Source organism: Staurois parvus, unplaced genomic scaffold (genome assembly GCF_062004578.1).
Source record: "Staurois parvus isolate SC_StPar_1 unplaced genomic scaffold, SC_StPar_1.0 ptg000575l, whole genome shotgun sequence".
NCBI classification, from domain to species: Eukaryota; Metazoa; Chordata; class Amphibia; order Anura; family Ranidae; genus Staurois; species Staurois parvus.
The window spans coordinates 3,716,922-3,789,010 of record NW_028318371.1 but is presented as its reverse complement, the minus strand read 5'-3'; the positions used below and the strand labels follow the sequence as shown (position 1 = coordinate 3,789,010).

The 72,089-nt window shown below is 45.9% G+C and overlaps 1 protein-coding gene across 1 annotated transcript; it reads right to left on the bottom strand.

Moving 5' to 3' along the window:
• Positions 1–30,735: 30,735 nt before the first annotated feature.
• On the bottom strand, positions 30,736–45,399 carry LOC149450352 (beta-1-syntrophin-like). The gene is made up of 3 exons (XM_089692003.1): positions 45,009–45,399; positions 35,715–35,796; positions 30,736–30,913 (listed from the first exon to the last, which is right to left on the bottom strand). The coding sequence occupies exons 1-3, from the start codon at positions 45,397–45,399 to the stop codon at positions 30,736–30,738; spliced, it is 651 nt and encodes a 216-aa protein (XP_089548129.1).
• Between the last annotated feature and the right edge of the window lie 26,690 nt (positions 45,400–72,089).

Below are 72,089 nucleotides of genomic sequence, written 5' to 3'. Positions count from 1 at the left end.
GACGGCTTGTCAAGTGTACACACACTGGGGTTGATTTACTAAAGGCAAATAGACGCTGCACTTTGCAGTTGCTCCAGAGCTTAGTAAATGAAGTAAAGCTCTACCGTGCCAAGAATAGCCAATCATGTGCAAGGAAAATAAATAAATAAATAAATAAATAAAGCAATTTTGCTTGCACATGATTGGATGATGGAAGTCAGCAGATCTTCTGCTCATTTACTAAGCTGTGAAACAATTGCACTTGCAGAGTGCTCAGTCTATTTGCCTTTAGTAAATCCCGCCCACTGTGTGTAGGGATGCACTGAAATATCAAACATAATCGGCTGAAAAAAGCCTTACAGAAAAAAGTGATCCGATACAGGTGCCGATTATTACAGCCGGAGGGGTTGGGGGGGCTGTGTGTACTGCACATGGGGGAGGGGGCAGGAGAGGGGGTAAGCAGTGTATACAGTGAGGATGCAGTGTACACACACAGGCTCCCTCACTGGCTGCTGATAAATATCATTGACGGTTTTTGAAAGCACTTACAGACTTTTTTTTTTTCACTTTAAACACTTCCCGACCGGCTGTTGTATATAAACGGCCAGACGGTGGCACTGCAGGGTCGGGTGGTAGTTTATAAATGGCCTCCCCGCACCCTGCTTGTGTGTGCTCCCTGGGGTTGTACAGCAACGCAATCCGGTGCCCGCTGTGTCCTACGGATGCAGCAGAACACCGATCGTTGTATGGGACCTCTGTACGAGGTCCCGATCATGTGATCACTGATTGGCCAATCAGTGATCACATGCAAAGTAGTAAGCAAGATGTCACTTATGACATCATTGCTTACTACGTGCGAAATCTGTGAATGATCACAGAGGTCACATGGTACAGGGCTATTCACAACAGCCTTGTACCATGTGACAAGCTGTGACCAATCACAGCTCACTCACAGTAGTTCTCAATGGTTGAAAGAATGCAGCCAGAAAGAAGGAGAAATGATTGTGTTTACAGCCTTTATGGGTGTAAAAGCAATCAGTGTAATAAAAAAAAATCTTCATCACCCCCCAAAAGTAGTACAGTGTCACCATGGTGACACTGTACTGCTAGGGCGACAGTATGTAAAAATAAATAAAAATATAAAAAAAGAGTAAAAATGTAAAAAATTTTTTAAAAAATTATAATTTTTGGTTATAAACTAAATTTTTTTTTTGTTTTTTTACTAAAAAGATAACGGAATACATTTTAGCCAAGCTTTATGGTGAAATATTATTTATTTGCAAAATTTTATAAGAAAAACACTTTTTTTTTTTTAAATGTTTGGACATATTCATTTACATATCAAAAAAAATTAAAAATCCCAGCGGTGAATAAATACCACCAAAATAAAGTTTTATCTGTCTCAAAAAAATAGTAAAAAATTCATATGGGTACAGTGTCGCATGACCGCGCAATTCTCATTCAAAGTGTGATAGCACTGAAAGCTGGAAATTGCCCTGGACAGGAAGGGGGGGAAAGTGTCCGGACTGGAGGTGGTTAAAGCTCCGAGAAGGAGCGGTCAGCTGCTAAAGTAAAGAGGTGGGGTTACCCAGTGACATCACTTAATGACCCGCCCCTTTGTTTATTTTAGTGGCGGGGTGAATGATAGCTCCTCCTCCGATCTATAAAGTGGAAAAAAAAAAAAGTCAGCAGGTGAATTTATAAACCGGCAATGACAGTTAGTGGCAGCAAGTGAGGGAGCCTGTCTGTAATCACTGCTACTGCCTACCCCCCCCTTGTACACACTGCCCCCCCCCCCCACAAAGAAGACCTGCCACTTACATGCTATCATGTGGGGGACTATTGGTTCCTATGTGATAGCAATTATATCATAAGTTATAAATCATTAAAAGTATAAAAAAGAAATAAAAAATAATATGAGCCCCCCCACCCCCACATACACAGACATTTTGGTTTCAGTTTTCGGCCAAGTGCATCCTGAAGTTTCGGCACCAGAATTCTCATTTTGGCTCACCACTAATGTAACCCCCCCTCCCCCCCAATGTTTGATATACAATGGTGGCAGGAAAAGGGTTAACAGTTACAAACAGCAGAGTTCTAACATGGGCTTCACATGCCTGATGATGGGTCCTGCGAGGATCCGAAGCGCTGCTTCTGTAATGGTCATGTGATCACTGAATAAAGCTTCGGACCGGTTCTGGAGATCCATGGTGTGCTGGTCATATACTTCCCACTTTCAATGTCTTCGGTTCCCAGCTGGTGGTCGCTGCAGCACTCACTGCCATTCACAGCCACTCCTCAGGAACGTGTGCATTGGGGAGATGATGCCGGAATTCATGTTGTCAGTAACAGTCCACGCCCACTTTATGTGATCATTGTGATGTGGATGACAGTCCATTCATGTGAATGAGCCCCCCGTCTGTTGTCACTCTCCATCCCTACACCCCCCCTTGTCTTAGCACCCGCTGCACAAACACCACCCCTGCACTCCTCACTCGGGGCACACGCTCCTGTAGTCCTCGTACTCTCCACCGACTGTTCCTGCATCTGCTCTCAGCACCCTTCTCTCCGCACCCACTGCACCCGCACCACCCCTTTCTAAGCACCACACTCACCATTTCTGCAGCCCACCTTCTATCACCTCCCACCGGGCCTGCACCCCATCCCTGCACCCCATCCCTGCACCCCATGCCTGCACTCCATGCCTGCACCCCATGCCTACACCCCATGCCTGCACTCCATGCTCGCACCCCATGCCTGCACTCCATGCCTACACCCCATGCCTGCACTCCTTCCTCTTACACTGCCTCTAAGCACTGCATCTTCTTCTCCCCACCCCCCCTACACTCCTACACCCCCTATCACTACTGCACCCGTCCAGCCCCCCTTCACCCAAACCCAATGCTTATAACCACCACCATTGTGCCTGCACCCCCCCCCCCTGCAGACAGCACACCTGCCCCCCTAACACCATTATGCCTGCACCCCCCCCCCCCGCAGACAGCACACCTGCCCCCTGACACCATTACATCTGCCCACCCCCTTCTCTCCAACTGGCCCCCAGCCCTTCACTGTCAGCATTGCACCTGCAGGCTCCTCTTCACCTTTCAGCACCATTCCTACACCCCCTGCTTTACCCTCCATGCCAGTCCCCTCCTCTCATAACTCACCCTCCTCCCCTCTGTGACTCCATGCCTGCACAAAGCACAGACCCCACAACACTCGGATCGGGGCGCTGGGTGCGGTGGCTACAAGAGGATCGGGGCGCTGGGTGCGGTGGCTACAAGAGGATCGGGGCGCTGGGTGCGGTGCCTGTACTTTACTACTGTTCAGGAACGTCCAATCAGAACAGTGATGATCCCACCTGGCCGATTATGTGCAGTGGTCGGGGGGGGGGAAGCGGTTAAAGAATTTTGATGCACAAACACTATATAATACCCACATTTTTGGTAAAATAGAAAATCTGGTGTTGCACCAAGTAATAGATAAAACCCGTCACGCTTTATAATTGTCACGATTATGGAATGGCGCCAAACTACGTGATTTACAAATCTTTATAGGAGACACTTTATAAGCCGTTCCAGGTTACCAGTTTAGAGTTACAGAGGAGGTCAGGTGATAGAATTATTGCTCTCCTCCGACATTCACCGCGATACCTCACATGTGTGGTGTGATCACTGGTCATGTATGTGTATGACACCAATGCCTGCGTTCACCTTTACACTTCAGCGAGGGGGGGATGGGGGCACTTTACATTGTTTTTTATTATTTATGTTTTTGTGCCCTGTACACTGTGACAGGTGATGACATGTATGTGTGACACTGACAGGTGATGACATGTTTGTGGGACACTGACAGGTGATGACATGTATGTGGGACACTGACGGGATGACATGTTTGTGGGACACTGACAGGTGATGACATGTTTGTGGGACACTGACAGGTGATGACATGTTTGTGGAACACTGACAGACGCTGACGTGTTTGTGGGACACTGACAGGTGATGACATGTTTGTGGGACACTGACAGGTGATGACATGTTTGTGGGACACTGACAGGTGATGACATGTATGTGGGACACTGACAGGTGATGACATGTTTGTGGGACACTGACAGGTGATGACATGTTTGTGGGACACTGACAGGTGATGACATGTTTGTGGGACACTGACCGGTGATGACATGTTTGTGGGACACTGACAGGTGATGACATGTTTGTGGACACTGACAGGTGATGACATGTTTGTGGGACACTGACAGGTGATGACATGTTTGTGGGACACTGACGGGTGATGACATGTTTGTGGGACACTGACGGGTGATGACATGTTTGTGGGACACTGACGGGTGATGACATGTTTGTGGGACACTGACAGGTGATGACATGTTTGTGGGACACTGACCGGTGATGACATGTTTGTGGGACACTGACCGGTGATGACATGTATGTGGGACACTGACAGGTGATGACATGTTTGTGGGACACTGACAAGTGATGACATGTTTGTGGGACACTGACGGGTGATGACATGTTTGTGGGACACTGACGGGTGATGACATGTTTGTGGGACACTGACGGGTGATGACATGTGTGTGGGACACTGACAGACGCTGACATGTTTGTGGGACACTGACAGACGCTGACATGTTTGTGGGACACTGACAGACGCTGACATGTTTGTGGGACACTGACAGGCGATGACATGTTTGTGGGACACTGACAGGTGATGACATGTTTGTGGGACACTGACAGGCGATGACATGTTTGTGGGACACTGACAGGTGATGACATGTTTGTGGGACACTGACAGGCGATGACATGTTTGTGGGACACTGACAGGTGATGACATGTTTGTGGGACACTGACAGGGGATGACATGTTTGTGGGACACTGACAGGCGATGACATGTTTGTGGGACACTGACAGGGGATGACATGTTTGTGGGACACTGACAGACGCTGACATGTTTGTGGGACACTGACAGGCGATGACATGTTTGTGGGACACTGACAGGTGATGACATGTTTGTGGGACACTGACAGGTGATGACATGTGTGTGGGACACTGACAGACGCTGACATGTGTGTGGGACACTGACAGACGCTGACATGTTTGTGGGACACTGACAGGAGATGACATGTTTGTGGGACACTGACAGGTGATGACATGTTTGTAGGACACTGACAGGTGATGACATGTGTGTGGGACACTGACAGGTGATGACATGTTTGTGGGACACTGACAGACGCTGACATGTGGACAGGGACAGATGCTGCTTGGTGTCCTGGTGTGGGGGGGCTGCAGAGCTGTGTAATGGAGGAATAAAATCATCAGCTACACACATCAACTGTCACAATTTGCAGCATCCCCCCCTCCCCCCCTCACTGAGCTCTCACAGACCTCAGCTGAGGGAACAGCTACAGAGACACGTGTCAGCTGACATTCAGAGATGGCTGTGATTGGACACTGCCATCACCATTGGAAGGTCCAATCAGAGAGCCCATATCCCAATCCGTAATGGGCTGAGTCCGACGGGCGCGGCCATCACAGATCCGTGCTGTTGCGTGGCCCCGGGGCCGCACACAAGCGCATGTTCTGAGGGACGTACAGGAACGTCCAATCAGAACGGGGAGCTCCCAGCTGGCCGTTTATGTACATTGGTCAGGTGGGAGGGGTTAAAGCCCCTTAAAGGTCATCAGTGTAGTGTATGGAGGAGGTCTGGTGCTGGAATTATTGCCTCATCCTGGCGTGTGCGCTGATATGTAACGTGTATCGCAATCCACATCTTCATGTGTAGGGGCCCCACTGTGTGCTTTGACGTTTCAACATGCATATATGGGGGGGGGGTCTCAATTTTTTTTTTTGGAGGGGAGGGGAGGGGAGGAGATGTGCTTGGGTGTAACTTTCATTTATTACATAACTTTTATTTTATGTTTACTTTTTTTCTGTGTGACAGGTTCTCTTTATTGAGACATCAAAGGTCTAAAAGCCCCGGGTGTGTCCCCTGTACTACACTGACAGGAATACAGTGCACTGCATTACATTCTATCCTGGCCTCCATGGTCAGGAGTCTGTCAATGGGGCCCCAGAAGTCATATCATCACGTCACTTCCGGGTCAGGACACGCAGGAGCCACACACAGCCCGATACCCAGGAGCCACACACACAGCCCGATACCCAGGAGCCACACACAGCCCGATACCCAGGAGCCACACACAGCCCGATACCCAGGAGCCACACACAGCCCGATACCCAGGAGCCACACACACAGCCCGATACCCAGGAGCCACACACACAGCCCGATACCCAGGAGCCACACACAGCCCGATACCCAGGAGCCACACGGCACCATACCCAGAACCACACAGCACCATACCCAGAACCACACGGCACCATACCCAGAACCACACAGCACCACACAGCACCGTACCCAGAACCACACGGCACCGTACCCAGAACCACACGGCACCGTACCCAGAACCACACGGCACCATACCCAGAACCACACAGCCCCAATACACAGAACCACACAGCACCGTACCCAGAACCACACAGCACCGTACCCAGAACCACACGGCACCATACCCAGAACCACACTGCACCATACCCAGAACCACACGGCACCATACCCAGAACCACACGGCCCCATACCCAGAAACACACGGCACCATACCCAGAACCACACGGCACCATACCCAGAACCACACGGCACCATACCCAGAACCACACGGCACCATACCCAGAACCACACAGCACAATACCCAGAACCACAGTGGTCATGAACAGTTTGTAACAAGAGAGACAACATGGAAATGAACACATTATCATTTGTGAGTTTATTGCCCTTCTTCACACCCGGCTATCACAGGCTATAACCTTTCATCAGTCACTGTTCAACCATCGCAGACCTGACTGTTATCAGGGGCAGAGAGTGGAAGAGATGGAGTCCTTCATCTGTTTACTCACTACCTCCAGCAGAGGGCGCTGTAGCCGGGTACACACTACAAGCTTTGTTTTCATTCAACCCAGCGGACTGATTTTTGTAAAGAGTAGCGTGGATTGTCAGCTCCTGGGGCAAGGCGACTTTTGGGGGACAAGATTCACACCATGTGACTTACCGCACGACAATCACGGCAAAACTGAAACGTTTTCAGGGCTCATGTACACTGCAGCTGCTACACTGACGGTCAGGAACTGTGGAGCAGATTTTTCAGCAGCCCCTGAACTCTCCTTTATGTCTCCCTGTGTCCATGTACACACAGGCGTTTACAGACGTTTACAGGCAGATCAGTTTAGTCGGCTTTTTTTTAACGCACCAAAATTGCATTCAGGATTAGATTTTACCGCCATTTCAAACGCCAAACGCTTATGAACGCTATTAACCGCCTTTACAAGCGTTTGCATTTAGACATGTTTTTTGACAGGTCCATATCCAGATGCTGTCCAGAGACGATTTTCTTCATCAAAAACAGATGCAAAGCGTTTTCCATGTATTCCAATGGACCCGGTACACCAGCGCAGTCAGTTCCAGGTTTCGCGTGAAGGAAAAAATGGTAAAACGTGTCGCATTATGATGGGATCCATAGTGACTACAACTAGAAAAGACAGGTCATCTCCACACATACTGCTCTCTCTGCTTCTGCTCTCTCTATTCCTCTCAAAATGTCTGATATAGTTCAATATTTACTATTTTCAGTGCATTCTGGGCATTTGGAAGGTCTCCTGACGCTATTGTTTAAAAACGCTTCTAAACGCAAACACGCATAAACGCGGTATGCAAACGCGGCTAAACTGACATTTTATAACCTACGTTTTCTAGCAGTCAGTTTCCAGAGGTCAGAAGAGTTTTCCAAACGCCCCGTGTACATGAGCCCTAATAATAAATAATGGCGCCTGAACCTGCGTTTTGCGATCACAGCGATTCTGCCGCAATCCCAAAATGCCCAAATGTGAAAGGAGCAGCCCTGGTTCACACATATGCCATTCTGGATGCATTTTCAAACTCACAGATTGACATGACAGGCGAGATATTATGTGCTCCTATTGAGGAGGTTCACACAGATGCCACCCACACGCATTGTGCTTTGAGTGCCATTATGGAAAGGGTTCTGTGCGAGTTTGTTGCGGTGCGTTCCAGAATCACAAGTGATAGAGCAGAGCCTCAAGAGAAGAGAAGTGTTCACATAGGATGGCTGCTGAAAGGTGTTTTCGCATTAAAGTCTATGGGAGGGGATTTCACATTGAAGTCTATGGGAGGGGATTTTGCATTAAAGTCTATGGGAGACGTTTTCACATTGTAAAAAAAAAAAAAAAATTCCACCATTTAGGGAAATAACGATAAAAGACAATATAAATAAAAAAAGCAAGACAGAAATGAAAATATTTGTTCTGCAGGAAATCTTTCTATTCAGCGATAAGGCTCCAATCACAGAGTTCTCATAGGAATAAAGACCTTTATTTTAAGCCGTGGGACTGTAAGGATGAAATATCAATCAAAATAACTCACTTAAATTAAAAAAAAAAGAAAAAACCTCTTCTCCTGGTATATGAGATCTATATACTGAGGCTGCATTCACATAACTGCCGCCCCTTTAGGAATAATCGTCAGTTGTGTTTGTCTGAGTACCAGGAGATTTGAAAAAAAACAAAAAAAAAAACAGTCACCTAGAGTTCTTAAAGGGGCCACGTCCTTGTTTTTGAATTAAACTTGCAGGTGGCTGAATTTAAAAAGGACGTGGCCCCTTTAAGAAAACTTTGGAAAAAAAAAAGTCTCTCCAGCACCGTGATGTCATCACCTGACCCCTCCCCCTCCCCCCCTCCCCCCCCCACCTTTCTCCCCCTAAGCCAGCTCTCCCAGAGTCCCTTCAGTCGCTCCTTGTACCCGGTACAGAGCAGACGTGATTGTTCCTTCTCCTGAGTTTGGCTTGCAGTCTCATCGGTTGGGATTTGATCCGATTGGCTGCACTTCCTCTCTCACACAGGTTGAAGCGGGTTTCATTATTTTCCGTAATGAGACAATTGAAGATTAAAACGTTTATTTCTCAGAAAACCACCAAAGAGGAATCGGGGGAAGGAAAGCCCCCTATGGAAGGAGGGATCACTGAGCAGTCTGCAGATCCCACCACCAAGAGGCCCACCACCATGAAGAGGACTCGGGCTTTTCTGCGCGGCTGCTTCAGAGCCGTTGCTGGATGTTTAGGCGCTGGCTGTAAAGTCAATGGGCGCCACCACAAGGCAGAACACCAAAATGGTATGTATTGTGGATCTAGAGAGAGACGAGGGAACTCACCTCCTCTCACTGGACCCTTTTTTCCCCTTTTTCCCGGCTGACATTCCCATATGGACACATGTACAGGGATCCCCATAGACACTGAGGAGAGCTGACATTCCAGCAGGGATGGGGAATTCATATGGCCGGGCATGTCCGGACACGTCCCGGGGGTGGGGCAGGTAGTTTCCTCTCCCCTTCAGCCCTGCTGCGGGGCTCACCTGTCAGGTGGAAGCATTGGGGGGGCAGCGCAGCCGCTTCCACACAGTGCCGGCCCCCCCGCCCCGTGTGACCCTCCCCCCGCCCACTATCTCCCGGGCTCCGCCCCCTCATCTGCGGGCCCCGGGGCCGACTCACCGCCCTCAACAGGAGAGGAAGGAGAAGAGCGCCCGTTCCCGTCTGGTCCTGACCAGGAAGTGACGGTGTGATGTCACTTCCTGGTTACCGGTCAGAGATCCCCGCCCACCGAGGGCGGGACATATGGAATCCGATGTGCATTGCAGTCCATCCAGTGTAGTACAGGGGAGACATCCGGGGTCTATTACACCTCAGATGTCTCCATAAAGAGAACCTGTCACCAAAATACATCACAGACGGCACATTGTTCCCTATGTCATGGAAACAAATTAGGAAAAAAAAAAAATATTTTTTTTAATTGAAAAAATTAAAGTTCCTCCCAATCACATAATACCCCCCCCCCCTCCAGACATATACACATGTACACATGTAAAAGCACACGCTGGGGCGCCTACACATGAAAACATTGATTGCAATACACGTTACATATCACCGCACACGCCAGAATGAGCGCAATAATTCTAGCAGCAGACCCCCTCCATACACTATACTGATCACCTAGAAGGGGCTGTAACAGTCCGACATTTTCTGTAGTTGACGCTTTTACAGCCCCTTCTAGGTGATCAGTATAGTGTATGGAGGGGGTCTGCTGCTAGAATTATTGCGCTCATTCTGGCGTGTGCGGCGATATGTAACGTGTATTGCAATCAATGTTTTCATGTGTAGGAGCCCCAGCGTGTGCTTTTACGTTTGTACGTGCGTATATGTCTGGGGGGAGGGGATTGGATGATATGTACTTGGGTGTACCTTTCATGGTTTACAACTAAAAAAAATTAGAATTTTTTTTTTTTTTTTTTGCCCGCAGCAGGGCTGAAGATGTCCCAGGTGTAGGGAGATAGGAATTCATCATCCCTGGGCCATAGACACTGATGACGGCTGACATTCCCATATGCACACATGTATACGGATGGTCATAGACACTGATGACGGCTGACATTCCCATATGTATCCATGTATAGGGATGGTCATAGACACTGATGACGGCTGACATTCCCATATGTATCCATGTACAGGGCTCGCCATAGACACTGATGACGGCTGACATTCCCATATGTATCCATGTACAGGGATCACCATAGACACTGATGACGGCTGACATTCCCATATGTATCCATGTACAGGGATCACCATAGACACTGATGACGGCTGACATTCCCATATGCACACATGTATAGGTATGGTCATAGACACTGATGACGGCTGACATTCCCATATGTATCCATGTACAGGGAACGCCATAGACACTGATGACGGCTGACATTCCCATATGCACACATGTATAGGGATGGTCATAGACACTGATGACGGCTGACATTCCCATATGCACACATGTATAGGGATGGTCATAGACACTGATGACGGCTGACATTCCCATATACACACATGTATACGGATGGTCATGAATACACGTGACACTCACATTGCAACTCCACCAGCAAAAGTATGAATATCCATATAACATTGATAAAAACATATGACTAGACATAAATATTCCTACTACATTAGTCACGTGTTTACTCTCCCTGCCAATGCAAACAATCAGCTGTTGTCAGGCTGGTGTATGACCCCCCCATAGTGGGTGACCCGTATCCTGTCTGACCTCAGGGCTGATAAATGACACTTTCTGGGCAAAACTGCCAGTAAAAAAAGGCTGTGCTTAGCTGGCCCAATGATTCACAAACCCCAGCCACAATGCAGAGCCAGGCAGGTGACACCACTACTTCCTACTGCCACTTCCCTTGTGACCCGCCCACTCATTTAACTTGCCGGTTTCTTCAGTCATTTAATTGTAGAGGCTTGGCATAACTGCCACCCAACTAGCATTTTTATATGAAGGCCACTATAGTCATCCCTGTGTCCCTATCATGTCCGGTCTCCTTACTGTCCCTGGCACAGGTGTTTCTAACTTTCTCTGTATTTTGATTTTGTATAAAGAAAAATATATAAAATGTAGATTAAGGTGCTAAATTCAATTCTTTTTTATTGTAGATGTAAACAATATTTACTGCAAACACAGCTCACCCGGCAGGCTTGCCACAGTGAGCGAGAAGAGATATGATATCGACATGGAGACTCCGTCAGCATGTGCCGAGCACGTAAAGGCTCAGATAGCATGTGACATTCACGTGGAGGCTCCGACAGAATGTGCCGAGCACGTGGAGGCTCCGACAGCATGTGCCCAGCACGTGGAGGCTCCGACAGCATGTGCCCAGCACGTGGAGGCTCCGACAGCATGTGCCCAGCACGTGGAGGCTCCAACAGCATGTGCCCAGCACATGGAGACTCCGACAGCATGTGCCCAGCACGTGGAGGCTCCGACAGAATGTGCCCAGCACGTGGAGGCTCCGACAGAATGTGCCCAGCACGTGGAGGCTCCGACAGAATGTGCCGAGCACGTGGAGGCTCCGACAGAATGTGCCGAGCACGTGGAGGCTCCGACAGAATGTGCCCAGCACGTGGAGGCTCCGACAGAATGTGCCCAGCACGTGGAGGCTCCGACAGCATGTGCCCAGCACGTGGAGGCTCCGACAGAATGTGCCGAGCACGTGGAGGCTCCGACAGAATGTGCCGAGCACGTGGAGGCTCCGACAGAATGTGCCCAGCACGTGGAGGCTCCGACAGAATGTGCCCAGCACGTGGAGGCTCCGACAGAATGTGCCGAGCACGTGGAGGCTCCGACAGCATGTGCCCAGCACGTGGAGGCTCCGACAGAATGTGCCCAGCACGTGGAGGCTCCGACAGAATGTGCCGAGCACGTGGAGGCTCCGACAGAATGTGCCGAGCACGTGGAGGCTCCGACAGAATGTGCCCAGCACGTGGAGGCTCCGACAGAATGTGCCCAGCACGTGGAGGCTCCGACAGAATGTGCCGAGCACGTGGAGGCTCCGACAGAATGTGCCGAGCACGTGGAGGCTCCGACAGAATGTGCCGAGCACGTGGAGGCTCCGACAGAATGTGCCCAGCACGTGGAGGCTCCGACAGAATGTGCCCAGCACGTGGAGGCTCCGACAGAATGTGCCGAGCACGTGGAGGCTCCGACAGCATGTGCCCAGCACGTGGAGGCTCCGACAGAATGTGCCCAGCACGTGGAGGCTCCGACAGCATGTGCCCAGCACGTGGAGGCTCCGTCAGCATGTGCCCAGCACGTGGAGGCTCCGTCAGCATGTGCCCAGCACGTGGAGGCTCCGTCAGCATGTGCCCAGCACGTGGAGGCTCCGACAGCATGTGCCCAGCACGTGGAGGCTCCGACAGCATGTGCCCAGCACGTGGAGGCTCCGACAGCATGTGCCCAGCACGTGGAGGCTCCGACAGCATGTGCCCAGCACGTGGAGGCTCCGTCAGTAGTTGACATTCACGTGGAGGCTCCATCAGCATGTGACATTCACGTGGAGGCTCCATCAGCATGTGACATTCACGTGGAGACTCCGACAGAACGCGACGTTAATGACAAGACCCTACCAAAATGCCAGGGGAACATCTCCTCCAGTGAAGATGGGGACAAGGATACAAGAAAGGATAGACATATACTGGTGGTAGGGGACTCCATTCTTAGAGGTACAGAGAGAGCAATCTGTCACAAAGACCGTCATTGCCGAACAGTCTGTAGTTTACCAGGCGCTCGGGTTCGGGACATTGCAGATCGCATGGACAGATTGCTGAAAGGGGCTGGGGAGGACCCAGCTGTCATCGTACATGTCGGTACCAACGACAAAGTCAGAGGAAGATGGAACGCTCTACAAAAAGATTTCAGAGACTTGGGAGCTATATTGAAGAAAAGAACCTCCAAGGCAGTATTTTCAGAAATACTGCCTGTACCTCGAGCCACACCAGTGAGGCAGAATGAGATCAGAGAGCTTAACAATTGGCTGAAGAACTGGTGCAGAGAGGAGGGGTTTGAGTTCATGGAGAACTGGGCAGACTTTTCGTTCAGTTACCAGCTCTACAGCAGGGACGGACTGCACTTAAATGGCCAGGGTGCGACTGTTCTGGGAGTTAAGATGGCCAAGAAGTTGGAAGAAATGTTACACTAGGAGGTGAAGCAGAGGAGGATCTTCATCATCGGAAAGTCCCCTATGTCATCGCTCTATTGAAGGATTGTCATCAGCACCTGCCTCCAAGAAAGCAATTACACCAGCTCTCTTCACCCACAAGAGAGTTACAATATTTTTTTTCAAGGTGTGTGTTGGACCGGCTATAAGGGGAGGTTGGAGGCCGGTAGCTAAATGGTTGGAGGCAGCACATTGGCTAAATGGTTAGCACTTCCGCCTGGAAGGCTCTGACAGCATGGGCCGAGCACGTGGAGGCTCCGACGGCATGGGCCGAGCACGTGGAGGCTCCGACGGCTTGTGCCGAGCACGTGGAGGCTCCGACGGCTTGTGCCGAGAACGTGGAGGCTCCGACGGCTTGTGCCGAGCACGTGGAGGCTCCGACGGCTTGTGCCGAGCACGTTGGGGCTCCGACGGCTTGTGCCGAGCACGTGGAGGCTCCGACGGCTTCTGCCGAGCACGTTGGGGCTCCGACGGCTTCTGCCGAGCACGTGGAGGCTCCGACGGCTTGTGCCGAGCACGTGGAGGCTCCGACGGCTTGTGCCGAGCACGTGGAGGCTCCGACGGCTTGTGCCGAGCACGTGGAGGCTCCGACGGCTTGTGCCGAGCACGTTGGGGCTCCGACGGCTTGTTCCGAGCACGTTGGGGCTCCGACGGCTTGTGCCGAGCACGTTGGGGCTCCGACGGCTTGTGCCGAGCACGTTGGGGCTCCGACGGCTTGTGCCGAGCACGTTGGGGCTCCGACGGCTTGTGCCGAGCACGTTGGGGCTCCGACGGCTTGTGCCGAGCACGTTGGGGCTCCGACGGCTTGTGCCGAGCACGTTGGGGCTCCGACGGCTTGTGCCGAGCACGTGGAGGCTCCGACGGCTTGTGCCGAGCACGTGGAGGCTCCGACGGCTTGTGCCGAGCACGTGGAGGCTCCGACGGCTTGTGCCGAGCACGTTGGGGCTCCGACGGCTTGTGCCGAGCACGTGGAGGCTCCGACGGCTTGTGCCGAGCACGTGGAGGCTCCGACGGCTTGTGCCAAGCACGTGGAGGCTCCGACGGCTTGTGCCGAGCACGTGGAGGCTCCGACGGCTTGTGCCGAGCACGTTGGGGCTCCGACGGCTTGTGCCGAGCACGTGGAGGCTCCGACGGCTTGTGCCGAGCACGTGGAGGCTCCGACGGCTTTTGCCAAGCACGTGGAGGCTCCGACGGCTTGTGCCGAGCACGTGGAGGCTCCGACGGCTTGTGCCGAGCTTGTGGAGGCTCCGACGGCTTGTGCCGAGCACGTGGAGGCTCCGACGGCTTGTAACGAGCACGTTGGGGCTCCGACGGCTTGTGCCGAGCACGTTGGGGCTCCGACGGCTTGTGCCGAGCACGTTGGGGCTCCGACGGCTTGTGCCGAGCACGTTGGGGCTCCGACGGCTTGTGCCGAGCACGTGGAGGCTCCGACGGCTTGTGCCGAGCACGTGGAGGCTCCGACGGCTTGTGCCGAGCACGTGGAGGCTCCGACGGCTTGTAACGAGCACGTTGGGGCTCCGACGGCTTGTGCCGAGCACGTTGGGGCTCCGACGGCTTGTGCCGAGCACGTTGGGGCTCCGACGGCTTGTGCCGAGCACGTTGGGGCTCCGACGGCTTGTGCCGAGCACGTTGGGGCTCCGACGGCTTGTGCCGAGCACGTGGAGGCTCCGACGGCTTGTGCCGAGCACGTGGAGGCTCCGACGGCTTGTGCCGAGCACGTGGAGGCTCCGACGGCTTGTGCCGAGCACGTGGGGGCTCCGACAGCATGTGCCGAGCACGTGGAGGCTCCGTCAGAATGTGCCGAGCACGTGGAGGCTCCGTCAGCATGTGATACTCACATGGAGGCTCCGTCAGCATGTGATATTCACGTGGAGACTCCGTCAGCATGTGACATTTACGTGGAGGCTCCGTCATCGCTCTATTGAAGGATTGTCATCAGCACCTGCCTCCAAGAAAGCAATTACACCAGCTCTCTTCACCAACAAGAGAGCTACAATATTTTTTTTCCAGGTGTGTGTTGGACCGGCTATAAGGGGAGGTTGGAGGCCGGTATTCTTTTTTAAAGGCGTGTGTTGGACTGGCTATAAGGGGAGGTTGGAGGCCAGTATTTTTTTTTCACTCATGTTTTAGACGTCTATAGATGGTAGTTTCGTATATGATTGCAAATATATGCAACCAAAACCTCTGTTTTTGATGTAATTTTTGTTGAACTAGTTTACATTCTGAATGTATTTCTTGCTCTGTATGTCACAATTTGGAAATGACATTAGAGTGGAGTTAGGGACCGCACTGTACAGAGGAGCCTTGACGTGGCAGTGCGGCTTCACATATATTTGCAAATGTATCCAACAATCTGAACACAAATTTCTGAAACATTTTAGGCTTTTTCCAATTTTGCTGGCTGGCTGGTAAGTATGCTGGAGGACTCTGTGTATTGTAACGTTCTGTGAATTGCCCTGCCTATGTGCACCTTACATGAAGCATCCAATCACACTTTTGTGTTGCGGTAAGATGCATTACTGCAACATAGGACGACACGTGGTCCATGCATTAGCGTGTTGCAGTGCCATCCATTGTCAATAGGAACCGAAAGCACATCTGACAAACATGCATTGCAGCGCACCACACTGCACATCCAGTCAGAAGAAACGATGCGTGTCCGATATTTGGTCTATTCTGGCGTGTGTCGGCAGCCCGTTCAATGGAACACAATAAATTGATCAGAGGAGGGGCAACTTCAGGCAACAGAAAAACTTTAATGCACAACTTGGGCAGCACAGTGGCTAAATGGTTAGCACTTTTGCCTGGCAGTACTTGGGTCGTTGGTTCGAATTCCAAAGATGGCACCACCTGCCTGGAGTTTGCATGTTCTCCCTGTGCCTGTGTGAGTTTCCTCCCACACTCCAAAGACATGCTGGTAGGTGAATTGGCTCCTGTCTAAATTGTCCTAGTTTCATCCCTGGTCATGTGGGATCTCCTGCATGGTGGGGGTTGGAGAAAGACCTGGCAACCTACCCTGTAAAATAACTGCTAAGAGAATTCATGGAAAAAGTTGCTTACGAGAGACGGTCCATGCAATCGCCAAGGGTTGGATACAACTAGATAGATAGATAGATAGATAGATAGACAGTGTATGTATGGATGTGAGTTAGGGACCTTAGATTGGACGCCCCTTGAGGGTTAGGGACTGATGTGAATGTACAATATATATGTAAAGTGCTGTGTAAATTGACGGCGATATAGAAGTACCTGAAATAAATAATAAATAAAATAAACTTCAATCTCAATAAACATGAGCTATTTTCAATCCTTCTGCTGCTATCCTCAGCAAATACACGGCTCAAAAAATAAAGGAACACTTTGAGAACACATCAGATCTCAATAGGGAAAATCTCATGTTGGGTCTCTATACTGACATGGACGGGGTGATGTGTTAGGAACATAAGGACGCCCCATCGTTTGATGAAAATTATCAACCAACAGAGGACTGAATTCAAAGACACCCCGAAAACCAAAGTGAAAAAAAAATGCAGCAGACGAGTCCATTTTGCTAAAATTGTATTGCAGCAACTCAGAATGGTCCTCAGTAGTTTGTATGGCCCCCACGTGATTGTATGTATGTCTGACAACGTCAGGGCATGCTTCTAATTAGACGACGGATGGTGTCCTGGAGGATTTCCTCCCAGATCTGGACCAGGTCACCACTGAGCTCCTGGACAGTCTGAGGTGCAACGTGGCAGCATCAGATGGACTGAAACATGAGATCTCAGAGGATGCTGGAATATCTTTTTAACCACCTGCCAAGCGCGCTATAGCCGAATAACGGATAGAGCGCGGTTGTCCAGTTCTGGGAGGGCGTCATATGATACAAAACTAGTGAAAAACAGTCAGAAAAGATGAGTAGGGAAAAAATGTCAGTGGCCTCCACCTGTAAAACCATTCCTGTGTTGGGGGTTGTCTCATTGTTGCCGATCTAATACAACTGTTGTTTATTTCATTAATACCTAAGCAGCTGAAACTGATTAACAACCCCCTCTGCTACTTAACTGACCAGATAAATATTCCAGAAGTTTAACTGACTTGACACTATACTCTGATTAAAAAGCGTTCCTTTAATTTTTTTGAGCAGTGTATTTAGGAACGTAGATCACATTTACTTGTTTTAAACATATTCTTTTTTATTAACAATTCCTCAGTTACTTCCTGGTTTCTAGACTAGGTAAATAAACTCATACATCCCAGGAGTGTTAAGGAGTGGAGCAGGGGCTTTCTCAGCAAAGCACACCATCATGCCTGAGCTAAGGGCAGATGGATTCCAGCAAGTAAATGCTACATCAGTCATCTGCCCTTACTCAAGGTGGCCACAGCCAGAAATGCTAGACGAGAGTTTTTCAAAGTGATTTCTCAGTAAAATAAAGCATGGAAACATGGATGGATGGGGGAGTTTTCTTTGATTATTACAAATGAATAAATGATCATTTTCTCTTTGTGGTGCTCAGATACAGTGTAATTCCAAGTCTGTGGTGACTGGCATTTCTATCATTCCGTGTGTCCCGTACTCCTTTCATTTGTGTACCACCACCATATCCTGTACAGTTAAAGGGTCAGTCCACCCAAAAGTGATATTTTAGTTCCCAGTGGAGTCTACGGGGCTTAGTCACCCTCTGGCCTCTTCTGTCTCTCATAGTATCATCTGTTCCCACTAATTCTGCTGCATGGACCATCCAATAAAATGAATCCCACATCTAGAAGAGTTGAACCCTCTAGTCATGGCTGCACTGGATGTGAAGATCTGGGATCCCGATTCCAGACATCTCACCACAACATATAAGAGACTATTAGGTAGTAGAACTCTGTTCCATGAATTAACCAGCTGCCGACAGGCCCATGCAAATATACAGCAGCCTGGGGTCTCCTCTGCACCAGGTCACGTACATGTATGTGATCTTTCATTTCTAGGTAGGGGGCATGTGTGCCCGTTACCCCCATCTGTGCTGCCATTCGCTACAGCCCAAGCCAATCAGCAGGTTCAGCCAAATGATTTATGGCTGGGACCTGCTGAATGGCTGAGCGAATGACTTAGCAGAGCTCTGTGTTGACAAGCAACACAGACCTCTGTACAAACAGCAGCGATGTGTCTATTTTTTTCTCCCTGCAAAGCAGAGAGTAAAAACAGCCAATTGGATTAGTAAAAGCAGCCCATACTACACACAGTACACCCCGCAAACCCTTTGATTGCCCCTAGATGTTACCCCTTCCCAGTCAGTGTCATTTATACAGTCACAGTGTATAGTATTAACACTGATCACTGTATCAGTGTCACTGGAGATGTCAGTGTCAGTTGTGACAAAGTGTCGTTGCTCGGCGCACTATCACAGCCCCACTCATCATCGCCATTAATAGTATAAACATAAATAAATGTAAAAGCTAAAGAAAATTCCAGTATTTATTATTTATCCCATTGTTTGTAGACGCTGCAACTTTCACACAAACCAATTAATACACATTTACTGATTTGCGTTTTTTTTTTTACCTAAAACATGTAACAAAAAAATTTCTTCATAAATTAAGGCCAACATATATTCTTTTTTTTTTATTGGATATGTTTTATAACAAAAAGTTAAAAATAGTTTTTTTTGTTTCAAATTGTGCATTTATATAATAAATACCTAGTGGTGTTCATATATCACCAAAAGAAAGCTCTATTTTTGTGGGAAAAAAATGAAAAATGTCATTCGTGTGCAGCGTTGCATGACCGTGCTATTGCCAGATAAAGTGAAGTGAGGGATAGCAAAAAAATGCCCAATGTACCCCATAGTCATTCACATGGGGGGGGGTTGGGTTGGCAGGATCTGGGGGTCTCCCCCCTTTACTGGCCAGCCCGGCCACATGCTCGGATAAGGTTTTTCTTTTTGGCATGGGGTTACCCTCAAAATCCATACCAAACCAGGACAAGCAGCCAGCTACCTGGCCCCCTCCTTACCCTCTTCCCGTCCGCCCATTCTACATAGACGGCAGACGGGAAGCAGCGCCGATGCGGGCTAATGTTCCTGTACGTTAGGCTGCATCGATGGCTCGTGTGCGGCTCACAGAGCGCTCACCACGAAACCCGGTGATCGGTGTGTCGCCCGGACAGTGGATCACATTACCGCTGTGTTAGGGCGATCACGTGGTGTATCACATGTGACTGCTGTGACCAATCGCTTCTCTCTGCTCTCAGTGTGAACGATCCTGCAGTGTGTGAGTTTACACTGAATGTCAGGCTGCTTGTACCCTCACACACTGCACTGCCAGCCTCCCCAGTGCCCCAGTTTAGTTCCCCTGTGTCCCTGATCACTGCCCCACAGTATCAATAATACATCATTCAGGAGGCCTTGTCACCTGTCCCAGTGCAAACAAAACACCCCCCATACACCAAACCAATGTCCTGATCACCGCCACACCCAATACCAGCGTCCTGATCACAGCCACACCCCATACCGGCATCCTGATCACAGCCACACCCCATACCAGCATCCTGATCACAGCCACACCCCATACCAGAATCCTGATCACAGCCACACCCCATACCAGAATCCTGATCACAGCCACACCCCATACCGGCATCCTGATCACAGCCACACCCCATACCGGCATCCTGATCACAGCCACACCCAATACCGGCATCCTGATCACAGCCACACCCCATACCAGCATCCTGATCACAGCCACACCCCATACCAGCATCCTGATCACAGCCACACCCCATACCAGCATCCTGATCACAGCCACACCCAATACCAGCATCCTGATCACAGCCACACCCCATACCAGAATCCTGATTACAGCCACACCCCATACCAGCATCCTGATCACAGCCACATCCCATACCAGCATCCTGATCACCGCCACACCCCATACCAGCATCCTGATCACAGCCACACCCAATACCAACATCCTGATCACAGCCACACCCAATACCAGCATCCTGATCACAGCCACACCCCATACCAGCATCCTCATCACAGCCACACCCCATACCAGCATCCTGATCACAGCCACACCCCATACCAGCATCCTGATCACAGCCACACCCAATACCAGCATCCTGATCACAGCCACACCCTATACCAGCATCCTGATCACAGCCACACCCAATACCAGCATCCTGATCACAGCCACACCCAATACCAGCATCCTGATCACCGCCACACCCCATACCACCATACTATCCTGATCACAGCCAAACCCCATACCAGCATCCTGATCACAGCCACACCCCATACCAGCATCCTGATCACAGCCACACCCCATATCAGCGTCCTGATCACAGCCACACCCCATACCAGCATCCTGATCACAGCCACACCCCATACCAGCATCCTGATCACAGCCACACCCCATACCAGCATCCTGATCACAGCCACACCCCATACCAGCATCCTGATCACAGCCACACCCCATACCAGCATCCTGATCACAGCCACACCCCATAACAGCTTCCTAATCACCCCCATACCACATAACAGCATCTTGGCTACTGCCATACCACCGTCCTGATCACAGCCATATGCCATATATTTCAAATATATATCCCATAGTTTATAGACTCTATAGCTTTCACACAGACTAAATAATATAAACTGTTTTGGGTTATTTTTATCCCAAAAATGTAGCAGAATACATTTTGGCCTAAATTTATGAAGAAAAATGATATATTTGCAAAATTATATAACAAAAACTAAGCAAAAAATGTTTTTTTTTTTCAAAATTGTCAGTATTTTTTCGTTTATATAGCAAAAAATAAAAAAACCCCGAGGTGATCAAATACCACCAAAAGAAAGTTCTATCTGTCACAATAAAAAGATAAAAATGTAATATGGGTATAGTGTTGCATGACTGAGTAATTGTCACTCAAAGTGTGATAGTGCTGAAAGCTGAAAATTGTCCTAGACTGGAAGGGGGTGCAAGTGTCTGGACCTGAAGTGGACCAGGTATTGTTAAAGACGCGAGTGGCCAGCAGCTCCATAAATCTGCATCTGAACCATATTTGAAAACCGCAGCTGAACCGCTGAATAGCTGCATTGGAAATTGGCAGTGAAAATGACCAGGAAATTCACACCAGACATGTGTGAACCTAGCCGTAGGAAAATTAGGCTGCCGCAAAGCCCCTGTGAGGGTGAGGCATTAGGCGACCGCCTAATCAGCCGCTTCTTGAGTTTTGGGAATCCCTGCCCTTTCACAATTTCAAATGTGCATTGAGCATGAAAAAGGGGTGGGAATGCCTGAAACGGTCATTCCTATGGCTTCTAATATACATACATCCATACGATATAGGGAATAACTTTTTAGAGAAAGAGCATAGAGAGGGTGTGAACCTAGCCTTGTATATATGGAGAAAGGGGGAGGTGTTCTGTAGTCCTAAAAACCCACAATGTGCCGCCCTTCACTTCAAAAATAATATGTGTATCCAATCACTAATATTTCTAATGCATATCCAAATATATAAATGAATATAAATATATGTAATTGTGCATCCAGTTACTATTAGTTATATATCAAAATAAATGAAAACGTGAATAAACCAATGATGATTGTCAACAACAGTGTCCATATGATTGTTATAAGCAGTCAAAAGAAAAATCCATATATGAGTTTCTTCAAATGTGCAAACTTTGCTTTACGGTATAATATCCCGTGCTTCTTAAAAAGTATTTGGTGCGAATAACTTGCATAAACGTGCTCCATCCAGCGTCATGACGTCAAAGCCCCTCGCGATGCTCGATGGTACCATACTGACACCAGCTGGCAATTTTAGTATTTTCACCTGGGAAAAAGTTCTGGAGGACACATTTTGTACACAAAGCAGTTTTAACAGAGTAAATATGAGTGCATTACTTTTATTAATGACAATGATTTTTAAAGGGTAATACACTATGATTTGATGTATTCCTCTATAATAACCACCGTGGAAGGGGAGTTTATCGTCTGAGTAGAGAAGGACCCCAAACAGCAGGATACCGTCCCATCCACACTTTAGTCCATTTGAAGGGACACAAGCGCTATATGACCTTACTTAACGGTTTGTTCATATATTGGAGGTGAGAGCACAACCGGGGGGGGGGGGGGGGGGCACGTTTATGCAAGTTATTCACACCAAATACTTTTTAAGAAGCACGGGATATTATACGATAAAGCAAAGTTTGCACGTTTGAAGGAACTCATAGATGGATTTTTCTTTTGACTGCTTATAACAATCATATGGACACTGTTGTTGACAATCATCATTGGTTCATTCACTTTTTCATTTATTTTGATATATAACTAATAGTAACTGGATGCACAATTACATATATTTATATTCATTTATATATCTGGATATGCATTAGAAATATTAGTGATTGGATACACATATTATTGTTGAAGTGAAGCGCGGCACATTGTGGGGTTTTGTTTTTTTACACACTAGTATGAGCATGTGTTAGGTGCAGGCTATTCACAATCAGCACTTGGTAAGATTTATTACTCACATAGCAGCTCACAAGCCGACACGTGTTTGTTCTGTAGCCCTGACACACTTCTTGTCCTAGGGTGACAATGCTGCTCTCCATAGTGTGACAGTGCGGTGATCTGTCATGTTGGTAAAAGGATATTATGCTACCCAGGATCCTCAACAAGGCAGGTTAAGGGGCTCCAGGGGGTTTGTGTAATGCAGAGGAAACTGGCTTTTCAGTTTCTTCATTGTTTCATAAAGGTCCATTTTGGGACCTGGAGCCTGGAAATTTCAAAGTGATCTTGGTGGGAAGAAATCTGCAATCCTGGGACTAGATTTTAGGAATAGCCAGAACACTGATTATGCAGGTGGGTTCTGGGCTTTTGTAGAGACAGGACCAGGGTTCTGGGCTCTATCCTCCCGAGGAATCCAGGTATGTGCAAGGGAGAATCCAGAGGAGTGCATATGTGCATTGGAAAGGACAGAGTCCAGAGCCTGAGGATCAGGGCAGCAAGGGGCTGCCAGCTGTGTGGACAGTGTTGGCGAGGAAGTGGTCTATGGGGGACTGACGAGGGTCTATAGTGGAAGGCCTGAGCAGAACTGCTGTACATAAGCCAGGAGGCTGAAGAACTATTTTGTTACAAGTGCAAGCCAGGAGGCTGGATTGGTTGTCTTCTGTTGATGTTGCAAACATACATTGTATGGACATTTTTTTTTCTTTAATAAAAGTGGGCCAAGAAACTCTAAAACAACAATTTCTGGTGTGGATTCTACTTGCTGGTGAGCGCTACCCTGAGCTAAACAACCCCCAAACATTACAATAGATATAGTACATTGAGTGTTGTCACCCGAGGACAGGAAGTGAACATGATTACCAGCTTACCATAAAAACTAGATAATCCTAATAAAAATAAAACAATGGCAGCCACCAAATCTAAAGATTGGTAAACTGGAAAAGATTTTGTTCTCGGGTTTAGATACGCTTCAACTTCTGTGGAAACATAACAAAAAAGGAGCAGAGAAATCGCTCAGGGACTGTTATAAATAGGCAAAATGTTTGGAAATTACGTGTTCATAAAAAGCAAATGACAATAACTGTACAAAGTAAATACATAAATGATGTCTATCAACACCTAGACTGTCCATCTTCCATATTAACAGGAAGCATTCACTGGATCCATCTGTCTTTACGGACATCCAGCCAATCCAACCGCCAACGCTAACAAGTGTGATGCTCATTAAATCTGCATTGGCTCAGCTGAACAAGTCGTCTCACCATCTACACTTACTACTGTACCTCCCCAGAGAACGATGTACACGGCGTGACCCAAATCAGAGCCCAGAGTACCTTTACCTTTACACGTGCTCCCAATATCGGAACGGACACCTTCTTGTAAGCACCGTGCATGGCCCCTTAAGACGTTAAAGGCCCGCTTTAGGGAAAATATTGTATTTTGGAAAATGTAAGGTCAGTGACTGTAGAGATAGTATTCTCGGTACACAATAACTGACTAAAATGTGTTTCCAGTGTTGGGCCTTAAAAAATTAACTCCTGAAGGAATTAAAAACATAAATACAGATCCATCCTTGCATGTCTAAATGCCTGTATTCACTTCTCCAATGAAACAGTATTGAAATGTGAAGTAAATCTCTTTTTGGTTCCTTAATTTCCAGCTTCTCTGCTCCTCCCCGACGAATGCCCAATTAGTGGGCGTCACTAACATTGATCTCAGACACGGCATAGCTGCCACAATCCCCTGTTCACGGAGTGTGACTGGCAAAGGGGGCTTGTCAGCTACAGTGGCCCTATCCTCAGCCTCCCCCGATTCCTAAGTGTAACAGTAAAACCCCAAATTCAAACAAACCGACTAATTACACTTCCCAGGAGACTGTGGCATATTTGATGTGTTCAGTGCTTGCTGTTAAGTGGCAACATTCAATGAAAGCTGCATACGGAGTCCCCTCTTTAATCGCATACATTGCACAGAAATGACAAATTCCAGTAGGTGGCAGAGAAAGGTCTCCGCCTAAGTAACTGATCACAGTTTAAAGTGGACCCAAATAACAAGCAGACAATCAGCACATTAAACAGATAGAGCAAGAACACGATGACGTCAAACTACTAAGATTTTAACACGAACCTTCAGTCCCAGTTACAGGGGTTGGACAAAATTATGGAAACACCTAGGTAACAGAACAAAATCATTAGCTCCTATAGTGTTGGACTGCCTTTAGCATCCGAGATGGTCTGAATTCTCCTGGGAATTGACAAATATAAGTCTTGGGTGGTGGATAATGGAATCTGATACTACTCTTCATACAAAAATCGTTCCAGTTCTCGCAGAGATGCCAGAGGAGGAAAACGAGCCCAAATCTCGTTGACCATAATGGCTCTATGATATGGAGGTCCGGCGACTGTGGCGCCCAGGGAAGGTGTGAGACTTTGTCTGCATCCTCGCCAAACCGTGATTTGACAACGCCAGCTGTGTGAATTCGGAGCATTGTCAGCTTGGTAAATGGCGCGGTCTTCGGGAAACAATGTCTGCACCATGGGGTGCACATAGTCTGCCAAAATTTGTACATAGTCACTGGCAGTGACTCTATCTTTCAAGGTGACAATGGGACCTGCAGAACACCAAGATATGGCTGCCCAGACATCGTTTTCCCAGAAACTGTATATGCCGCCATAACCTTTGATATTGTACCTCGTGACACGGCAAATAAATTGGCAACTTCAGTCACAGAGGCACCAGCTAAATGGCACCAACAATTTGCCTCTTTGAAGCTCAGTAAGCTCTGACATGACTCCATAATACCAGCTGCGCACGCAGTAAATGATGGAAGTGAGGCTTTCCACCTGTTAGCTAGGTGTCTCATCACACAGCGGAAGCAAAAGAATGTTACGTCACTTCCGCTTTCAACGCAAACCATGTCGTCACTTTCACACCTGCAAATCATGTAGTGTTTCCATATTTTTATCTAACTCCTGTACTTCTTTCTTTTTTAATTTTTTTTTTTTTTTAGGAGAACACACCCCATGCGTCTGCCTTCCTCGCTTAGGCAAGAATGACATCCTCCCCACCCCACCTGAAGCCCCCTAGGATACCAACATCATGTATCCCAGGTGGTTTTGGGGCTATGTACAATACGCTGTGCATGCGCAGTGGAGTGTAAAGTGAGGTGCTGCGCTAATAACTAAACTATATGTAAATCCCAATGTGAATAAGTGGTGAACAGTAAATAAATGAGTGAACAATACTATAATACCCAGTGACTATATTAACAGCATAAGTGACATAAACCCCAAACTAAACATCTACACCGCCTCTCCTAAATGGCTTAAATCAACATAAAAAAAATCTATAAATACAATAATTAAATACACATACATATAATGAATGCCGTGGTACTGGATATGCGCCTATTACACAACACCAGTAAATACATATCATGTGGTGACATAAACGCATGTATGCTTTACATTCCCAAAACCAACTGGTGTGAAAGAAATGGCAGTGATCCCACTAAGGGATAACAAACAAAGTGAATCAGTGAAACCACTCCTTGTGGTAAACGTACAAAAAGGGAAGAGGAATCGGATTATAAACGCATGTATACCTACATGCTCAAGGATAACTGGTGAATAAGAACAATAGCAGTGATCCCACTAAGGGACAAACAAAGTGAATCCGTGAAACCTCAAATTGTGGTACTTGTGAAAAAAGAGAGAAGTCAGGCTCACCGCCTGTAAATCACTAACAATCACTAAATGTACACAATTGTGACCCCCCTACTGGGGATAAGTGAACAGAAAACATCGGCTATAGTGCCTATAAATAATGAAGGGATTTGTAACCCCAAATGGGGGGTTCTGAATAAGCAGAGAAATAAGTGACGGCAAACAGAGCCTCACACTCTCCGTGTATCCACAAACATACATAAACATGGATAATCCACCAATCAACATGAACAGAAAAACCAAAACACTAAATTATTAACGTGTCCTAAAAGGTGAAATAAATGTCCAATCTATAGAAGGTGTCCAGAACCATCCAAATGGTGGAGGTGTTCTGTAGTCCTGTGATCACCATAAATGTGCAACAGGATACTATAAATCCCACTCTAGGTGCAATGGCCCCTCACCTCCATGCGGTGACCCTGCAGGGTTAAAACACCTTATGATAATCAAACACCACCGGTCTGGAACCCGGACTCTCTCCAATGGATGTCAGGTCCACCGCTGTGTCAGTTCCCTCTCTGGTGGGCAAGGTCCCGCATGCAGCCTCCTCTCAGTGGTCCTAGAAGTGATGGCTCAGTTGGGATGAGATAGCGATAACTTCAATCTTAGTTGGATACCAGTCAGTGACTCAATCGATAAGACAACTTGTAGATCTTGTGAAGTTTGTCCAGTTGTGGTCAAAATAATAGCAGTCAGACATCACTAACCGGATCAATCTCTGTTTTTGGTAGAAATGATATTTCTACATGGCAAATAATTTACTAGCAGGTGTAGTAGAGTAATAGAAATCCAACAGACCCAACAGTCATGACATGCATGCTGCTGATTCTGTGTCATTGAATCACTCATTGAAAGGGGCATGTTCAATATAATAGCAGTGTGGAGTTCTATTAGTGAGGTCATTCATTTTTTGAAAAACAGGTGGCAATTATTGCCCTTATTTAAGGAAGGAAGGCAGCAAATGTTGGACATGCTGGTTACAGTGCATTTCTCTCTGAAATTCTGAGGAAAATGGGTTGTTCCAGACATTGTTCAGAAGAACAGCGTACCTTGACTAAAACGTTGATTGGAGAGGGGAAAACATATAAAGAAGTGCAGAAAATGATCGGCTGCTCAGCTAAAATGATCGCAAATGCTTTAAAATGGCAACCAAAACCTGAAAGACGTGGAAGAAAGCGAATAACTAGCATTCGAATGGATAGAAGAATAGCCAAAATGGCGCGGACTCAGCCAACAATCAGCTCCAGGAAGATGAAAGAAGGTGTGACGTTCCCTGTGAGGACTGTTACAATTAGAAGACCCCGATGTGAAGCCAAGCTATCTGCAAGAAGCCCCCGCAAAGTCCCACTGTTGGAAAAAAGACATGTGCTGAAGAGGTTACAATCTGCCAAAGAGCACATTGACTGGCCTAAAGAGAAATGGCGCAACATTTTGTGGACTGATGAAAGTAAGATTGTTCTTTTTGGGTCTAGTGGGCGGAGACAGTTTGCCAGACGACCCCCAAACACTGAATTCAAGCCACAGGACACTGTGAAGACTGTGAAGCATGGTGGTGCAAGCATCATGATATGGGGATGTTTCTCATACTACGGTGTTGGGCCTATTTATCGCATACCAGGGATCCTGGATCAGTTTGAATACATCAGAATACTTAAAGAGGTCATGCTGCCTTATGCTGAAGAGGAAATGCCCTTGAAATGGGTGTTCCAACAAGACAACGACCCCAAACACACCAGTAAACGTGCAACATCTTGGTTCCAGACCAACAAGATTGACGTTATAGAGTGGCCAGCCCAATCCCCGGATCTTAATCCAATAGAAAACTTGTGGGGTGACATCAAAAATGCCGTTTCTGAGGCAAAACCAAGAAATAGAGAAGAACTGTGGAATGTGGTCCAATCATCCTGGGCTGGAATACCTGATCACAGGGGCCAGAAGTTGGGTGACTCCATGCAACACAGATGTACAGCAGTTCTCAGAAACAGTGCGACTACAACCAAATATTCATGAAGTCATTCAAAGGAAAGCAAAATCTTCAAACATTTCTCAGTTTATATAGTGAATGTTTGAGTTTGTAAAGAAGAATACAAACACTGCGATTTTTTTGAACCGTCTAATATTCACTTTTCTTCAATGTTTTTAGAGGAACAACACAAATTTGATGTATTTTTCTTCATGTTGTGATTTGGAATAGAATGTGTCGTGTTCCCAATGCATTTGTGTGGATGGAAATAAAAGCTATTAGAAGGATTTTCAGCTTTATTCACTTTTTTCAACACACTGCTATTATTTGAACACAACTGTATATTTCACCTTTTAGGACACGTTAATAATTTTGTGTTTTGGTTTTTCTGTTCATGTTGATTGGTGGATTATCCATGTTTATCTATGTTTGTGGATACACGGAGAGTGTGAGGCTCTGTTTGCCGTCACTTATTTCTCTGCTTATTCAGAACCCCCCATTTGGGGTTACAAATCCCTTCATTATTTATAGGTTTTCTGCTCACTTATCCCCAGTAGGGGGGTCACAATTGTGTACATTTAGTGATTGTTAGTGATTTACAGGCGGTGAGCCTGACTTCTCTCTTTTTTCACAAGTACCACAATTTGTGGTTTCACGGATTCACTTTGTTTGTCCCTTAGTGGGATCACTGCTATTGTTCTTATTCACCAGTTATCCTTGAGCATGTAGGTATACATGCGTTTATAATCCGATTCCTCTTCCCTTTTTGTACGTTTACCACAAGGAGTGGTTTCACTGATTCACTTTGTTTGTTATCCCTTAGTGGGATCACTGCCATTTCTTTCACATCAGTTGGTTTTGGGAATGTAAAGCATACATGCGTTTATGTCACCACATGATATGTATTTACTGGTGTTGTGTAATAGGCGCATATTCAGTACCACGGCATTCATTCTATGTATGTGTATTTAATTATTGTATTTATAGATTTTTTTATGTTGATTTCACCCATTTAGGAGAGGCGGTGTAGATGTTTAGTTTGGGGTTGATGTCACTTATGCTGTTAATATAGTCACTGGGTATTATAGTATTGTTCACTCATTTATTTACTGTTCACCACTTATTCACATTGGGATTTACATATAGTTTAGTTATTAGCGCAGCACCTCACTTTACACTTTGGATTGTCCATTTCTGGTATATGGTTAGGTACTAGCAGCTTTAGCCACAGGTTCACTTAAGCCCAGGAGGACTACGAATATTGTCTATGCGCAGTGGAGTGTCATCGGGAGCTGCTTGCTAGGACCTGGAAGAGAAAGCTGGCTCCAATGATGGCGGCACAAGGCCCTGTGGGTTCCGCTTTCAGCAGATTACTGCAGGGCAATGCTGCAGTTGATGGCTGGGTATGTTATTTAAGTTCCCCCCAGCACACAAGGGAGGAGGGGGTTTAGAGTAAAATTAAACCTGGGGGGGTTAAGTTCCACTTTAACCTGTTGTCACCCAAATAACACATATTTGCAGCCACAAGGGCAGGCTTTAACACCCACACATGTGCGTTGTTGGGCAGCCAATGTTTCTGTACTGAGAACAAGCTCACTGCAAGCTCCCAGCACAGACACTGGGCTGTCACAGAGAGCTCTCAGCCCTCACTAATAATCCATAGCCAGTGGAGCGACTCCTGATCATGTGACCTCTATGACAGCCAAACACAGTAGTCACATGATCAAAAATCTTCCCGCCCCCCAGGCACTCAGAACTTTGTACAAGGACACCGGAGTAGGCGGAAAAGGGTTAAAGGGACTTCAGATGAGACATTTTTGTGGTCATTTAGCTCGTGAGATAAACAATATAAAGCCAAAGACACAACAAACTGACCTTTTCTGCTAGCCAGCCCATGTGCCGAATTTCATGACTTCCAGAGGTTCCGTTTTTTTCTCAGCTGAGTTTGGACTTCGGCCATCACCTTGGGAAGAAGTTCCGTCACCGCCCCGTGAATTGCGTTGAACCCGGTCTGGGCTGCCGCAGGATCTTTTGCTCGCAGCACCGCAGTATGCTTGGCATCAGGTGAATGCAGTTCTAGATGTCTGCAATACAGAACACATGCGTTTACAGCGGGAAATCCCAGGATCTTCTTAGAATCCCCTGTTCATAGCTCGGGATTTTTAGGATATTTTGCCACACACAGTTGAATAAAAACTGTACATCTTTGGACTAATCTCCAGACAGATATAACAGACACAAATAAATGCAACTCTGTATTCATTAACCCCTTCTTCCCAGCCTATTAAGAGATCGCAACACCGGAGCATCGTTACCTGCTTGCTCAGCTTCCGCACCATGTGATCACTGTGATTGGATGATTAGATAATTGGAAGTCCATCCTACCAGCTTCCAATTGTCAGTGACGGTGCTGTCAGAGTGCTGGGGGCATGCTGCCAACACAAAACAGGTATGTGTATACGTGGAGGCACAGAATACGGCCAATCTCTGTGCTGCCACATATATACAGTACATACATCCGACAGGAAGGGGTTAATACATCTGGAAATGTGTGTTTTTTAATGCCACTAGTGGAAGTGCCTGAAATTGATTTGGTATCAGCCTCTTACTATGCAGCAGCACTGGAAGAAGGAGGGGCAGAACCGAGAGCCAATCAGGTGTGCTGCATGCACATGTACCAACATAGAACATACTGATAGGAGAAGAGAGCAAAGAGATGACCTAATCAGTCTGCTGCTGTTGTTTCACCATCCAATCAGACGGCTGGGGGTGAACAGAGGACACCACTGTATTTCCTAACTCTGGATCTTCTGGTAACCCGCTCTGGCATCCAAGACCTGGCTTCTGTTTTGAATACGTTCCCGATCTATTTTATTAATGGATTACTTTACATATTCGCAGGACTCCCAGTAGGATTTCCATATACCTGGTGAGCTGACCTGTCCATCCCTTAAAGGGACCCCGGTTACCTTTCCATCACACACCAGAGGCTACAAGATCCAGGCACACTCAGTGAGGGATTCTACTCCATTCCTGACCAGACCTTGATAACCTTCAGTGACATCAGGATATTTACATATAAATGCGCATTTTATCATGCGCTCTGGTGAGTGCGCATTCTTATCATTTTTGACTGCACAAGCACCAACTTCCAGTTGAATACAGGATTCACGTTTTATGACACCAGCTATCATATGAACTATTTTATACAGTGATTGCATTTTATTGGTCATTTTTGTCTATATATTTTACCTCTGCACTATAATATAATTTGTCTGTTTGAGGTTTTATTGGTTACCTGAGTGCTTAGCAGCTTTTAGTGCACTTGCAACTATATATTATTTATCGGCAAGAAGCCTCCGCAAGTCCCATTGTTGGAAAAACAACTGGTGCTGAAGAGCTTACAATTTACCAAAGAACATATTGACTGGCAAAAGAGAAATGGAGCAACATTTTGTAGACTGATGGAAGCAAGATTGTTCTTTTTGGATCTGCTGCAGACAGTTTGTCAGACGACCCCCAAACACTGAATTCAAGCCACAGTACACTGTGAAGACAGTGAAGCATGGTGGTGCAAGCATCATGATATGGGGATATGTCTCATACTACGGTGTTGGGCCTATTTATCGCATACAAGGGATCATGGATCAGATTGAACACATCCAAATACTTCAACAAGTCATGTTTTTTTTTTTGAACAGCCAAATATTCCTTTTTCTTCACTTTTTGTAAAGTAATAACAAATTTGAAACATTTTTTGTTTTGTTTTGATTTGGAATAGACTGTGCAGTACACTCGTGGAACATCTACAAACTACGGGACCTACAAATCTCCACAGGTGACACTTTAAAAGCCTCTACAGGTTACTAGTTTAGAGTGATGCAGGAGGTCTGGTGCTGGAATTATTGTTCTTGTTCTGACGTTCGTGGCGATACCTCACATGTATGGTGTGATCACCATTTACATATGGCTGCTGGATTTACGTATGTGTATGCATTTGCACATGAGCACGGGGGGGAGAGGACACTTTAAAATGTGTTTTTAATTATTTATTTATTTTAAACTTTTTTTTAACTCTCCCTTTTTTTTTTATAAATTAACTTTATTGCTATCACAAGGGATGTACAACATCCCTTGTGACAGCATGGGCTATGACAGGTCCTCTTTATGGAGACATCTGGCTCTATCAGACCCCAGATCTCTCCTCTGGCCTCCAATGCAGCTGATCAGACACATATGGGTCAGCACAGTAGCTGGTCGGCAACTGCCCAGTAAACACAGAACCAGAACCAAAAGTGACAAAATCCTCGTTGCTTCCATTTTGTGATCCCACAGAGAGGGAGGAACTACATCAGCTCCTTTCTCTGTGTGTATTGAAGTCGGTGCTGCCAGTTGGAGCGGTCCCAGGATCCCCAATGGAATGAGAGGGCCCAGGAAAGGAATTGGTGGTGGGGGAGGGGGGTGGGCATCCCTCCTCCTGTAGAAGAGATCGCAGTCATAACTGAAGGCAATTTTTATATATATATTTGGAAATGGTGGTCCAGGCATCCTGCAGCCACATCATAGCCAGCGTGGTGGGAAGAACCATTGTTTGAGATGAGGAAGAAGGCAGTCAACCCATCCAACCTGGTTGGCTGGAGAGCAGTAAAGCTGGCTATACACTAGTAGATTGTCAAACGTTCATCTGCAAATCCTTTGTACATGTGTTGACCGTGCGAACATCCGACTTCAAAATTTCTCTTGCTTTTAACACTCAGTTTTGGAATGAAATGTAATTTCCTGAACAAAATCCGCATTCTCTGTTAGAAGGTCATTTATTTAAAGCAATCTTCCATCCTGATCCTTCGAATTTTCTCATCACTACATTTGAAAACAAACATTGATTTGAACCCACTACCCTTTGGAAATTCAAATCAACACCCAAAAAGAACATTTTCCAACGAACATCCTGGTGTATGGCCAGATGCATTCACCATCTCGTTTACGATGGTTTGCTTGGTGGTGAGCTCCACCAATAGCTATCGGTATTCCAAAGCAATGGATCATAGCACACATGGATGGAGCAATGTGCAATCCTACCAGATTGATTGCTGCTACAGGCTCCTTAAAGGGTTGCTTCACCTTTCCAGAAAGAATGAACAGAATGAGAAGGTGAACAAACACTTGAAGTAGTTACTCCATGCGGACCCATTTTTTCCGGTGGTGGTCAACATGTTTATTATGAAGAGCCTCAAGTGCAGTCCTTGACATTTTAAAAGGGTCGCACTTAAAGAAGAACTCCGGGATAGGCATAAAAATCACCCATTAGTACACCACCCTACACAAAACACTAAACAGATAATAAAATGTTGAGAAGCTTTACCATTTAGGAGAAAAGTCTCATTGAATTTTCATGACCTCATCTCTGTAATTCAAAAGATAACAGTATCTTCTGTACCAAGGAGGAGGAGTAACAGCCGGGATGACATCATATCCTCTCCTCTCTCTGCAGTAAAAGGAAACTACAGTTCCCATCAACCACAGGGAATTGTAGTGAATGTGGGCGGGTACACTAGGCCTGTACATGTTGAATGTATCTGAGAGTCTCGGTCTGCCCACCACTGCAAGTGGGGCTGAATTACATCACTGCTTCCTGGAGAAAGAACTACAGAAGGGATGTGCCAAGACCAGTGGCATAGCATCCACTGCTCTTACAAACAGGAAACCAAGGAACATTAACGGTTTGAATTGAAAATGAAAAGATTATTTCACAGCAACTACTGAATGAACCAGAAGATGGAAGACATATTCAGTGAAGGTAGGAAATCAGCAAGGACATGTAATGAAGGTTTTGCCCAGAGTTCTTCTTTAAGTAAAAGTGGGCTATGGATTGTAGCTGTAAGCTCCAAGGTCCTGTCTCAGGAATAGGCAAGGCAGCCATTTATTAATATGTGACAGGACTATGGAGGTCAAGCTGGTAAAATGACAATAAAGATTTTGTAAAGACCTCTTGTTTTGTTGTCAGGGGGTGGCTGTGAGATGGTCAGAGAGTGCGGACATGATACAAAAGATGGTCAGAGACTGTGGACATGAAGCAAGACATGATCAGAGACTGTGGACATGATACAAGAGATGGTCAGAGACTGTGGACAGGATACAAGAGATGGTCAGAGACTGCGGACAGGATACAAGAGATGGTCAGAGACTGCGGACATGAAACAAGACATGATCAGAGACTGCAGACATGATACAAGAGATGATCAGAGACTGCGGACATGATACAAGAGATGGTCAGAGACTGCAGACATGATACAAGAGATGGTCAGAGACTGCAGACATGATACAAGAGATGATCAGAGACTGCGGACATGATACAAGAGATGGTCAGAGACTGCGGACATGATACAAGAGATGGTCAGAGACTGCGGACATGATGCAAGAGATGGTCAGAGACTGCGGACATGATGCAAGAGATGGTCAGAGACTGCAGACATGATGCAAGAGATGGTCAGAGACTGCAGACATGATACAAGAGATGGTCAGAGACTGCGGACATGATACAAGAGATGGTCAGAGACTGCAGACATGACACAAGAGATGGTCAGAGACTGTGGACATGATACAAGAGATGGTCAGAGACTGCGGACATGACACAAGAGATGATCAGAGACTGCGGACATGATACAAGATATGGTCAGAGACTGCGGACATGATACAAGAGATGGTCAGAGACTGTGGACATGATACAAGAGATGCAGACTGCATTTTTACAAATAAAACTTTAGCCCAAAATTAAAGCGAAGCTAAACTCTCTCTCTTAATCAACATTACCTATTTTTAATCCTTTTACTGCTAGATAGATAGAATATACCTTCCTATTTACTTGTTTTAAACTTTTTTGTTTACATTTCTTGAGTTGCTTCCGGTTTCTGGGCCATTGTGATGTCATAGATCCCAGGAGTCTTCATGGGCATTTTTTTCCTTTCATCTGGAGGCGAGGAGTGGGGACTTTCTCAGTCAAGCACATCCTCCTGTTTGCATGCCTGAGCTAATGGCAGATGGATTCCAGGAAGTAGAAGCTACATGAATCTTCTGCACTTACTCAAGATGGCCACAGCTGGAAATCTAAAAAGGTGTTTCTCAAAAGTGATTTCTCAACAAAATAAAGCACGGAGACATAGATGGATGGGTGGGCTTGCGGTGAATATTAAAAATGGATGAAATCGCGCTCTCAGTTTATGGTGCTCAGATACAGTTTAGTTCCACTTTGAACTTTTATGCAGATCAGGGATTCTAATTTTAGAGTACTGAAGACAACAGATCAGTAGAACAATCAGGTGACTTGTAATTTTAGAGAAACTCCGTACAACTTTCCTTTAATTATCATGAAAGTGAAAAGGATCCAGTCTACAATAAATAGCGTATTTCTCCAAATCCAATAATAGACTGTTTCTCACTAATTCCACGTCCCTCTGACCCCTCCCTCCTGCGATCTCTGAATTTCAGCGATATGACTTTCCTGCGTCTTCATATTAAAAAGAAATGGTCCAGGTAATCCCCGAGTTGTATGCATTCCCAGACCTCATCTGCCAGATGTCATTACAGTCTATGGGAGTTTTTACTGTGTCCCAGGTAATAGCTGTGATCCCAGATAGCTGCCGCCGAGCAGCTCCCATCACCAGCCTAGAGAACAGAGAACCGCAGAGAATTTCTCCCAATTGATTGCTAGAGAGCACGAATGGATCGGTATTTCGGGGCTTCAGACATAAGACCTCCGGCGTTCTCTGATTAGTATGTTCGCTGCATCTGAGGACAGTTGTTGGTAACGGGGAGACACAAACGGACCGTCTCGTTCTCGGCGTGTCATGCACTTGGCCAGGCAGAAAAAAGCCTGAAATGTTTTCCAAATCCTTCACAGAGGCGCTTCCATATGAGGCAAGTCAAGGTTGTCCATTTATTTGGGATCGGCGACATGCCGGCTTAACCACCAGGGGACCGCCCACAGTACATTTACTGCGGCAAAGTGGCCCCTGAAGGCACGATGACGTTTATAAACATCATCCTATTTACATGGTAAGGGGCGTGTGCGACCGCCCTGCCCGCGGCACAGATCGTGGCCGCGGGTGTCAATTACTGGGTCCCGGCCGGTGATTAGCCACCGGATCCCGGCAATTACCGGCAAACACTGACACGAAGCACAGCTGCAGTGTTTTCAATGCAGCTCTGCTCCCTGTCAGTTTCCAGCACACTGTTCCGGAGAGCAGAGCTTAGCTTTCCAGGACAGTGTGTTCCTGTGAAGAACACCCCCCCCCCCCCGCCCACTACTAAAACACTCCCTTCACACAGTTAACGCTTTGATTGCCTAAAAATGTTAACCCCTTCCTCCCCAGTGCCATTACTACAGTGTCAGTGCTTTTTTTTTTGCACTGATCACTGTATTGGTGTCACTGGGGATGTCAGTGACCCCAAGTCATTTCCCCCCAGTGTCAGAATGTCCGCCGCAGTCCCACCATAGGTCACTGATTGCCGCCATAAGTTACTGATTGCCACTATTATTAGTATACAAAAAAAAAATTCAGTTCTGTACCGCCATTTGTAAACGCTATAACTTTCACGTAAACCAATTAATTTACACGTATTGGAATTTTGTTTTAGCAAAGACATGTCGCAGAATACATTTTGGCATAAATGTATGATGAAATTTGATTTTAATTTTTTTACTAGACATGTTTTATAGCAAAAAGTCCAAAATATTGTTTTTTTTCTCAAAATTGTTGTTTTTTTTTTTATAACGCAAAACACAAAAAATGCACAGGCGATCAATACTACCGAAAGAAAGCCCAATTCATGGGGGGAAAAAGGATGTAAATTTCATTTTGGTGCAGCGTTGCATGACCGTGCAATTGTCAGTTAAAGTGATGTAGCACCATAACACAAACCGCTTATGTAGCTGCTTCCTGACCGCCCTATAGCAGAAATACTGCTACAGGGCGGCACAGGTGTGCAAAATCACATATATATACACACACGTGATTTGTACTCCCGTGGTTTTCACGCCCCTCCCAGATAGCATCAGATTGCCCATCAGTACACCAGTCATCGCATTTAACCCCTTGATTGCCAGGAACACGCTCATACACAAACCTCCATTGTTAGTATAGTGTCTGAACGGATCAACATCTTTGATCAGATCAGCACTTAACCAGCATTCACATTAGTAAAGCATCCCCAAAAAATGCAGCGTTAACGGGATTAGCCCGGGATTTGCACACAGGCCCGTAGAGCCCCAAGTATCCTTCCAGACGTGCTTGCAAATCCAGATTGGCAGCCCACAAATTCTGCAGCACCCGCACTTCCCCCATTCACTACCCAACCTGGAATTCAGGTGGAAATTGCAAATTTAACTACTCCCCTTTATTTTTTGGAGCTGTTTTTCACAGAAGATCTGTATGCATTGATTGTGGAACAAAGCATTTTATATGCACAAACATTTATCGCCGCCAACCCAAATTCAAACATTGCCAGACCATTCGCAGGGAAACTCATTACGGTTTCCGAATTAAAATTTTTTTGGGACCTAACCCTCAACATGGGCATTACTAAAAAAAATGTTTCCAAAAACCTCTGTGTAAATACTGTGTGACATAAACAATTGCAACAACCACCATTTTATTCTCTAGGGCTTCGGTTTCAAAATATAGAAAATATCTGGTGATTCTAATTATTTTTCTGGCAAACATTACAGATTTTTAGATGTTGGAGAGAAGTGTCAGAATAGTCTTGGTCTTCAGGTGGTTAAAGGAGAACTACAGCCAAAGCTCTTTTGGCTGCACTTCACCTATGGATCACAGGACTGCAGTTTGTTCTGCACTTTCTAGGTACACCTACGTACTGGAAGTATGATGTAAAAAAAAAGTTTCCAATACTTCTCTTTTAAATAGGATTCCAGGTATTGCTATTTTATACAAAGTTCCAGCTTGGATCGTGTATCTATGCATACATTACCTGGACAATCCTCCTAGAAGCTGGAAATCACTGAGGTACACACCAGTACCCCACTTTCTTCTGGGTCCCATTCAGGGTATCCAGCCTTATGCATTGTGAACAAAGGAGGTAAGTCACTTAGCATGGGCACCATTCAGAGAATGCTTTGCATTTTCTGAATGAATGCAATGTGTTCTATGATTGGACAACTGGAGGGGTGAGGTGGTGACATCACGATGTACGGCTCTTGTACAGCCATATGTATGAAGCCAAAGTGAACATGTTGCTGTGTCCTGCATGGACAAACACAGGTTCACTTCAAAGAGGCCCAGGCGTACAAGAGCAAATAGCAGAAGTGCCAGGAGGGGGGTCTGACGCATATACACTGCTCAAAAAAATGAAAGTTACACTTTGAAAACACATCAGTTCTCAATGGAGAAAAATCTCCTGCTGGATATCTATATTGACATGGACTAGGTAATGTGTTAGGAACGTAAGGATGCCCCATCGTTTGATGGAAATGAAAATGATCGACCTACAGAGGACTGAATTCAAAGATACCCTGAAAATCAAAGTGAAAAAATGATGCAGCAGACGAGTCCATTTTGCTAAAATTTCATTGCAGCAACTCGAAACGGTCCTCAGTAGTTTGTATGGCCCCCACGTGCTTGTATGTATGTCTGACAACGTCAGGGGAGGCTTCTAATGAGCCGATGATGGTGTCCAGGTGTATTTCCTCCCAGATCTGGACCCGGGCATCACTGAGCTCCTGGACAGTCTGAGGTGCAACCTGGCGGCGTCAGATGGACAGAAACATGATAACCCAGAAGTTTTATATTGGATTTAGGTCAGGTGAGCATGGGGGCCATTCAATGCCATCAATTCCTTCATCCTCCAGGAACTGCCTGCATACCCTCACCACATGATGCCGGGCATTGTCGTGCACCAGGAGGAACCCAGGACCCACTGCACCAGCGTAGGGTCTGACAATGGGTCCAAGGATTGCATGCCGATACCAAATGGCAGTCAGGGGGCCATTGTCTAACCTGTAGAGGTCTGTGCGTCCCTCCATGGATATGCTTCCCCAGACCATCACTGACACACCACCAAGATGGTCATGTTGAACGATGTTACAGGCAGCATAATGTTCTCCACGGCTTCTCCAGGCCCTTTCACATCTATCACAGGGTGAACCTGCTCTCATCTGTGAAAAGCACAGGGCGCCAGTGGCAGACCTGCCAATTCTGGTGTTCAATGGCAAATGCCAATCGAGCTCTATGGTGCCTCTATGCTCTTCAGACTGTGCTGGGAGACAAAGCAAACCTTCTGGCAATGGAACGTATTCATGTGCCATCCTGGAGGAACTGGACTGCCTGTGCAACCTCTGTAGGGTCCTGGTATCGCCTCATGCTACCAGTAGTGAAAAACAGTCAGAAAAGATGAGGAGGGAGATGGTGACAGTCTGACAAATTGTCTATTTGGACAGTGATATCAGTTAGCAATCTCAAAGGAGGACTCAGTACTATTTAAAAAAATATATTGCTTCTTCATTTGTAAAGTAAAGATCTGGTATACCATTTTTCTTGTTTGGGGTTTGATTGTTTCATGAGTGAATACATCTTTACAGGCTTTTAAACCCATGTTGCTTATTTATGATATACTGTACCAGTGTTTGGCACCCAGGGTGCCATCTGGGCTCCCCAGGATGTCACAAACATTGGACCCACTTTGTCCTGGATCAGTGTCATAAGCTGTCATGGTGCAGATGAACTGGCTACCAGCCCAATAACAACCAATGGCACTCTAGGGCCAGGATGCACGGCACCATTCATTATTATGGTGGTGGCAGCCAGCCTGCCAGCAAACCATGACTCTGACCTATGGCAGGCACCATGCAGGGCCACCCCCAGCTTTCAGGAGAACATGGAAGTCAGTCTCCTCCACTTTCTGCTCTCGGCTGTGCTACTGGAGCAAAAAGGTAGGGCTCTGAAGTGAAGAGGGGACTGTGTGACTGGGAGGGGTTCTCTGATTGGGAGGGCTGCGTGATGGGGGATTCATGTATAGGGGGTCTTTTATGCACAAGAGTGACAATGCTTTGATGGGGGCTCTTGTGAATAGGGGGCCTCTGATGTATGGGAGGCCCTGACATGACAGGGACCTCTAGCATTAAGGAAGGGGTGACTTTGATGTGATGAGGGGGCATTTGACATGATTGGGGAATTCTGATATATTGGGGGTCTCTGATGTGAAGGGGTGACTATGATGAGATGGGGAGGGGTCTCAGATGTGAAGAAGTGACTATGATGAGATGGAGAGGGTCTCTGATGAGATGGGGGGGGGGGGTCTCAGAAGTGAAGGGGTGACTTTGATGTGATGAGGGGGCATTTGACATGATTGGGGAATTCTGATATATTGGGGGTCTCTGATGTGAAGGGATGACTCTTATGAGATGGGGGGGTCCCTTGATGTGAAGAAGTGACTATGATGAGATGGAGAGGGTCTCTGATGTGAAGGGGTGACTCTGATGAGATTGGGGGGGGTCTCAGATGTGAAGGAGTGACTTTGATGTGATGAGGGGGCATTTGACATGATTGGGGAATTCTGATATAATGGGGTTCTCTGATGTGAAGGGGTGACTCTGATGAGATGAGGGCAGGGGTGTGATAGGGGGGGACATATGACATGATGGGGGCACTCTTATGTGATGGGGGTCTCTGATGAAAAGCGGTGACTCTGATGTGATAGGGGGACTTCTGACATGATGGGGGTCTCTGATGTGAAAAGGTGACTCTGATGTGATGGGATAACTTCTGACTTGATTTGGGAACCCTGATGTGATGGGGGTCTCTGATGTGATGGGGGTCTCTGATGTGATGGGGGAACTGTGAAGTTCATATCATCAAGGTGGTTGTCTGCATCATCCCAGGCATGGATGTCACATTGATAAATAACACTTACAGTACATTTTTACACTGAGATGCCGACATTCTGCATAGTTTTAAAGGGAGCCGCGACTGAAACAACGTCAAGAAATACTGGGATACGCCACTTATCAATGGGACTTGGAGTCTTGAAACCCCCCTACATAAAATTGCTCTCACGGTCCAAAAATAACCTTCAGTGCCCCCAAAAAACTTCTGCTTTTTCCTATTTTATTTCATTTCCTTTTTACTACTTTGAAACATGTTCTGAGAAAACACCCAAATTCATCAAATATTAGCATTATAAGAAAGGATATCAATCACAGCCTGGACAAGTCAGGAAAAGGGAACATTCAACCCAAGTGACTGACATAGACAAGCGGAGGAGGTTGTAGAACCCGGAATGGCCGCAGATGAACTACAGGAGAAAAAAATAACGGAGCCACAACGGGGGGGGGGGGGGATGAGTTTAGCACATACGGTTACAGGATAAAAATAAGTCATTGATCAAAACTTTCAGCAAAAATATATAAAGTTCTCAAAAGAAAAAAAAAAAATACAAAAATAACCCTTCAGTGCCCCTAAATAACTTCTGCTTTTTGCTAATTTGCTTAGTTTCTTTTTTTGTTTGAGAAATCGCTGAAATTCATAAAATGGTTCTACTGCCAGAAATGACCACTTCTGAGTTACTTCTGACAGGTGTTCCTGCCACCAATACAAAAATGGTGATGGGGAGAGAGCTTCAGCACACAGCCTGTGATTGACAGCCTCAGCTCTGTTCTTGTGTTCTGTGTGAAGGGGGGGGGGTCCCTTCCCTTCCCTACAATCAGCTCTCACAGCTCTTCTCACTGAGCTCTGAAGAGTAACTTCAGCTCCATGCCCCCTGTTTTCTGAAATCTCAAACAAGCTTTATTAATTCTGCACTATGAACAGCTGTAGAGAAGAGGGAGCTGCAGATAAACAAGTACAACGTATGTAGGAGGATTTGTTTCATCTCTGTGTATCACTGGGTGTATGTAAGGGTTTACAACCACTTCAAAAACAGAATCTAAATATGGAATAAAAACAGGGAAGATCGGGTCAATGGTTTGCTTTTTCTTAATTGACCTAAAAAAGGAAACATAACACCCTTTTTTTATTTTACAAAATGAGACTTTCCAATGAACAGCTTATTATCAAACACAAAAGTTCAAACACTATTATAATGAATTAATGATGTCATTTATCAAAATTGTATTACAATGAGCTTCAAGATGAATTAACAGAACAGGAAACTAATTGTATAATTATCTGCAGGTGGTACTTACCCCCCCATGTCCCCTACACATACATGGAACCCCCTCATCACATGCCACAGGTGGTACTTACCCCCCATGTCCCCTACACATACAAGGAACCCTCTCATCTCATGCCACAGGTAGTACTTACCCCCCAAGTCCCCTACACATACATGGCACCTCTCCCATCCCTTGCCACAGGTGGTACTTACCCCCCATGCCCCCTACACATACATGACACCTCTCCCATCCCATGCCACAGGTGGTACTTATCCCCCCATGCCCCCTACACATACATGGCACCTCCCCCATCCCATGCCACAGGTGGTACTTACCCCCCCCATGTCCCCTACAAATACATGGCACCTCTCCCATCCCTTGCCATAGGTGGTACTTACCCCCCATGTCCCCTACACATACAAGGAACCCCATCATCCCATGCCACAGGTGGTACTTACCCCCCATGCCCCCTACACATACATGGCACCTCCCCCATCTAATGCCACAGGTGGTACTTACCCCCCCATGTCCCCTACACATACATGCCCCTCATCCAATCGGTGGTACTTACCCCCCATGTCCCATACACATACATGCCCCCCATCCAATCGGTGGTACTTACCCCCCCATGTCCCCTACACATACATTACACCCCCCATCCCATGCCACAGGTGGTACTTACCCCCCCATGTCCCCTACACATACATGCCCCCCCATCCCATGCCACAGGTGGTACTTACCCCCCCATGTCCCCTACACATACATGCCCCCCATCCAATCGGTGGTACTTACCCCCCCATGTCCCCTACACATATATGCCCCCCATCCCATGCCACAGGTGGTACTTATCCCCCCATGTCCCCTACACATACATGCCCCCATCCAATCGGTGGTACTTACCCCCCATGTCCCCTACACATACATGACACCCCCCATCCCATGCTACAGGTGGTACTTAGCCCCCCATGTCCCCTACATAAACATGCCCCCATCCAATTGGTGGCACTTACCCCCCCATGTCCCCTACACATACATGACACCCCCCATCCAAATCGGTGGTACTTACCCCCCATGTCCCCTACACATACATGACACCCCCCATCCCATGCCACAGGTGGTACTTACCCCCCATGTCCCCTACACATACAGGCCCCCCATCCAATCGGTGGTACTTATCCCCTCCATGTAACCCTACACATACATGCCCCCCATCCCATGCCACAGGTGGTACTTACCCCCCCATGTCCCCTACACATACATGCCCCCCATCCAATCGGTGGTACTTACCCCCCCATGTCCCCTACACATACATGCCCCTCATCCAATCGGTGGTACTTACCCCCCCATGTCCCCTATACATACATGACACCCCCCATCCCATGCCACAGGTGGTACTTATCCCCCCATGTCCCCTACACATACATGCCTCCCATCCAATCGGTGGTACTTACCCCCCATGTCCCCTACACATACATGCCACCCATCCAATCGGTGGTACTTACCCCCCCCCCAATGTCCCCTACACATACATGACACCCCCCATCCCATGCCACAGGTGGTACTTACCCCCCCATGTCCCCTACACATACATGCCCCCATTCCATGCCACAGGTGGTACTTACCCCCCCATGTCCCCTACACATACATGCCCCCCATCCCATGCCACAGGTGGTACTTACCCCCCCATGTCCCCTACACATACATGCCCCCCATCCAATCGGTGGCACTTACCCCCCATGTCCCCTACACATACATGACACCCCCATCCCATGCCACAGATGGTACTTACCCCCCCCCCCATGTCCCCTACACATACATGCCCCCCATCCCATGCCACAGGTGGTACTTACCCCCCCATGTCCCCTACACATACATGCCTCCCATCCAATCGGTGGTACTTACCCCCCATGTCCCCTACACATACATGACACCCCCCATCCCATGCCACAGGTGGTAGTTACCCCCCCTTGTCCCCTACACATACATGCCCCCCATCCCATGTCACAGGTGGTACTTACCCTCCAGGGTGACCTCCCTGCCCGCCCTCGTCACGTGTGTCATCCCGGAGGTCGGTGCCAGTGACGGAGAGGATGGCGCCCCCGACAGAGGGAGTGGGTGAGGTCGGCGGCCAGCCCGCGGAAGATGTTGGAGATGAGGACGGGCATCTTGTTCTCCCGGCCCCCCTTCATGGATCCCCAGCCCGCCCGGCTCCACCACCCGCACCGTCCGCTTCTGGTTGTCGATGGCTTCGGGCTGGGGGGGCTCAGAGGGGCCCCGGAACGATCCATTGGTCACCCCGTTGTCCCCGGACCGGTCCGCGCTCAGCACCGGGGAGACCTCCGACAACTTCCCCGCAACTGTGTACCAACCGTCCCGGAGCAGCACCTCCACCCCGCCTTCTACCGCCATCCCTCCATACTGAGCACACCGACGACCAGCACGGAGGAGGAGACACACCGGGGAGGATGGACGGACACCGACACCCCACCGGCACCCCGCCCGCCGGACACACAGGGGTTAATGAGGACAGCCGGGGATGGAGAGCCGGCGGAGCGGGGCTGAGCGGGGGAGACCTCTAGTGTGAGAACATGGGTACTGCAGGCGTGCGCTGGAATTACAACTCCCCACCCACAGCACACACCTGTCATCGTATGGAGAGGGAGGGGATTGTAGTCCTGACCTGCACCAATCCATACACAACACAGGCAACACGAAACTTTTTTTTTACACTAAAACGTTTTTATTTGTATTTCTTTTAACACTAAAACTTTCTTTTTTACTTAACACTAAACTTTTTAAAAAATTTTTTTTTAACATAATAATGTTTTATTTTTTTTAACACTAAAACTTTTTGTAATTTTTTTTAACACTACAAGTTAAAAAAATAACATTAAAACATTTTCTATTTTTTAACACAAAAACATTTTTTGTTTTTATTTAGTTTTTAACACTAAAATTGTTTATTTTTAACCCCAACACTTAAAAAAATTATTTTAACACTACACATTTTTTATTTTTTAACACTTTTTTTATTAACAAAAAATATTTTTTCTTTTTTAACGGTAATACATTTTTCATTTTTTAGCACATAAACCATTTTTTGTTTTATTTATTTTTTTAACACAAACTGTTTTGTGTAAAACTAAAACATTTTTAGCAGTAAAACTTTTTTTATTTTTGAAAACTTAACCTTTTTATTCTTTAAACACTAAACAAATTTTATTTTTTTAACAAAAAAAATTGTATTTATTAACATATTTGTTATTTTAATAACAATAAATATTTTTTTATTTTATCTTTTAACAGTAAAACTTTTTTTACACCAAAACGTTTTATTTTTTAGCACAAAATAATTTTTATCTTTATTTTTTTAGCACTAAAATTTTTCTTAACGATAAAATATTTTTATATCTTTAATACTAAAACTTTTTTATTTTTTAACAAAAATAATTTTATCTAATAACACTAAAATAGTTGTTATTTTCATAACATTAAATATTTTTTATTTTGATCTTTTAACAGTAAAACCTTTTTTATTTCTATTTTTTAATACTAAAACATTGTTTGTCTTTATTTTTTCAACACTAAAACATTATCAGCAGTACTTTCCTTATGCTGTCACAGTGTGAGGAAAGTACTGCCCATAACAGGCAACTGTCAAAGCAGACATCTGCACTGATAGTCAGGGCACTGATTATCAGTGCAGCCCCAAAAGTGCTCATCAGTGCCCAGCAGTGCTGCCAACCTGTGCTTGTCAGTGCTACCTATCAGTGCCAATCAGTCAGTGCCAGTCAGTCAGTGCTACCTAATAAAACCCATCATTTCTGCCTATCGGTGCTGCATATCAGTGCAGCCTATTAGTGCTCAACAATGCTGCTCATCAGTTCCCAACAGTGCTGCCAATCTGTGCCCGTCAGAGCCAATCAGCCAGTGCTGCCAGTCGGTGCCTTTCAGTGCTACCTAATAGTGCCCATCATTACTGCCTATCAGTGTAGCATCATCAGTGCCTCCTCATCAATGGCCACCAGTGCTGCCTTGTCAGTGCCGCCTCATCAGTGCAGCCTATCAGTGCCCATCAGTGCAGCCTATCAGTGCTCCCTATCAGTGTAGCATCATCAGTGCCTCCTCATCAATGGCCACCAGTGCTGCCTATCAGTGCAGCCTCATCAATGCACATCAGTGAAGGAGAAAAATTACCTGTTTGCAAAATTTTTATCATAGAAACAAAGAAAACCTTTTTTTCCAGAATTTTCTCTCTTTTTTCGTTTATAGTGCAATAAATAAACCCCCCAGTGGGGAATAAATACTTCCAGAAGAAAGCTCTGCTTGTGGGAAAACAATGATACAAATGTCATATGGGTACAGTGTTGCATGACCGCGCAATTGTCATTCAAAGTGCGAAAGCGCTGAAAGCTGACGATTGTCCTGGGCAGGAAGGAGGTAAAAGTGCCCCCTTCCTGCCCAGGCCAATGGGGGGAGGCAGGTGCTTAGAGGGGGTAAAGGTAGGCAAGCGGTTCAGCAATGGATAGAAAGTAAAGCATGTCTTTGTCCTGCACAGATCTAGATCCCAGATGGAAACACGAAGTGCCGGCAAGGAGGCTGCAGGAGACCAGCAATGATGATATGAAACAAGGAGGACAAACGGTGCAAAATACATTTTATTTTTTTTAACCACTTGCCCTCCAGAGGATTTACCCCCCTTAAAGCGGAGTTCCACCCAAAAGGGGAAGTCCCGCTTTATAGATTGGTCCCCCGCTCCCCATTAAGGATTGGCACCTTTGGGGAGCGGCGGGGGGAACGGGTATTCGAATTTGACAGGTACCCGCTGCCACTTCCACTGCAATCGCCTAGGCCAGGGGTAGGCAACCTGCGGCGCTCCAACTGTTACAGGACTACAAGTTCCATCATGCCTCTGCAAGTCATAGCTGTAACTGTCAATTTTGCAATGTCTCATGGAAAATGTAGTTCCACAACAGCTAGAGAGCCGCAGGTTGCCTACCCCTAGCCTAGGCGATCAGAAACGGAAGTTGTCCTCCTACCCTCCCTCCCTGAAGTCTTGTGGGACACGTGACAGATCCCAGAAGACTACGGGGCCATTCAGGAAGTGCAGTGGTACTCGCGCATGCACAGTGGGCACCCGGCTGTGAAGCCGCAAGCTGTCACTGCCGGGTGCCCACACTGAAGATGCCGGCGCCTGGAATACCCGACGGCCGGTGAAACGGGGACAGGGGAGTGGCTGTTTTTGTAGCTGCTGACTTCTTTTTTTTACAGAGTGAGTGGAACTCCACTTTAATGACCACGCCTCTTTTTGCTATTCGGAGCTGCACTATTTCAACTGAGAATTGCGCGGTCATGCAGTGCTGCACCCAAACAAAATTTATGTCCTTTTTTTCACACACACGTTTGGTGGTATTTTATCACCTGTGCAATTTTTATTTTTCGCACTATAAACAAAAAAAGACCAGAAATTTTGAAGAAAAACAATATTTTTTTACGTTCAGCTAAAAAAATATATAGTAAGCTCAAAGTTAGCCATAAATTTAGGCCAAAATATTTTGTGCTCCATGTTTTTGGTAGAAAAATCCCAATCTGTGTATATTGATTGCTTTGTGTGACAGTAATTGGTGTCAGTAGCTGCAATAATAACCCCCAGCATTGGTGTCAGTCGATGCAATAATAAACGCCAACATTGGTGCCAGTAATTGCAATAACAACCCCCAACATTAGTGTCAGTGAGTGCAATAACAACCCCCAACATTAGTGTCAGTGAGTGCAATAATAACCCCCAACACTGGTGTCAGTAGATGCAGTAATAACCCCCAACATTGGTGTCAGTGAATGCAGTAACAACCCCCAATGTTGGTGCCCATGAGTGTAAAAATAACCCCCATCACTGGTCTCAGTGAGTGCAATGTGGGGGCCTTTGGTAAAACTGGTTCTTCCCTAACAGTACACAGACTGCCCACCACCAAGCACCAGTCCATTGACAGCGGCGCCAATACCACAGTCTAGGGCAGGGGGATTGAATTAAATTCAAGGAGATCCGGTCACTAAAATTATCTTCTGGCCAAGGTCTGAATAGTGTGTGCCCATCAGTGTGCCCCCTTATATTAGGGGTCACCATCAGAGTGCAACTTTACATCATGTATTCCCATCACATCAGGTGTGCCCATCAGAGTGCTCTTTTACATCAGTTGTTCCCATCAGAGTGCCCCTTTACATCAGTTCCCATCAGAGTGCCCCTTTACATCAGGCATCCCCATCACATTGCCACCTTACATAAGGTATTCCCGTCAGAGTGCCCCATTACAAAGTACCCCTTTCTATCATATTTCCCCATCAGAGTGCCCCTTTACATCATATTCCCCATCAGAGTGCCCCTTTACATCAGGTATCCCCATCACATTGCCACCTTACATCAGGTATTCCCGTCAGAGTGCCCCTTTACACTCAAAGTACCCCTTCATATCATATTTCCCCATCAGAGTGCTCCTTTACATCACATGTGCCCATCAGAGTTCCCCTTTCCACTGTATGTGCCCATTTGTGCCCCATTATCATAAAATAAGGGGCACTCTGATGGGCACATGTTATGTAAAGGGGCACTCTGATGGATACATGTTATGTAAAGGGGCACTCTGATGGGTACATGTTATGTAAAGGGGCACTCTGATGGGTACATGTTATGTAAAGGGCACTCTGATGGGTACATGTTATGTAAAGGGGCACTCTGATGGATACATGTTATGTAAAGGGGCACTCTGATGGGTACATGTTATGTAAAGGGCACTCTGATGGGTACATGTTATGTAAAGGGGCACTCTGATGGGTACATGTTATATTAAGGGGCACTCTGATGGGTAATGAAAAATAAGGGGTAGAGGTTCATATAGATATTTATTGTATCACCCAATAGATGGCTTCCGTCCAGTAGCCAAAAAATATGCATAGAAAAGGAGAAGTTGTGAAAAGAGATTCACAAGAAAGCGGCTACATTTTGGACAGAATACAATACTCAGAATAATTTCCAGAAATGATGCTTTATTAAACATTAATAGCAGACAATAGGGTAATTACCCCGGTTCACCATCACCTCAGTATGAGATATTACTCAGACCTAAAACCACATTAAAACCACTTCAAGACCGGTCTAAATATGGATGTGCTGCATAGACAATGACAAATACCTGTCTAATGCATTTGCAGCACTGTCACATTGGTTACACTACCAGTAGGAGGTATTTCAAAAAATTGTACCATCAGGTATTATGATAACACGCTAAGCAAAATGGCTAATATAGTCACCATATGGAAGAGATATAACCCTTAGCCCATGAAAGGCAATGTGGGTAAAAAATTATTATTATTATTAGATATAGGGAGGATTAGAGCCCCAATGATATCTATATAGACTCATACAATACAACCCCTCTTAGGCACATGTGAGTGGTACACATCCACACTAGGCAAATGCAAATCTGCAAATTATATGTGAAGGAGTCCCTGTAGATGTCCTTGATGAAGTAAATGATGTAGGTAGCAAGGCCCTGCTTTACATGGTTTCTTCACCACAACGTGTGGACTATGAACCACTGTAATAGACGTGATGAAGTAAGGCCTGGTGAATTTTCCATTGGTTGTAATATATAATGGATGCCTTGCACCTAGATGATACATCATAATGTCCCCATCCTGGAATAAAACAAATAATAAATGGACAGTCAATCTGGGTACTCCTGCTTAAATATATGAAGAGAGTAACAAGAAACCTTCTTCATTAACCTTGTAACAGTCCACTGACCACCTGTGCCATGGGTGATGTATAGTGGAGATATCCTCCGTAATTGCTGCAACGTGTTGATCCAGGGGACACCTGCTTACATCAGCCGATATCTCGCGGGCTCCGCTCTCTCCCTGGCGCCAATACAGCCTTGCATAGCTCGTGGCATGTAGAAATGGCCGCCTCCTTGCTGGTCGGCGTGTGTAACGTCAATGCGCATGACCGGAAGTGACGTATCTGACGTATGACGTCAACGCGTTTCGCCGATGGGCTCTCACTCAGCTTCGTCAGGACCATATGGTGACTATATTAGCCATTTTGCTTAGCGTGTTATCATAATACCTGATGGTACAATTTTTTTAAATACCTCCTACTGGTAGTGTAACCAATGTGACAGTGCTGCAAATGCATTAGACAGGTATTTGTCATTGTCTTTGCAGCACATCCATATTTATACTGGTCTTGATGTGGTTTTAGGTCTGAGTAATATCTCATACTGAGGTGATGGTGAACCGGGGTAATTACCCTATTGTCTACTATTAATGTTTAATAAAGCATCATTTTTGGAAATTATTCTGAGTATCGTATTCTGTCCAAAATGTAGCCGCTTTCTTGTGAATCTCTTTTCACATCTTCTCCTTTTGTATGCACTCTGATGGATAGATGTTATGTAAAGGGGCACTCTGATGGATACATGTTATGTAAAGGGGCACTCTGATGGATACATGTTATGTAAAGGGGCACTCTGATGGATACATGTTATGTAAAGGGGCACTCTGATGGGTACATGTTATGTAAAGGGGCACTCTGATGGGTACATGTTATGTAAAGGGGCACTCTGATGGATAGATGTTATGTAAAGGGGCACTCTGATGGATACATGTTATGTAAAGGGGCACTCTGATGGATAGATGTTATGTAAAGGGGCACTCTGATGGGTACATGTTATGTAAAGGGGCACTCTGATGGATAGATGTTATGTAAAGGGGCACTCTGATGGATAGATGTTATGTAAAGGGGCACTCTGATGGATACATGTTATGTAAAGGGACACTCTGATGGATACATGTTATGTAAAGGGACACTCTGATGGATACATGTTATGTAAAGGGGCACTCTGATGGGTACATGTTATGTAAAGGGGCACTCTGATGGATAGATGTTATGTAAAGGGGCACTCTGATGGATAGATGTTATGTAAAGGGGCACTCTGATGGGTACATGTTATGTAAAGGGGCACTCTGATGGGCACATGTTATGTAAAGGGGCACTCTGATGGGCACATGTTATGTAAAGGGGCACTCTGATGGGCACATGTTATGTAAAGGGGCACTCTGATGGGCACATTATGTTAAGGGGCACTCTGATGGGTACGTGTTATGTAAAGGGGCACTGCTGGGCACATGTTATGTAAAGGGGCACTCTGATGGGCACGTTATGTTAAGGGGCACTGATGGGTACATGTTATGTAAAGGGGCACTCTGATGGGCACATGTTATGTAAAGGGGCACTCTGATGGGCACATGTTATGTAAAGGGGCACTCTGATGGGCACATTATGTTAAGGGGCACTCTGATGGGTACGTGTTATGTAAAGGGGCACTGCTGGGCACATGTTATGTAAAGGGGCACTCTGATGGACATATTTTATGTTGTGCCCATCAGAGTGCCCTTGTAAGACTACACCCTACCTTGAGGGCAGACAGGAGCTGTACCGGGATCCTTGCTGGACTCTTGTGTACAGGCAGGGAGAGGGAGCCGTAGAGACAGTGTGATGAAAGGGGCGGAGCGCACACGTGATGTCATGTTGCCATGATGACCGCCCTGCTCAGTGGCGGATCTCTCATTGAGGGCTGGTGGTCCGGGCGGCAGCACTGCTGGGGCTGTTCGCGACTCACCATTTAGTGACCCCTGGTCTAGGGGACGGCTTTTTAAGATTTACTGGGTGAAGAAACTTTAACAGGAGAGGGTTCGGGGGTGGGGGACTGCAACACGAATGGCGCACAGCAATTAGAGGACAGGCTTGGGAGTATTGGACAGTCTAAAGCCTCACAGCTGGGGAACATGCGGCAAGTTTCTTTGGCTTCTGGCTACCTTGTGCCTACATACAACTACTTGTAGCCAATGTGTCATCCAGAACACAGCACAGTCACAGGGATCAATTTAGGGTCTTTACTCATAAGTCCCCAGGACAGCTGCCACCTTCCAGCTAACTCCAAACACAGTCCAGGGAGTGAGACAGTCCTTGTCCAGAGCAGATCCCTTGTGGGGAGGTCCTACAATCACTTCCTAAGAAAATCCAACCAGACCCTCAGCAGCTACACAGTCCATGAGCTGGCTGAGGGCAGCAGCCCCTCCGGCTCTAGAATTTACCTGAGAGACACCCAGCTCTCTGGCGCTTCAGACTACTTATCACCTTTCCAGCCCCCTACTGGACACTCCTCTCCGGGGATTGGTTGGAGTATCATAAATATCCAAACTGGCTATTTGCATCTCCTTCCCTAAGCTCTGGAAGCTTCTTCTAGAGGCAGGGAAAGCGAACCAGCCTGTGAAACCCCTAAAAGGACCAAGACAAGTGATCACTGCTATCTTGATAAAAGGAGGAGCCAAAAACTAAATTTACCCAGTATCCTACACTGGGGGGGGCTACATTTATGACCCTTTATGAAATCCAGGGGTAGAGTTACTGTTGGTGGTGATGTCACCATACCTCCCAATGCAGGTAAAGAGCACCACCCCTGCCACGCCCCGTCATGAGGACACACTCCTCTCCTGCACATACGTCCCCATCATACCCTCCACACTCCTCTCCTGCACATACTGCCCAATCATACCCTCCACACTCCTCTCCTGCACATACTGCCCAATCATACCCTCTACACTCCTCTCCTGCACATACTGCCCCGTCATACTCTCCACACTCCTCTCCTGCACATACTGCCCCGTCATACTCTCCACACTCCTCTCCTGCACATACAGTCCCCTGTCATACCCTCCACACTCCTCTCCTGCACATACTGCCCCGCCAAACCCTCCACACTCCTCTCCTGCACATACTGCCTCCTGTCATACCCTCCACACTCCTCTCCTGCACATACTGCCCCCTGTCATACCCTCCACACTCCTCTCCTGCACATACTTCCCCGTCATACCGTCCACACTCCTCTCCTGCACATACTTCCCCGTCATACCCTCCACACTCCTCTCCTGCACAAACTTCCCCGTCATACCCTCCACACTCCTCTCCTGCACATACTTCCCCCTGTCGTACCCTCCACACTCCTCTCCTGCACATACTTCCCCCTGTCGTACCCTCCACACTCCTCTCCTGCACATACTTCCCCCTGTCATACCCTCCACACTGCTCTCCTGCACATACTTCCCCGTCATACCCTCCACACTCCTCTCCTGCACATACTGCCCAATCATACCCTCCACACTCCTCTCCTGCACATACTGCCCCGTCATACTCTCCACACTCCTCTCCTGCACATACTGCCCCGTCATACCCTCCACACTCCTCTCCTGCACATACTGCCCCGTCATACCCTCCACACTCCTCTCCTGCACATACTTCCCCCTGTCATACCCTCCACACTGCTCTCCTGCACATACTGCCCCGTCATACCCTCCACACTCCTCTCCTGCACATACTGCCCCGTCATACCCTCCACACTCCTCTCCTGCACATACTGCCCCGTCATACCCTCCACACTTCTCTTCTGCACATACTTCCCCTGTCATACCCTCCACACTCCTCTTCTGCACATACTTCCCCTGTCATACCCTCCACACTCCTCTTCTGCACATACTTCCCCTGTCATACCCTCCACACTCCTCTCCTGCACATACTGCCCCGTCATACCCTCCACACTCCTCTCCTGCACATACTGCCCCCTGTCATACCCTCCACACTCCTCTCTTGCACATACTTCTCCCTGTCATACCCTCCACACTCCTCTCCTGCACATAGTTCACCCAACAAACTCTCTGTACTTCTCTCTACTCTCATTTACCCTTGTGTTGCCCTCTGAAAAAGCAATCTGTGGTGGATCACTTTTCAGAGGACTATTGAAAGGCAGTGAGTTGACATTACATCACCTCCCTATTGCCTATTTGAACTCCTAACATCCCTCACCGCAACTGCCTTCCAAACTCAACAGAGACAATTACTTCCGTGCAAAAATACATGCTAAGCTACCTTTGCAGCTTGGGGAGGGCAGTAAATACAGGTCAACCACCATTGTTTTTATCACTCCCCCAACCACGTGTCCCGATTCTTGTGTAAATTGCCCCAGCATTACTGCCATCATATATTTATCTTGACCTCGGAGGGCAGGCTTGCTCTTGGACTGTCAGAGCCTGGGATCAAACCTGGGCCTTCTGCAGTGAGAGGCAATGTCTCTACTTGCTGAGCCACCTGGAAGGCTGGACAGCGCCCTTGACAACGGTTTGGATGATCCTGCCTTGGCCCTGTTTGTCTTGAACCTTGAACCCCTTGCTCCTCCCATGAACTTCCTGATAAAAGTCATGTCTCTGCATTTCCTCTTTGCCAGATTATTGTGCCTTCACCAGCCAATATCCCACTTGTCTCTCCTACTGCCGTCTATACCTTCGCTACCGACCTTTGGCTTGTTCCTGGACTACGATTCTGCCTCATCCTCATCTACTACCGTTTGTGACCGACCCTTGGCTTGTTGACTGACTCCGCTTCTGCTTGATCCCTAACTTGTTCAATCTGCTACTGGTTTCTGGCTTGCTCATTCCCTGGTGGGGTGATCCTGAGATCTGTGACCTGGTACCAACACGCAGCCAAATCCATCCCCACCATTAGGAGCTCTGGTGAACACCGGTTGGTACTTAGACTCCACACCTCGGGTGATCCCACTCCTCTGCCACAGTGACCTGCCTGTGTACCTATCCTGCTGGTTTCAGGTAAGCCTTTCCACTGCTATAGCAACTGGTCTCTGAACCTGACCCCTGATCGTGACACATTGCTTACAAAGAGGATAAAATGGTAACAAGCTGATTTGTAATAAATCCATATTAATGCATTCCATACATCATTGGATATACAATTGTCTCTATACAATCCAGATGTCAATCCAGAATTACAATAAAATTGCTTCCAAAAACTCGCCGTGTTTCGGGACTCTTAGTTCACTTCTTCAGGAGTAGATGCAGGTATAATATCTGCAAGGTAAATCATCAAGTATATAACAACCTAGTGGGATCTTGTAATATTTGAAGTCGTTCCGATCTCAAGAGTCACAAGAGGGACCCTAATACTTACAAATCAGCTGAAAATATATGACAGTATTTCCAAATGGTGATGGCCAGGGGAGTCTCACCCGGGAGCTGTGGAAGGATGACTCCATGAGAACCCAAGGGGACAAGCCAGAAACAGATTCAAAGTGGGTGGGCAATTCTGATAGCACCCAAAGTAGTTACTATTGAAAGAAATTTGGATATACACTATAGTAATAAAATGAATGACAAAATCAAGATGAGTGATAAACGACAAAAACAACTTGTAATGCTGGCTGCAGTATAGAAGTGAGTAGGGAGACATAGTGAGCGATTATATGAAAGGTGCAAGACTGCACCTAGTGGTAAAAAAATGGAAAGACATCCAGGTCCCAGTCTAGTTCACAGAAAGGTGTGCCAACACACATGGAAGAAAAATATTCTTCCCAAATATATTGGCATATATTTGAAATACTACAATTTTGGCCATATTCAATATATTTAAAAAAAAAAGTATATATTTCACACATACACTGTATATTGAAATGTGTTTCCAAAAATATTTTTATTAGAAGAAAAGCAGGATATACAGTGTACATACAAAAACGGATCACAGTCCGAACATAGACACAACATGTAGCATCCCGTTAGGCAGACGGGCCATGGGTTTAAACCAGAATACACATCGGTATGAAATATATCCTTATTGTATATAGCAAACCCGTATATACCAAGAGTATAATAGATAAATCAAAGCGGGCATATTGTTTAATGACCTATGTATTTGTGAGCCCCTAAGTTAAGGGGGAGCGATGTGTTGGGTAGTGCTAGCACAGGATAATATATGATATAGTATGTGCATCCATTGCAGGGATGTGTGAGCCATGTGAGATCAGTCACGCCTATATGGGAGATTAAATGCAATAATTGTATAGAATATATGAACAATGAAGGCGTGTAGAAGGTGTGAGAGAGGAAAAAGTCAGAAAGGAGAATAGTTAGAGAAAAAGATATAGAGTGAGGTAGTGGGGGGGAGGAGGGGTAAAAGAGACAAAAAAAAAAAAAAGAGGAAGAGAGGAGAATGGGTAGGTTGTAACGGGGACGTTAAAGTGAATAGATTTGGATAAAATAGTGCACATCATTTAGTGCAAGCCAAAAATATAGTCCTATGGATTAAGATGCAATACTTGCAAGATCAATCAAGGGGGTAACACGTGGGTCCAGAAGCCGAAATGCAGGCTACGATGTCAAGTCTCAGTCCATCCAAATGTGTCTACAGTGGACAGGGCGTTCTCTACTACATCAGTGTGTCTAACCATTCAGTCAGGGGGGAATTGGGTTTTTTATATATTACAAAATATGAAAAATATTTTAATATATCCTTTTAGATTTTGCTTAACATAAAGTCATTTTTGCAAATATTTGTAAATGCATTCCAAAAATGTAGATTAAATGTATTTTTAAAGACACAGTATATTTGAAAATGTATTTTTAAAAACATTTTCATATATTTGGAAATATATAAAAAGACATTTCAACATACAGTATATGGCTGTATTTAAAATAAAACAAAGTTATAGTATTTCAAATATGTCAATATATATGGGAAGAATATTTTTAAAATATATTTTTCTTCCATGTGGAAATAAAAAGAGACCACCAAGTAGCCAGAGCCGAATGAAGACAAAATGTAGGCAGCCAAAAGCATAAACCACCATGGATCAGAAGCGGTCATTGTAATACTGAATAGATATTTGAGTCACAATACAACAAAAATGGAATGCGGCCCTGGCTGTAATTTAGCAATAATAAAAGGAAACAAGATCACTTTATGAAATGTACTGCACCTGGTGGTATGAAAAAGAAAGAAAAGAGGACCCAAATCACAGAATCCAGTCCAAAGATAAAAGAATATGCCAATGAAAAATAGACCACCAAGGCCATGTGCAAAAACATACATATATGCAGCCAACCCATGACCCACCATGACTCAAGCCCTATACATCAAAGTGTTACTTCTCAGTATCCTCATGAGGCAAACCACCCCCATAAGCTACAACTATTTATCCCGGGAGGGGGGCTAATCAGTTGTCCCTCCCAACATTGTGTGTGCAATCAAAGAGAGGAGGCTCTCAACAAGTGTGGCTTCTCAGTGTTCTCAAAAGGAAAACAAAACAAAAAAAAAATCTTCATCTGCTTCCACCATTTGTCCCCAGGGGCTAGGTGCTGGTCCCTCCCAACAGTCTAAAAGGGGAAGCGCTCAACAAAGAGGCATCCACCGCCATGCAGGCACAATGGCGACGTGAGCACCATACCCCTCGAGGCTGCAGCAAGATGGAACAAAGCACACTGGTGTGATGACACCGCAATGACGCTGACATCACACATCAATCACAGACATGGTGCCGATGCGGCCCAGACCCCGCCTGTATAAGCAGGCTTGGGCAGCAAAAAGAGGCAAAAGCCTTCTCAATGCATCACATCTGGAGGATGAGGCAGACCCTGGCCATCAATCCCAAACCAGAAATGTCATACTAGGAAGTTTACATAATCTGTGTAGTAATACAATAAATTCTGGTCAGTATCTCACAATGTCATTATTGTACATCTGCATGGTGCAAGAGGCCACTATGGACCGGGGTGTCCACCCAAATTAATATAACAAAAATAGAATGTGACCTGATGCACCCAGTGATGTGCCCCCATCCCTAATATATCCATACAACCAATTTATTTGTCCTGGGACTTTAAATGAGGCACAACACACACGACCAACGAGCAAACTTCTCATCGCTCACAAAAGAGGATAAAATGGTAACAAGCTCATTTGTAATAAATCCATATTAATGCATTCCATACATCATTGGATATACAATTGACGGTATACAATCCAGATGTCAATACATAATGACATTAAAATTGCATCCAAAAACTCAATGTGTTTCGTGACTCTTAGTTCACTTCTCCAGGAGTAGATGCAGGTATAATATCTGCAAGGTAAATCATCAAGTATATAACAACCTAGTGGGATCTTGTAATATTTGAAGTCGTTCCGATCTCAAGAGTCACCAGAGGGTCCCTAATACTTACAGTATTTCCAAATGGTGATGTCCAGGGGAGTCTCACCCGGGAGCTGTGGAAGGATGACTCCATGAGAACCCAAGGGGACAAGCCAGAAGCAGATTGAAAGTGGGTGGGCAATTCTGATAGCACCCAAAGTAGTTACTATGGAAAGAAATTTCTTTTTTTTGTTTTTTTGTGATTGATGTTGGATCTACTTTGGAGGATATTTTTTTAAATTTATTTTTAATAAAGGATATTTTTTCCTGGTGGTTTTTTTTTTTGTGAATGAGTATGTGGTATATGGTAATATTACTCATTCACAAAAAAAAAACCACCAGGAAAAAATATCCTTTATTAAAAATAAAGTTAAAAAAATGGGGGGCGATCTGGGGGGGCTCAAGATTTTAATAAGGCCCCCACTGCCACAGCCCAGGGCAAGGTTATTTAGAGAAGGGGAGCCCTCCCTGCCCCAAAGCACCTCCCCCATGTTGAGGGCATATATCCTGGTATGATTCAGGGAGGTGCTCGCTCGGTCCCTCCCCTTTCCTGACATGCTGGGCTGCATGCTCAGATAAGGGTCTGGTATGGATTTTAGGGGGGACCCCAAGCCATTTTTTAAAAAATTTTGATGTGGGGGTTCCCCTCAAAATCCATATCAGACCCAAAGGGCTTGGTATGGATGGGAGGGGGAACCTCATGCTGGTTTGAAAAAAAAAATATTTAATTGTCGGGCAATGCCGACAATTCTTTTTACATTCATGTGGTCAAACCACAAGGTGAGCGCATAAGTGTGTCGGAGGTGGATCCAACACTGGGGGTCACACAATATCACTGGATGAATATATACAGAGAAGACATTGCACATTAGCACTTGGAACACTGAGTCTTAAAGGGACGGTTCACCAAGATTTATATTGGGACACTATTATTAGATAAACGCACAGTGGATAGAATTCAGATAACGCATGGTTTTATGAGGAATATGAGGGTTGCGTTATTGTGTTGTATTTAAAGCAATACGTTTTGAGTAGAGATGAGCGAAGAAATGAAAAATTCGATTCGGCTGATTCGGCGAATTCCAGTGTGAAATTCGATTCGATGCGAATTTCTCCGCTACGAAGATGACTTATTTAAAGGGTTTCTAGGCTTCAGAGAGCCTTTAAATTAGTGCAGAACACTGTACCTTTAATTTAAATGCCCTTGGAGATGAGGAAGGAGAAGGAGAAGGAGAAGGATGAGAAGAAGGAGAAGGAGAAGGATGAGAAGAAGGAGAAGGAGAAGGGTGAGAAGAAGGAGAAGGATGAGAAGAAGGAGAAGGATGAGAAGAAGGAGAAGGAGAAGGATGAGAAGAAGGAGAAGGAGAAGGATGAGAAGAAGGAGAAGGAGAAGGATGAGAAGAAGGAGAAGGATGAGAAGAAGGAGAAGGATGAGAAGAAGGAGAAGGATGAGAAGGAGAAGGATGAGAAGGAGAAGGATGAGAAGAAGAAGGCTGAGAATAAGGAGAAGGATGAGAAGAAGGAGAAGGAGAAGGATGAGAAGAAGGAGAAGGATGAGAAGAAGGAGAAGGAGAAGGATGAGAAGAAAGAGAAGGATGAGAAGGAGAAGGATGAGAAGAAGAAGGATGAGAAGAAGAAGGATGAGAAGAAGGAAAAGGATGAGAAGAAGAAGGATGAGAAGAAGGAGAAGGATGAGAAGAAGGAGAATGATGAGAAGAAGGAGAAGGATGATAAGAAGGAGAAGGAAGAGAAGAAGGAGAAGGAGAAGGATGAGAAGAAGGAGAAGGATGAGAAGAAGGAGAAGGATGAGAAGAAGGAGAAGGATGAGAAGAAGGAGAAGGATGAGAAGAAGGAGAAGGAGAAGGATGAGAAGAAGGAGAAGGATGAGAAGAAGAAGGATGAGAAGAAGGATGAGAAGAAGGAGGAGAAGGATGAGAAGAAGAAGGATGAGAAGAAGGAGAAGGATGAGAAGAAGGAGAAGGAAGAGAAGAAGGAGAAGGAGAAGGATGAGAAGGAGAAGGATGAGAAGAAGGAGAAGGATGAGAAGAAGGAGAAGGATGAGAAGAAGGAGAAGGAGAAGGATGAGAAGAAGAAGGATGAGAAGAAGGATGAGAAGGATGAGAAGAAGGAGAAGGATGAGAAGAAGGAGAATGATGAGAAGAAGGAGAAGAAGGAGAAGGATGAGAAGAAGGAGAAGGATGAGAAGAAGGAGAAGGATGAGAAGAAGGAGAAGGATGAGAAGAAGGAGAAGGAGAAGGATGAGAAGAAAAAGGATGAGGAGAAGGAGAAGGATGAGAAGAAGGAGAAGGAGAAGGATGAGAAGAAGGAGAAGGATGAGAAGAAGGAGAAGGATGAGAAGAAGGAGAAGGAGAAGGATGAGAAGAAGGAGAAGGAGAAGGATGAGAAGAAGGAGAAGGAGAAGGATGAGAAGAAGGAGAAGGATGAGAAGAAGGAGAAGGATGAGAAGGAGAAGGATGAGAAGGAGAAGGATGAGAAGAAGAAGGCTGAGAATAAGGAGAAGGATGAGAAGAAGGAGAAGGAGAAGGATGAGAAGAAGGAGAAGGATGAGAAGAAGGAGAAGGAGAAGGATGAGAAGAAAGAGAAGGATGAGAAGGAGAAGGATGAGAAGAAGAAGGATGAGAAGAAGAAGGATGAGAAGAAGGAAAAGGATGAGAAGAAGAAGGATGAGAAGAAGGAGAAGGATGAGAAGAAGGAGAATGATGAGAAGAAGGAGAAGGATGATAAGAAGGAGAAGGAAGAGAAGAAGGAGAAGGAGAAGGATGAGAAGAAGGAGAAGGATGAGAAGAAGGAGAAGGATGAGAAGAAGGAGAAGGATGAGAAGAAGGAGAAGGATGAGAAGAAGGAGAAGGAGAAGGATGAGAAGAAAAAGGATGAGGAGAAGGAGAAGGATGAGAAGAAGGAGAAGGAGAAGGATGAGAAGAAGGAGAAGGATGAGAAGAAGGAGAAGGATGAGAAGAAGGAGAAGGAGAAGGATGAGAAGAAGGAGAAGGAGAAGGATGAGAAGAAGGAGAAGGAGAAGGATGAGAAGAAGGAGAAGGATGAGAAGAAGGAGAAGGATGAGAAGGAGAAGGATGAGAAGGAGAAGGATGAGAAGAAGAAGGCTGAGAATAAGGAGAAGGATGAGAAGAAGGAGAAGGAGAAGGATGAGAAGAAGGAGAAGGATGAGAAGAAGGAGAAGGAGAAGGATGAGAAGAAAGAGAAGGATGAGAAGGAGAAGGATGAGAAGAAGAAGGATGAGAAGAAGAAGGATGAGAAGAAGGAAAAGGATGAGAAGAAGAAGGATGAGAAGAAGGAGAAGGATGAGAAGAAGGAGAATGATGAGAAGAAGGAGAAGGATGATAAGAAGGAGAAGGAAGAGAAGAAGGAGAAGGAGAAGGATGAGAAGAAGGAGAAGGATGAGAAGAAGGAGAAGGATGAGAAGAAGGAGAAGGATGAGAAGAAGGAGAAGGATGAGAAGAAGGAGAAGGAGAAGGATGAGAAGAAGGAGAAGGATGAGAAGAAGAAGGATGAGAAGAAGGATGAGAAGAAGGAGGAGAAGGATGAGAAGAAGAAGGATGAGAAGAAGGAGAAGGATGAGAAGAAGGAGAAGGAAGAGAAGAAGGAGAAGGAGAAGGATGAGAAGGAGAAGGATGAGAAGAAGGAGAAGGATGAGAAGAAGGAGAAGGATGAGAAGAAGGAGAAGGAGAAGGATGAGAAGAAGAAGGATGAGAAGAAGGATGAGAAGGATGAGAAGAAGGAGAAGGATGAGAAGAAGGAGAATGATGAGAAGAAGGAGAAGAAGGAGAAGGATGAGAAGAAGGAGAAGGATGAGAAGAAGGAGAAGGATGAGAAGAAGGAGAAGGATGAGAAGAAGGAGAAGGAGAAGGATGAGAAGAAAAAGGATGAGGAGAAGGAGAAGGATGAGAAGAAGGAGAAGGAGAAGGATGAGAAGAAGGAGAAGGATGAGAAGAAGGAGAAGGATGAGAAGAAGGAGAAGGAGAAGGATGAGAAGAAGGAGAAGGAGAAGGATGAGAAGAAGGAGAAGGAGAAGGATGAGAAGAAGGAGAAGGATGAGAAGAAGGAGAAGGATGAGAAGGAGAAGGATGAGAAGGAGAAGGATGAGAAGAAGAAGGCTGAGAATAAGGAGAAGGATGAGAAGAAGGAGAAGGAGAAGGATGAGAAGAAGGAGAAGGATGAGAAGAAGGAGAAGGAGAAGGATGAGAAGAAAGAGAAGGATGAGAAGGAGAAGGATGAGAAGAAGAAGGATGAGAAGAAGAAGGATGAGAAGAAGGAAAAGGATGAGAAGAAGAAGGATGAGAAGAAGGAGAAGGATGAGAAGAAGGAGAATGATGAGAAGAAGGAGAAGGATGATAAGAAGGAGAAGGAAGAGAAGAAGGAGAAGGAGAAGGATGAGAAGAAGGAGAAGGATGAGAAGAAGGAGAAGGATGAGAAGAAGGAGAAGGATGAGAAGAAGGAGAAGGATGAGAAGAAGGAGAAGGAGAAGGATGAGAAGAAGGAGAAGGAGAAGGATGAGAAGAAGGAGAAGGATGAGAAGAAGGATGAGCAGAAGGAGAAGGATGAGAAGAAGGAGAAGGATGAGAAGAAGGAGAAGGATGAGAAGAAGGATGAGAAGAAGGATGAGAAGAAGGAGAAGGATGAGAAGAAGGACAGTTCTGTGACAGTTTCTGTCTATTTCTGACAGTTCTGGGACATTCACTCCATACAGCGGTTTCAACCGCTGTATGGAGGGAATGTCATAGAACTGTCAGAAATAGACTATTAATGACAGTTCTGGGACTGTCCTTCCATGCAGCGGTTGAAACATTGTATGTATTTGTTTCCATAAATGGATCCATTTATGGAAACAAATACATACAATGTTTCAACCGCTGCATTGAAGGACAGTCCCAGAACTGTCATTAATAGTCTATTTCTGACAGTTCCATGACATTCCCTCCATACAGCGGTTAAAACAGCTGTATGGAGTGAATGTCCCAGAACTGTCATAAATAGTCTATTTCTGATAGATCTGGGACATTCACTCCATACAGCTGTTTTAACCGCTGTATGGAGGGAATGTCATGGAACTGTCAGAAATAGACTATTAATGACAGTTGTGGGACTGTCCTTCCATACAGCGGTTGAAACATTGTATGTATTTGTTTCCATAAATGGATCCATTTATGGAAACAAATACATACAATGTTTCAACCGCTGCATGGAAGGACAGTCCCACAACTGTCATTAATAGTCTATTTCTGACAGTTCCATGACATTCCCTCCATACAGCGGTTAAAACAGCTGTATGCAGTGAATGTCCCAGAACTGTCATAAATAGTCTATTTCTGATAGATCTGGGACATTCACTCCATACAGCTGTTTTAACCGCTGTATGGAGGGAATGTCATGGAACTGTCAGAAATAGACTATTAATGACAGTTGTGGGACTGTCCTTCCATACAGCGGTTGAAACATTGTATGTATTTGTTTCCATAAATGGATCCATTTATGGAAACAAATACATACAATGTTTCAACCGCTGCATTGAAGGACAGTCCCAGAACTGTCATTAATAGTCTATTTCTGACAGTTCCATGACATTCCCTCCATACAGCGGTTAAAACAGCTGTATGGAGTGAATGTCCCAGAACTGTCATAAATAGTCTATTTCTGATAGATCTGGGACATTCACTCCATACAGCTGTTTTAACCGCTGTATGGAGGGAATGTCATGGAACTGTCAGAAATAGACTATTAATGACAGTTGTGGGACTGTCCTTCCATACAGCGGTTGAAACATTGTATGTATTTGTTTCCATAAATGGATCCATTTATGGAAACAAATACATACAATGTTTCAACCGCTGCATGGAAGGACAGTCCCAGAACTGTCATTAATAGTCTATTTCTGACAGTTCCATGACATTCCCTCCATACAGCGGTTAAAACAGCTGTATGCAGTGAATGTCCCAGAACTGTCATAAATAGTCTATTTCTGATAGATCTGGGACATTCACTCCATACAGCTGTTTTAACCGCTGTATGGAGGGAATGTCATGGAACTGTCAGAAATAGACTATTAATGACAGTTGTGGGACTGTCCTTCCATACAGCGGTTGAAACATTGTATGTATTTGTTTCCATAAATGGATCCATTTATGGAAACAAATACATACAATGTTTCAACCGCTGCATTGAAGGACAGTCCCAGAACTGTCATTAATAGTCTATTTCTGACAGTTCCATGACATTCCCTCCATACAGCGGTTAAAACAGCTGTATGCAGTGAATGTCCCAGAACTGTCATAAATAGTCTATTTCTGATAGATCTGGGACATTCACTCCATACAGCTGTTTTAACCGCTGTATGGAGGGAATGTCATGGAACTGTCAGAAATAGACTATTAATGACAGTTGTGGGACTGTCCTTCCATACAGCGGTTGAAACATTGTATGTATTTGTTTCCATAAATGGATCCATTTATGGAAACAAATACATACAATGTTTCAACCGCTGCATTGAAGGACAGTCCCAGAACTGTCATTAATAGTCTATTTCTGACAGTTCCATGACATTCCCTCCATACAGCGGTTAAAACAGCTGTATGCAGTGAATGTCCCAGAACTGTCATAAATAGTCTATTTCTGATAGATCTGGGACATTCACTCCATACAGCTGTTTTAACCGCTGTATGGAGGGAATGTCATGGAACTGTCAGAAATAGACTATTAATGACAGTTCTGGGACTGTCCTTCCATGCAGCGGTTGAAACATTGTATGTATTTGTTTCCATAAATGGATCCATTTATGGAAACAAATACATACAATGTTTCAACCGCTGCATTGAAGGACAGTCCCAGAACTGTCATTAATAGTCTATTTCTGACAGTTCCATGACATTCCCTCCATACAGCGGTTAAAACAGCTGTATGCAGTGAATGTCCCAGAACTGTCATAAATAGTCTATTTCTGATAGATCTGGGACATTCACTCCATACAGCTGTTTTAACCGCTGTATGGAGGGAATGTCATGGAACTGTCAGAAATAGACTATTAATGACAGTTCTGGGACTGTCCTTCCATGCAGCGGTTGAAACATTGTATGTATTTGTTTCCATAAATGGATCCATTTATGGAAACAAATACATACAATGTTTCAACCGCTGCATTGAAGGACAGTCCCAGAACTGTCATTAATAGTCTATTTCTGACAGTTCCATGACATTCCCTCCATACAGCGGTTAAAACAGCTGTATGGAGTGAATGTCCCAGAACTGTCATAAATAGTCTATTTCTGATAGATCTGGGACATTCACTCCATACAGCTGTTTTAACCGCTGTATGGAGGGAATGTCATGGAACTGTCAGAAATAGACTATTAATGACAGTTGTGGGACTGTCCTTCCATACAGCGGTTGAAACATTGTATGTATTTGTTTCCATAAATGGATCCATTTATGGAAACAAATACATACAATGTTTCAACCGCTGCATGGAAGGACAGTCCCAGAACTGTCATTAATAGTCTATTTCTGACAGTTCCATGACATTCCCTCCATACAGCGGTTAAAACAGCTGTATGCAGTGAATGTCCCAGAACTGTCATAAATAGTCTATTTCTGATAGATCTGGGACATTCACTCCATACAGCTGTTTTAACCGCTGTATGGAGGGAATGTCATGGAACTGTCAGAAATAGACTATTAATGACAGTTGTGGGACTGTCCTTCCATACAGCGGTTGAAACATTGTATGTATTTGTTTCCATAAATGGATCCATTTATGGAAACAAATACATACAATGTTTCAACCGCTGCATTGAAGGACAGTCCCAGAACTGTCATTAATAGTCTATTTCTGACAGTTCCATGACATTCCCTCCATACAGCGGTTAAAACAGCTGTATGCAGTGAATGTCCCAGAACTGTCATAAATAGTCTATTTCTGACAGTTCTGGGACATTCACTCCATACAGCGGTTTCCGGCAAAAAGTGTATGTGCAGAGTTCCTCTATTCTGCAGATACACTTAGAGGAGCTCTGCAGATACACTTAGAGGAGCTCTGCACATACACTTTTTTCCGGTTTGGAATTATTCTTATTTTCATCCTACTTCTTCTTCTTCTTCTTCATCCTCATCCTCATCCTCTTCTTCTTCTGAGGATGAGGATGAAGAAGAAGAAGAAGAAGAAGAAGAAGTAGGATGAAAATAAGATTAATTCCAAGCCGGCAAAAAGTGTATGTGCAGAGCTCCTCTAAGTGTATCTGCAGAGCTCCTCTAAGTGTATCTGCAGAATAGAGGAACTCTGCACATACACTTTTTGCCGGCTTGGAATTATTCTTCTTTTCATCCTACTTCTTCTTCTTCTTCTTCTTCATCCTCATCCTCAGAAGAAGAGGATGAGGATGAGGATGAGGATGAGGAAGAAGAAGAAGAATGAAAAGAAGAATAATTCCAAGCCGGCAAAAAGTGTATGTGCAGAGTTCCTCTATTTCTGACAGTTCTCTCACAGCTTCTTCACATGTACAGCGGTTGAAATATCTGTATCCTAAATGGAAACTAATAGATACAAATTGTATCTATTAGTTTCCATTTAGGATACAGATGTTTCAACCGCTGTACATGTGAAGAAGCTGTGAGAGAACTGTCAGAAATAGAGGAACTCTGCACATACACTTTTTGCCGGCTTGGAATTATTCTTCTTTTCATCCTACTTCTTCTTCTTCTTCTTCTTCTTCTTCTTCTTCTTCATCCTCATCCTCATCCTCTTCTTCTGAGGATGAAGAAGAAGAAGAAGTAGGATGAAAAGAAGAATAATTCCAAGCCGGCAAAAAGTGTATGTGCAGAGTTCCTCTATTTCTGACAGTTCTCTCACAACTTCTTCACATGTACAGTGGTTGAAACATCTGTATCCTAAATGTAAACTAATAGATACAATGTTTCAACCGCTAAACATGTGTTCCTTCTGTCAGAGAACTGTCAGAAATAGCGGAGCTCACTGCAGGGACACTTTTGCCGGCTGATCGGGAAATGTTCGATTCGCGCACCCGAAGTAGGCAAAATTTCGGTTTCGACACGAATCGAATATTTCCTGAAATTCGACTCGAATTCCGGTTCGCCTAGTTCGATTCGCTCATCTCTAGTTTTGAGCACAGAATTTGCACTTATATGGTATTTAATTATTGTCACAGAGCAAGATTTATGCATATTTAATATTTATTTATTTGGTAATATTGTGCTGCATTTTTTGTATATTAGTATTTGTATGTGGGAACACTGTATATGTTAGCTGCAATATTTTATGGTTATGTTATTTATTATACGAATTTGGATAGGCATATTGCGCTGTAAGTTTTCACATTATAATTCTTTTTACATTCAGCTCTCAGTGGGGAACCCCACTGACAGCGGAGACATGAATGAATGTCTCACTACTATAATACCGCGTGACTTCATAATATAACTCATGCCGGATATTAGTAACTGAGCGGGATCCTTCCACATACTCAGAGGTGGTAAGATACCGTTCTGTAAATTGTTCGCGGTCGAACATTCTGTAGGTTTGGATGTTTGACCGCGAACCAAACGGGGGGGGTGTTCAGCCCATCACTAGACCTAAATACGTACACTGATACAATACTGAGTTACATCAGCACTTGTGTAGACTTTGTTACAGTTAGGAGCAGTCGTGTATTTAGGTTTCATGCTGCCCTAGGCAACACAACCATTGTCTGCCCCCAGGGACACTGAACAACACAACCCCCCCCCCCTTCCCCCTCCCGCGGAGAGAGCCTGACATTGACCAGCACCCCTGCCCCTCACCCGGAAGAGCCTTCCACTACCCCCAGTGATAGAGAAACACTCATCTTCACAGCTTCAGACATCCCCGGGAACAAAAGTCAGGCTCTACATACACCATCAAGCAGTATCTCTCGGATCCCAATTGGTTCCCACAGTGCGCGTGTCCATCCCTTCTTTCATCCTTTCTGCTGGGGGGAGGTGCTGCCCCCTTGAAAAATGCCACCCTAGGCAAGAATCTTGTTTGCCTTGTGGTAAATACGTCCCTGGTTAGGAAGCATATCAAGGTTTTTCCTAATCAGAAGCCCTGGATGACCAAGAGAGTGCGTTGTCTTTTGACAGAACGGGATGGTGCCTTTAGGAATGGGGATACGGTGAAGTATAGTGTTGTTAGAGCAAACCTAAAGAGGGGCATAAAAGAGGCCAAATTAGTTTATAAAAATAAAATTGCAGAATACTGCAGAGGGAATGATGTATGGGAAGGTTGGAAAGGGATACAGGATATCCTAAACCACAGAGAGAACACTCTCCAGGGTGCACATTTTAATATCCAACGAGCTGAGAAATTCAACAGCTTTTTCTCACACTTCGAGGATGCAGTACCCCGGCAAACACAATTTCTTGAGCTCGTACATGGGTGATGCCGCACCTGTGGTACAGGAACATGAGGTGCATCAGGCATTTAAATCTGTCAATATCAGTAAATCGGTGGGTCCAGATGGGGTCCAAGGGAGGGCTGTTAAGACCTGAGCCAACCAGCTTGCAGGGGTCTTTACTAATATATTTAACTGATCATTATCATTGGCTGTGGTTCCAACCTGCCTAAAATCTACTATTATTACTCCCATACCAAACGTAGCAAACAGATAGTATGAAGGACCATAGGCCAATTGTGCTCCCCCCGGTAATAATGAAGTGCTTTGAGGGATTGGTGTTAAAATGTATCAAAACAGCCTCACAGGTAGTTTACACCCTTGTGGTGTGGGGCAAACAATTTAATACCTAAGTTTTTAGGTATTAAAGTGTGACTAAACCGTGGACCCTGCATTCACTATATCCTCTTTCCCCGGACCCTGCATCCACTATATCCGCTCTCCCTGGACCCTTCATTCTCTATATCCGGTCTCCCCGGACCCTGCACTCACTATATCCTCTTTCCCCGGACCCTGCATCCACTATATCCGCTCTCCCTGGACCCCGCATTCACTATATCTGGTATCCCCGGACCCTGCATTCACTATATCTGGTATCCCCGGACCCTGCATTCACTATATCTGGTATCCCCGGACCCTGCACTCACTATATCCGCTCTCCCCTGACCCCGCATTCACTATATCCGCTCTCCCCTGACCCCGCATTCACTATATCCGCTCTCCCCTGACCCCGCATTCACTGTATCCGCTCTCCCCTGACCCCGCATTCACTATATCCGCTCTCCCCGGACCCCGCATTCACTATATCTGGTCTCCCCGGACCCTGCATTCACTATATCCGCTCTCCCCGGACCCTGCATTCACTATACCCGCTCTCCCCGGACCCTGCATTCACTATATCCGCTCTCCCCGGACCCCGCATTCACTATATCTGCTCTCCCCGGACCCCGCATTCACTATATCCGCTCTCCCCTGACCCTGCATTCACTATATCCGCTCTCCCCGGACCCTGCATTCACTATATCCGCTCTCCCCGGACCCTGCATTCACTATATCCGCTCTCCCCGGACCCTGCATTCACTATATCCGCTCTCCCCGGACCCTGCATTCACTATATCCGCTCTCCCCGGACCCTGCATTCACTATATCCGCTCTCCCCGGACCCTGCATTCACTATATCCGCTCTCCCCGGACCCTGCATTCACTATATCCGCTCTCCCCGGACCCTGCATTCACTATATCCGCTCTCCCCGGACCCTGCATTCACTATATCCGCTCTCCCCGGACCCTGCATTCACTATATCCGCTCTCCCCGGACCCTGCATTCACTATACCCGCTCTCCCCGGACCCTGCATTCACTATATCCGCTCTCCCCGGACCCTGCATTCACTATATCCGCTCTCCCCGGACCCTGCATTCACTATATCTGGTCTCCCCGGACCCTGCATTCACTATATTCGCTCTCCCCGGACCCTGCATTCACTATATTCGCTCTCCCCGGACCCTGCATTCACTATATCCGCTCTCCCCGGACCCTGCATTCACTATATCCGCTCTCCCCGGACCCTGCATTCACTATATCCGCTCTCCCCAGACCCTGCATTCACTATATCCGCTCTCCCCGGACCCTGCATTCACTATATCCGCTCTCCCCGGACCCTGCATTCACTATATCCGCTCTCCCCGGACCTTGCATTCACTATACCCGCTCTCCCCGGACCCTGCATTCACTATACCCGCTCTCCCCGGACCCTGCATTCACTATACCCGCTCTCCCCGGACCCTGCATTCACTATATCTGGTCTCCCCGGACCCTGCATTCACTATATCTGGTCTCCCCGGACCCTGCATTCACTATATCTGGTCTCCCCGGACCCCGCATTCACTATATCCGCTCTCCCCGGACCCCGCATTCACTATATCTGGTCTCCCACAGTACACACAACATGGAAATGCAATTATTTTAGTAAATATAAACTACTAAACCTGGAAACCATCTGGCAGGAGGTTCAGAAAAGAAAAAGGTGAGGACAGAACGACTCGAGGAAGGTTTCTTTCCAAGATCTATCAAGGCCCTAAATGGTCATTCTGAGTAATATTATCTCGCTCCAAGTGACTTGGCTTGATGTTGTGGTCGGGGTGTCTTTTAGGCTTTTATATGGGGGGGGGGCAATGTTCACATGCGTGTATGTTGAGAATGTTATATGTTCACATATGTGTGTGGAGTTTTTTTATAGAATGTCATTGTGATTTCCGTTGCAATGACAATAAAGTTCCGATCTTATCTTCCAAAGTACTTTTTACAGATTATATAACTAGAGAATTACAACACTGATGATAAAGGTAAAGTGGTTGTAAAGGATGAAGGATTTGTACTGTTATGCATTCTATGCTTGAAGGTAAAAAGCCTTCTGTGTGCTGCTCCCCCCTCAGCCCCCCCCCAATACTCACCTGAGCCCCCTCTTGATCCGGCGATATGCACGGGTGCCTTGGCTGTCCCAGGTCTCTCTTCTCATTGGCTGAAACACAGCAGCTGGAGCCATTGGCTCCCACTGCTATCAA

Bases quoted from the DNA above. Each gene is read 5' to 3' on its own strand.
- LOC149450352 (XM_089692003.1), bottom strand. From the start codon at position 45,399: ATGGCGGTAGAAGGCGGGGTGGAGGTGCTGCTCCGGGACGGTTGGTAC. The intron at 35,797-45,008 runs GTAAGTACCACC...CCTCGCCTCCAG, and splicing joins CAGGGAGGTCACCCTGGAGG to ATGAAAGGAAAAAAATGCCC. The intron at 30,914-35,714 runs GTAAACAAAAAA...TCTGTATTGCAG, and splicing joins CCGGAAGCAACTCAAGAAAT to ACATCTAGAACTGCATTCAC.